The 71,519-nt window shown below is 42.2% G+C and overlaps 3 protein-coding genes and 2 pseudogenes across 5 annotated transcripts in view; 3 read left to right on the top strand and 2 right to left on the bottom strand.

Moving 5' to 3' along the window:
- The window catches only part of Mageb1l1 (MAGE family member B1-like 1), a 10,042-nt gene extending 1,647 nt beyond the window's left edge, over positions 1–8,395 (top strand). The window contains exon 2 of the mRNA NM_001408866.1: positions 7,002–8,395. Coding sequence (NP_001395795.1) covers positions 7,007–8,005 — 999 coding nt within the window. The 5' untranslated portion in view covers positions 7,002–7,006 and the 3' untranslated portion in view covers positions 8,006–8,395. The remainder of the gene's footprint in view (positions 1–7,001) is intronic.
- Positions 8,396–28,541: 20,146 nt separating this feature from the next.
- Positions 28,542–29,537, top strand: Mageb3 (MAGE family member B3). The gene has a single exon (NM_001106965.1). It carries the CDS (start codon positions 28,542–28,544, stop codon positions 29,535–29,537), a length of 996 nt encoding a protein of 331 aa, NP_001100435.1.
- On the bottom strand, positions 35,275–37,110 carry Rab1b-ps1 (RAB1B, member RAS oncogene family, pseudogene 1; annotated as a pseudogene).
- Positions 48,368–55,340, bottom strand: Pck2-ps1 (phosphoenolpyruvate carboxykinase 2 (mitochondrial), pseudogene 1; annotated as a pseudogene).
- A 6,410-nt stretch (positions 55,341–61,750) lies between these two features.
- Positions 61,751–67,473, top strand: Mageb2 (MAGE family member B2). Of its 3 annotated transcripts, none has more exons than XM_063280373.1 (4): positions 61,751–61,969; positions 62,419–62,524; positions 63,056–63,124; positions 65,484–67,473. In XM_063280373.1, exon 4 carries the CDS (start codon positions 65,545–65,547, stop codon positions 66,955–66,957), a length of 1,413 nt encoding a protein of 470 aa, XP_063136443.1. In that variant the 5' UTR covers positions 61,751–61,969; positions 62,419–62,524; positions 63,056–63,124; positions 65,484–65,544; the 3' UTR covers positions 66,958–67,473. The 3 variants fall into 3 exon arrangements, with proteins under 3 accessions (XP_063136443.1, XP_038956259.1, XP_063136444.1); XM_039100331.2 differs by having other exon boundaries at positions 62,407–62,524; XM_063280374.1 differs by lacking the exon at positions 61,751–61,969 and having other exon boundaries at positions 62,387–62,524.
- The last annotated feature ends 4,046 nt before the right edge of the window (positions 67,474–71,519 follow it).

Raw genomic sequence — 71,519 nt, 5'->3', positions numbered from 1 at the left:
AGGTATCAGGGGGTTCAGGGTAGCCACTCTCAAGACATGGAAGTCAGAGGGAGCCTTAGAACGGAGGTACCAGGAGGTTTAGGGTAGTCACGCCCAACTTGTGGGAATGGGAGTAGAATGGATACATAAAAGGAGGTACACTAAGGTTCAAAGCTGCTGTCAGACCGTGAGATTCTAAAGGAACCTGAAGGGGAAAGTTAGCAAGAGATATAGGGTAGCCACTCCCAACACTTGAGAGTCAGTCAGGAAGTACCAGGAGATTTAAGGTAGCCAGGCCCAGAAGGTGGAGGTTCGAGGAAGCATAATTTCAGGTAGCCTTGGTGAGCCCTCGGGAGTCAGAGGATAATTAGGAGATACAATGAGGCTTATTCATGCCTAACATTTGGGAGTCAGAGGAACCTTAAGAGAGAGGCATGGTGAGGCTTAAGATAGACATGCCCAACACACAGTAATCAGAGAGAGCCTTAAGAGGAGGTACCATGAGATTTACAGTAGCCATGCCCAGTTGGTTGGAATCAGGGACCCTTAAGAGGGAGGTACCAAGGTGTTCAGGGTACCCATGCCCAACACATGGGAGTCAGAGGGAGACAAGCTAGTATATAAGGAAAGGCTTAGTGTAGCCATGCCACAAGCAGGGGTGGGGTTGGGGGGTGGGAAGCATGAGGTTTAGGGAAGCCATGTCCAGCAGGTAGAGGTCTGAGGAAGCTTAATTTCAGATTGCTGCAACAAGCACTTGGGAGTCCCAAGGATAAACTGGAGATGCCATGAGACTTAGGGTAGCCATGCCTAATACTTGGGAGTCAGACGAAACTTGAAGAAGGAGGTGCTATTAGATTTAAGATAGCCATGCCAGCTGTGGCATTCAGAGGGAGATATAAGAGGAAGGGCCCATGATTTTTAGGGTAGCCAGGTCCAGCATATGAGAATCAGAGGGAGCCATAAGTGGAAAGTACCAGCAGGTTCAGAGTAGCCATGCACAGCAGGTATGGGTCAGATGAATGTTAATTTAGAGTAGCCACTGCTAGCTCTTGGAAGTCAGAGGGAGCCTTAAGAGGGAGGAACTATAAGACTTAAATTAGCCATGCCTAGCAAGTGGGAGTCAGAGGGAGCTACTATGAGATTTAGCATAGACATGCCCAGCAGTTTGGGGGGTCCAAGGAAGCATTGCTTTGAGGAGCCACGCCCAGCTCTGGGGAGTTAAAGGATAGGGTAGCTGTCCTAGTGCTTGGGAGTCAGAAAAAAACATAAGAGAGACTGTGACTTATTATTAGCCAAACTGAGCAAGTGGGATTCAGAAGGAGATATAAGAGGAAGGGACCATGACACTCAGGTTAGCCAGGGCCAGCATGTGGCAGAGGGAGCCATAACCGGGAGGTACCAGGAAGTTTAGTGTAATCGTGCCCAGCAGATGGAGGTCAGAGTAACAAAAATAACAATTTCCAGTAGCCATGCCCAGCCCTTGGGAGTCAGGGGGTGAGCAAGTGATAGCATGAGATTTATGGACTTGGGAGATGGAGGGAACCTTAAGAGGTAGGTGCTGTGTGGCTTAAGATAGCTATGCCCAGCAGGTGGAATTCAGAGGGAGCCATAGGAGGGATATAGCAGGAGGTATGGGGTAGCCTACCCCAGCAGTTAGGGATCCAAGAAAGCATAATTTCAGTTACCCATGCTGAGTGCTTGGGAGACAGGGTATAAACAGGAGAACTTAGGGTAGCACCCAGCAGGTGGGAGTATGTGGGAGTATGAATAGTGAAAATTTCCAGACCCACCCCAAGCTATTGGGAGTCGGGATAAACAGGAGATACCATGATATTTAGGGTAACCATACCTAGCACTTGGAAGACAGAGGAAATCTTAAGATAGAAGATGGAGTAGTGTGAGACTTAAGATACCCATGCCAGCAAGTGGGATTCAGAGAGAGCTATAAGAGAAAGGTAACATGAGGATTAGGGCAGCAGTATCAAGCAGGTAGGAGTCCGAGGAAGCTTAATTTCAGGTTGCTATGCCAAGCATTTGGGAGTCAGAGGATAAGCTGTAAATGTCATAAGCCATGCCTAGCACTTAGGCATGAGAGAGAGAGAGAGAGAGAGAGAGAGAGAGAGAGAGAGAGAGAGAGAGAGAGAGAGAGAGAAAGAGAAAGAGAGAGAGAGAACCATAAAGGGAGGGTACAATGAGGCTTAAGATGGCCACACTTAGCAAAGTGTCATTCAGAGGGAGATACAATGACATTTAGGGAAGGGACCATGACATTTAGGGTAGCCTGCTCCAGCATGTGGGAGTCAGAGGGAGGCATAAGAGGGAGGTACCAGGAGCTTTAGAGTAGCCATGCACAGCAAGTGGGGGTCAGAAAATGATAATTTTGAGTAGCCACGCCGAGCCCTTGGTAGTCAGAGGATAAGCAGGAGATACCATGAGCCTTAGATTTTTCTCTGTCACTTGGGGGTAGCCATTTCCATGCCTTGAAAGTCAGGGTAATCAGTAGATTCAGAGACTTAGCATAGACATGCCTAGCACTCACTCGGGATTCAGAGGGATCCTTAAGAAGGAGGGACTATAATACCTAAATCCGCCCAGCTGAGCAAGTAGAAGTCACCATGAGATTTACCCTAGCCAAACCCAGGAGGCAGAGGTGGGAGGAAGTATAATTTTAGCTATCCAGGCACAGTCCTTGGTAGTCAGGGCATACCTGAATAAGCTGGAGATACCATTAGAGTTAGAATAGCCATGTATCAGGGAGTCAAGAGGGAGCCTTTGGAATCAGGGGAAACTTAAGTGGGAAGTACTATGAAACTTAAGATAAGCATGCCCAGTGTGAGTCAGAAGAAAACATAAGGGGGAGGTACCATAAGATCTAGGGTAGTCATGTGCAGATTTTGGGATTTGGAGAGAGCTGTAAGAGATAGGTTCCAGGAGGTTTAGAGTAGATAAGCCTGGCAGGTAGAGGTTAAAGGAAACCTAATGGAGTAGCCATACCCAGCCTTTGTGAGTCAGAGTATAAGTTAGACTTACTATGAAATAAAGTTACTATGAGATATGGGTACATGCCTAGCACTTGGGAGTCAGAGGGAGTCTTAAGAAGGAGAGACTATAAGGCTTAAATTAAACAAACCAAGCAGATGAACTTCAGAATGAGGTACAACGAGATTTAGCATAGTCGTGTCCAGCAGGAACAGGTCCAAAGAAACATTACTTTGAGTAGCCAGGCCCAGCTAATGGCTGTCAAAGGATAAAATGGAGATACCATGAGACTTAGGGTAGCTCTCCCTAGTGCTTGGGAGTCAGAGGGAACCATAAGAGGGAGAGACTGACTTATTTTATCCAAGCTGAGCAAGTAGGTTTCAGAAAGAGATAAAAGACAATGACAATGACATGTAGGGTAGCCAGGACCAGCATGTGACAGTCAGAAGGAACCATAAGGAGGAGGTACTAGGAGGTATAGTTTAGGCAAGCCCAACAGGTAGGGGTCAGAATAATGATAATTTCAAGTAGCCATTGCCAGCCCTTAGGAGTCAGCACATAAGCAGGAGATACCAGGAGCCTTAGAGTAGCCATCACTAGCACTTGGAAGTCAGAGGGAACCTGACCTTAAGAGGGAGAAGCTATGAGACTTAAATTAACTAAGCCCAGCAAGTAGGAGTCAGGGGGAGGTGTAATGAGATTTAGCATAGCCATGCCCAGCAGGTAGGTGTTCAAGGAAGCATAACATTGAGTAGCTATGCCCAGCCCTTGGGAATCAGGATAGACAGTTACCATGAGACTTAGGGAGACAGAGAGATCCATAAGAGGGAGAGACTAACTTAAATTAGAAAAGGGGTTCGAGGAAGTGTAACTTCCACTAGCCATACTCATCCCATGGGTGTCAGAGAGAGCCAGAAGAGGGAAGGCAGAATGAGGTTTAGGGCAGCAATGCCTGTCAGGTAGGGCTCTGAGAAAGCATAATTTCAAATGGTCATGTTCAGCACTTTGGAGTCAGAGGATAAATCCGAGGTACAATGAGAATTACTGTAGCCATAACACTTGCGAGTCAGAGGGAACCTTTAGATGGAAATACTGTGAGGCTTAAGATAGTGAGGTCTTGTGCATGGCATTTGGAGGGAGATATAAGAGGAAGGAACCATGACCTTTAGGGTAACCATCTCCAGCATGTGGGAGTCAGAGGGAGCCATAACAGGAAGGTACCATCAGGTTAGAGTAGCCATGCACAGCAGGTGGGGGTCAGATGAATGATAATTTCAAATAGGCATTGCAAGCCCTTGGGAGTCACAGGATAAGCAAGAGAAGCCAGAAGACTAAGAATAGTCATCTCTAGTACTCGGGAGTCATGGGAACCAAGAGAGAGAGAAAATATGAGACTAATTTAGCCAAACGTAGTAAGTGGGTGTCAGAGGATGGTACTATGAGATTTAACATAGCCATGTCCAGAAGGTGGGGGGGTCCAAGGAATGGTAATTTCAAGTAGCTAAGCCCAGACCTTCAAAGTCGGGGAATAATCAGGAGATACCACAAGATTTAAGATGGCAATGTCCAGCATGTGGCATTCGGTGGGAGATATAAGAGGAAGGGAACATCACTTTTAGGTTACCCAGTTCCAGCATGTTGCAGTCAGAGTGTACCATAAGAGGGAGGTACTGGGAGACTTAGAGTAGCCATGGCCAGCAAGTGTGGGTCAGACTAATGATAATTTAGAGTAGCCATCCCAAACCCTTGGGAGTTGGGATAAGTAGGAGAAACCAGGAGTTTTATGGTAGCCATGCCTTACACTTGGGAATCAGAGGGAACTTGGAGTACTTTGCGTCCTAGGCCCATAATGTGGGAGTCTCAGGGAGTCTTAAGAGAGAGGTACTATGAGGTTTGGGGTAACCATGGCCAGTATGTGGTAGTTATTGGGAGGCATAGGAGGGGAGATAAGGAGAGGCTTAGGGTAGCCAAGCTCAGCGCTTGTGTGTCACAGAGCCATCATAGGGAGGTAGCATGAAGTTTCATGCAGTAATTTCAGGCAGGTAGGTGTTGGATAAAGCATAATTTTAGGTAGCCATGCTCAGCACCTGGTCATAGGATAAACTGGAGATACTATGTGACTTAGGGTAGCCCTGCCCAGCACTTGGGATTCAGACAGAGCCATAAGGGGGATGTACTGTGATACTTACAGTAGCCTGGTCCTGCACTTGGAATTCAGAGGGAACCTTAAGTGAGAGGCACTATGCAGCTTAGGGAAGCCATGCCCAGCACATGGGAGTGAGAGGATTCCATAAGTGTGAGATACTTAGAGGTTTAGAGTAGCTAAGGCCAGTGCTTGTGAATCAGTGGGAACCTTAAAATGCTGTGAGGCTTAGAGTAGCCAAGTCGAGCACTTGGGAATCAGAGTGAGCCATATATTAGCAAGTGGAATTCAGAAGGAATCATATCCTGAAGCTTTTATATCCTCCCAAACTACTTTTAAAATCAGAAAGGGAGGGAGAAACAGGTTGTGCAACTGGGTAATAGTATTTCCTTAGCATTTCTGAAGGCCTAGGTTGAATTCCCAGGGTTGTAAAATCACAGATTATTAAATATAAGCAAACACAAGAAAGAGTTAAAGTCTCTCTCCAAAACTGTCATGTACTGTTAGAAATCCGAGGATAGTGGGAAATTGACCAGGAGGAGGGAAAGGAAGTGAGGAAATAGAGCAGTGGGCTAGGGGAGTGGAGGAGCTTGTGATTAATGTACAAGGTTCCATGTGTGCTACTTGACAACAGTTCTCACAACTTAGTAAATGAATGCAGACAACGAATGTTTGAGTGGGATGCTAATGTCCTGATTGAATGCAAACTGAAACCTAGCTCATAGCATGGACATTTAAAGTGCTCGTGAATGAGGAGCTGGTGATGTGAGAGCCATGTCTGCTCCTCTGAGAGTGCTCTCTGAGAAGGGACAGCTTAGGCCCAATACAGGCCCACCATACCCTTGGTCTGAAGTTGCTAATTTCTGTGAAAATAGATGAACATGGGGGATCACTTCCAGAAATAATGAGGTCACTTAAAGCCCAGGCCCTTTAGTAGGACCGGGACGTGTAGGCCTGACAAGCTAGTCACTGTTCCCACTTTCAGCATTCCCCACTGCCCCATGTTTGTGCTGGAGAAGAAATCTGTTTTGTCTGAGAGAGAGAGAGAGAGAGAGAGAGAGAGAGAGAGAGAGAGAGAGAGAGAGAGAGTGTGTGTGTGTGTGTGTGTGTGTGTGTGTGTGTGTGTGTGTGTATCTGTGTATCCCAGTGCATGAGTTCATGCTTATGGAAACCAGATGACAAATTAAGTTACTTTTGCTCAGGAGCTATCTATGTTTTGATGGAGATGGTATTCTCTTCATGGCCTGCCTCTGGCAAGTAGACTAGCTTTCCTGGTTGCTGAGCCCCGGGGATCCTTCCTTCCCCTCCCTAACACTGATATTATAAGTGCAAGCCATCACATTTTGCTTTGCTTTTTAAACATGGATTATAGGTTTTAAACTTAAGTCATTGTTTGCAAGGAAAGGTCATTATGGATTGAGCTACCATCCCTGCCCATCACCATGTATTTCATTCAGTCCAGAGGTAAAATTCTTTGTCTGATAATATCGGGTCTGGTAAAAAGGAAAGCAATAGTTCTGTGCTTAAAAAAGCAACCTCAAGTAGCATTGAAGACCCCAGAGAGTCTGAGATAGAGTGTTACAAAAATTCTTAGCACTCTTTACTGGGCTATTTGAGTAGACTGAGCTCTCTCAAGCTTTTCATAGGGCCAGGAGAGTAGACTATGAAAAGAACTAATAGTATTTAGATACCTCTGTGAGTCAGATTTAATAGCAGTTAGTCAGAACAGAAGCCCTGTATATTCTCACAGCAATGATCTCAAAATGTGGGAAAGAAATGTTAGGGAAAATCAAGATGCTTGGCATTACCAAAAGTGCTTATGATGTATTATTTTACTGATCAAGGTCACGAGATCACCTGCTCGTTTACCCAAACTACTGCTTTCTATTCCTGACCACAGCCATCATGCCCAGAGGAAAGAAGAGTAAGGCCCGTGCTCGTGAGAAACGTCGCCAGGTCCAGGAAGAGGCCCGGGGGCTCAAGGATACTCAAGCCAAGGCAGCAGAGAAAGGAGAGTCATCCTCCTGCTCTGATCATGATTCTGGAGATGCTTTTGCAAGCACCTCTACTGCTGGCTTCCCTCAGAGCAAGGCACTTACCACCTCTGCTGGTATAGGCATGACCCGCAAAAGGTCTGGTAAAGGTTCAAAGGGCCGAGAAGAGAAAAATGGTAGTTCTTGTAGTTTCCCACTCTCTGGAAGCAAACAGATTGATCTTCTATCAAGGAAGATAGGAATGCTGGTAGAGTACATGCTCTGCAAGTACAAAATTAAGCAGCCTGCAAGGAGGGGAGAAATGCTGAAAGTTATCAACAAAAGGTTCAAGGAGCAGTTCCCTGATATCCTCAAGAAAGCCGCCCATCGATTAGATGTGGTGTTTGGTCTTGAGGTGAAAGAAGTCCAGCCCCATGGTCAAACCTACATTCTTGTCAGTAAGCTAGAATTCCAGGATGATGGAAGTGAGAGCAGTGAGCTGGGTGTTCCTACTAGGGGCATTCTGATCCCCCTCCTAAGTGTGATCTACTTAAACAACTACTGTGCCCCAGAGAAGGAGGTCTGGCACTTCCTGAATATGTTAGGAGTCTATGATGGGGTCCCACACATCATCTTTGGGAACACCAGGAAGCTCATCACTGAAGATCTAGTGCAGGAAGAGTACCTAGAATACCGTGAGGTTCCTGATAGTGACCCTCCGTCCTATCAGTTCCTGTGGGGTTCAAAAGCCTATGCTGAATCCAGCAAGAGAAAGGTGATGGACTTTTTAGGTAAGGTCAGTGAAACCATGCCCAGTTCTTACTCATTTCGTTGTGAACAGGCTTTGATTGAAGAGGAAGAAAAAGCTGAAGCTGAAGCCGCAGCCAAGCCTGGCACTAAGGGCAAAGCCAAGGGACATTCTAAGTCCTAGTTGAGCAATCCTACTCACTAGTGAAATATAAGGTAGCCTCCACTATGTGACTGAAGAGGGTCTGTTCATCTTTTTGCAAAAAAAAAGTTGTTGATAAAGTTTTAGGGACTTTTAGCAAAATATTAGCTTGGAATTAGAATGCATATTGATAACTTTTGTAGACTGTGCCTAATGTCTGTTTATCAAGCTGAATGTTCAAACTTTGTATTAATTCAAAATACAAATTAGAACATAACATTTATTCAGGGAAAATCTCAGAGATAGAAAAATCTGTAGAAAAATATTTGAGAATAGCCAATATTATTTGGTCATTTGTTGGTTTGTTTACTTAAATTACTGTTTTTGAACGTATAAATGTACACTTCCATTTGTTTTTGACATTAAAGAATGCATGAGAAATTCAGTCACAATGAGTCATTTTTTTCAAGGCTTGTGCTCTGAGTAGACATTAAACATCCAGTCTTGGGAAGTCTTCAGATTTTGTGCTGAAGATGTTTATTGTAAGTATATCTAGCATCTGCCCATGCAATGGAAGATTCTAGGAGAAGCCATCATTATGCATGAGAATGAAATGTGATTTCCCTCCCAATCAAATAAGTAGGACTTTGTGGCATTTGGACAGAAACATTTTTAAACAACTTTTTGAAAGAAAAATTTCTTATTTTATTTCAAACACGATGTTGTATACTCTGTAGCATCTAATTTCAAAGTAGAAAAATAATATTGGGTGGGTAGGTATCAATGAATCAAATCAAAACGTTTATATTATTGATTCCTACATTTTATGAAAGTCATACAAGACAGCTAAATGCACAAATGGTGCCCCCTCAGTCCTGTTTTTCAGTGCTACATGAAGAAACCTCTCAAACTCATGTCTCAATGTTGCGTCACAATATTTTCTTCCTATGGTTATATAATACATGTCTATTCACCCAGATAAGGAGCTTTCAACAGACTCAAGTACAGATAAGGCCAATTTCCAACTTGGGGAACCATGAATATTATTGGGGTCATTTACAGGAATATGGCTGAGGGTAGGAACAGAAATGGTTCAAAGATAGCTGCATCTCAAAAACTACTCCCCATGAGGTCAAATTAGCTGTGAACCTAGACCTCACTACATAGTGTGCAGGCAGGTCAACTGGCTGGAGAGGATCCTTTTCAGGTGCTTCAGTCAGTCAACTTCCAAGCAGTTTGTTTTGTTTCTGCTTCTTCCAGGTAGCTGTTCTCGTCTCAGAGATCTTAATACCTTTTCTCCTCTGAGGGCCTTTGCAGCACAGCTTGTCTGAATCTTGGCAGTTTGACTTGTCTTAAAAGTCTTATTTGCAGTTCTGCTTCATTTTGTCTGGAGAGATACCCTCAGCGTTTATTGTTTACACTGAAAGGGGAGGGATCTGGTGAATCTTGTCAGTTTCAGGGACTTGCTGAAGCTTTTTGGTTTACCTCCATTTTGAAGAAGCTTTCTGAAGCTATTTTGAGCTGTTTACCTTCCTGTTTAAAGAACTTTGTGTAGAACGGAATGTTTAAATTCTCCAGTCCTCGCTTGGGATAAGTTGTTGCAGAACACAGTGGATAAAGAGAAGCTTAAAATGGTTTTTAATAATTCACAGGGTGAATAAGTTATGTGTTGATACTATATATCCCTTTTCTAGAGTCTACACTGTTTCATTCCTCCTAAATTGAGGTATATGCTGGGACTCTTACTGCAGTTTATTCTCAATATACCAACTTGTATCTGACGTAAAGGACTGACCTTTTGATTAAAATACTGAATTAATATACATAGAACAACAAGAATTTCAAAATGTATAAGCAAAGAAAAGTAGACTACTCAGTGACATATTTACATTTTCAGTTATGTACCTCAACTGATAAGGAATATCAGGTCAGGATGGGGATAGCTTTACTCTAAAGCTACATGCTAGCTCGTATGTTCCCTCCACTACATTGCAAAAAATATTTGTCATTGTGGACATATGTTTAATGGTGGTAATGTTTAATGGTGGGGAATAATACAAAACAGGTTATACACAAATATAATTCTGCTAATGTATCAATTTTACCCTTATGTATCCTTGGCTGTTGTCCAGTGCTATAGTTTCTCCATCTCATACAATTCATAGAACAGCTATTAAGGGTATTTGAAGAGAGACCACCTGAGAGGCCTGAATAAGTAATATAGAGTCTTTCTTCTCCACCAGTGGTGTTGTCCTGTACACTGGGGTACAGAACAGCCTGGCTTCCAATTTTCTTGTGCTGTTAAAAGCAAAACATGGAATTGTGTGTCATACAGAATGCCAGCTATGAACATCTGCAGAAAGCAAGTTGGCATTGTTTACAGAAGCCAGAACTTAGCAGCTAAATGCTCTGGCTACTCTCATAACCTTGAAGTCAGAGACACGTGGTATAGAAATTTAAGTGACAAGTGACCAGTTTTCTTTTTTTTTTCTATTTTTTTTTCTATTTTTCAGAGCTGGGGACCGAACCCAGGGCCTTGTGCTTGCTAGGCAAGCGCTCTACCACTGAGCTAAATCCCCAGCCCCAAGTGACCAGTTTTCTACAGATAATTTTAGTACTAATTTTTCTTAAGAATGGATTCACAAGATAATATAATTAGTTTAGTTGCCCACTATATTCCCCACTGGTTCTAGGAAAATATGTCAGATTGTCAACTCATAGTTTGTAGAATTTAATCTTAGGTCATTGAATATAAAATGTCTTTTCTTTTGATTAGGAGGCAGAAGATAAAAGGGTAAATATTGACATACAAAGGGTTTGTAAATCAACAAGACACAGAGAAATAAACACCTGCCGTACCCAGGTAAAATTTTGCTTGTCATCCAGTCAGATTCTAGCACCTACCTTTTCTTTTTTTTCTGTAAAGAAATAGTTTTCTTTTTATCGTAGCAGTTAAAAAGTGTAAAATCAGTGAATACAACAAACATTACGGACAAGACATAGTATCAAATACATTCTGATGTGATTTCATAAAAATATTTTCACAAAGAATTAAATGATTAATGAAGAATTAGTAGCCTGGGCTGGCATTTGTGTTCTCTTAGGGTCTGTATGACATCTACCCGGGATCTTCTGGATTTCATAGTCTCTGGTGAGAAGATTAGTGTAATTCTGATAGGTTTGCCTTTGTATATTTCTTGACCTTTTTTTCTTTACTGCTTTTAATATTCTTTCTTTGTTTTGTGAATTTGGTGTTTTGACTATTATGTGACAGGAGGAATTCCTCTTCTGGTCTGATCTATTTGGAGTTCTGTATGCTTCTTGTATGTTTATGGGCATTTCTTTCTTTGGGTTAAGGAAGTTTTCTTCTGTAATTTTGTTGAATATCTTTACTGGCCATTCAAGTTGGGAGTCTTCGCTCTCTTCTATACCTATTATCCTTAGGTTTGATTTTCTCATCGTGTCCTGGATTTCCTGGATGTTTTGGGTTAGGAGCTTTTTGCATTTTGCATTTTATTTAATGATTGTGTCAGTGGTTTCTATGGTATCTTCTGCCCCCTGAGATTCTCTCTTCTATCTCTTCTATTCTGTTGGTAATGCTTATGTCTATGACTCCTGATCTCTTTCCTAGGTTTTCTATCTCCAAGGTCATCTCCCTTTGTGATTTCTTTATTGTTTCTATTTCCATTTTCAAATCCTGGATGGTTTTGTTCAATTCCTTCACCTGTTTGGTTGTGTTTTACTATAATTCTTCAAGATATTTTTGTGTTTCCTCTTTAAGGGCCTCTACTTGTTTACCTGTGTTGTCCTGTGTTTCTTTATGGAAGTTATTTATGTCCTCCTTAAAGTCCTCTATCATCATCATGAGATGTGATTCTCAATCTAAATCTTGCTTTTTCGGTGTGTTTGGATATCCAGTGTTTGCTTTTGTGGGAGAACTGGACTCTGATGATGCCAAGAAGTCTTGGTTTCTGTTGCTTAGTTTCCTCTAACCATGAGGCTATCTCTGGTGTTAGCTTGTAGCGTTGTCTCTGACGTTAGCTTGACCTTCCTGTAAGCCTGTGTGTCTGCACTCCTGTTGACCTGTTTTCTTTCAGCAGAACCGGGAACTGAGAGCTCCTCCTCAATTTTTGTGTCCTGAAGCTTCCAGGCAGGTCACTTGGAGCAGAAGAGTTGGTCTTCTGTCTCTTCTCAGGTGTGCCAGCGCTCCAGGCAACTGGCTTTCAGCTCTTGGTGCAGGCAGAAAGTTAAAGGGTCCTTTCCTTGACTGCTCCTAGAATCCCATATCCTGAGGCACTAGGCCAGTTCTTCTTGGGTCAGGAATATGAACAGAAGTGGGGGGTCTCCCCTGAGCTCTCTGAATTGTCTGTACTTCTGATAGTCCAGCTCTCTCCCAGCAGGATTTATGTACAGAGAGATCTGTGGGAGCAGTTCAGCTCCAGGCACAGGTAGAAACTGGAAGGGTCCTGTCCCAAATGACTTCTGCCTTTGTGTATGCTGAGGCCACCAGGCAAGGCACTTGGAGCAGAAGAGTTGGTCTTACTCTCTGCTCTCATGTATGTCAGCGCTCTTGACTACTTACATTTGACTCTCAGTCTAGTTAAGTTTCTTAGGGTTCTAGTTCTAGTCTTAGGGTTCTTTTCATTCTCTCTACCTGTCCTGAGCACTGGGGACGGTACACACAGTGGAGCTTCCAATTAATCCCCAATACCTCTGCCAATCCCTGACTTAACTTAGAAACTAAAGTGGGACCATTGTCCTATCCAATTTCCTTGAGCACTCCGAATCTTGGGAAAATTTCTAATATCTTCTTGACTACCATGGTAGCTGTCTCCTGCTTGGTGGGGAAAGTCTCAACCCATACAGAGAAAGTATCTACAAACACTAGGAGATATTTGAAACCATATTTTCCTGACTTCTGTTAAATTGACCTCCCAACATACCCCAGGTCATTCTCCCCTAGGTCTCTTGCCCTGTTTGATCTTGGATGCATAAGTATTTACTTGCTGACATACCTTACACTGTTCTACTGGCTCTCTGGCTAAAAACCTAAGGCCCATTACATATACCTTAGATCGCTTGACTGCTTGGATGAGCTTCTTATCCCCTAAATGAGTCCATTTATGCATTTGGTCAAGTGAGTCTTTTGCTTGTAGAGTAAATCTCTTCCCAACAGAGGATAGGGGATGACCATGAATGGATAGGATGCCCAACCCACCTTTAGGCCCACTGTTCTTTGGTTCAAATATACATTTTGATGTCAGTGGCTCCTTGGACCCAAGATGTTTTTTTTTTTCTTGGAAACAGGCCATTGGCTTGGAAGAGGACCGAGTGTTGAGCCACTGTGTCCACCAAGAATTGAGTGGGTCTCCCTTCCACTCTCAGAGTTATCCTGAGTTCAGGGAGGAGGGTCTGAACCCCATCCTTCCTAGTCACTGTCTTCCTCCAGAGAGCTAACATCTTCACTGTTTGGGGACATTTTTTCCAAGGCCTGGGATTTTCTGTCCCCGGCTTCCATTTGTTAGGGCACTCTCGGGCTCAGTGCCCCTGTCCTTGTAATATGCGCACTGGTCCTTTCCAAGGGGTTTCCTGTCTCTTTGGTTGGAGTCTCTCTTCCCTGCTTTCCCTAACTATTGTAGTAAAGATTCTCTGTAAATTCCTTTCCTGGTGCTTTTCTTTTTTCATTTTCCTCCTTTCTCTTTCTCTGCTACATCTCCTCTTCTGTCTCCCTGTTATGGTAGACTTTCTCAGAAACCTGCACTAAATCCCACAACCACTTATCCTTTAGTTCCTCTAGCCTCTGAGATCCACACATGGTTTTCTGATCTCCTCCAAAGGGCTGGGGTCACTTCTCTGGCTCTGGACTCTGTAGCACTCTAAGCTTAGGTTCATCCATTCCACTGTAGCTGCTGTTCTTGGTGTTCATCCCATGATACTACCATCTCCAGTACAGTGGGTTCTTCTGCTGCAATGAGGCTTCATCAATAACTTCTCATAGGCTCTCTTCATGGTACCAAACCTCAACTACTTTGTATGACTCCTTCAGTCCTGGACCATCAACTGGAACTAAGATTGCACCTTCATCAATGGCCTTCAATGGCCTCTCACAATTCCAAGCCTCAACTTGCTCCTCATGACCCCTTCATGCCTTCAAAACCAGTACCATCTGAGTGACTCTTACACATTACCAAGTACAGGTGCAGGACGAGGTACAACCTTGGCTATCTCTGGAACACAGCTTCATTGCGTTCTCAGAAAACACTTCCCAGAAGATTTCACCTCAGTGATGCTGGTCTTAATCACCACTAATTTCTTAGCTCCAGCTAACTAGCATCAATTGTCCCAGTAATCTTCTCTTGAATATGAAGCCAGAGCCACGTGGCCAATGTTGCTCAGTTCTGCTGCTTGCAGAAGGTAGAACATGCTCTATTGTTGTATTGCATTATCACTAACTTGGTTTTCCAACTCCTTCACTGTCTAAGCTTGACTGTCCTGGAACTTGCTCTGTAGACTGATCCTGAACTCAAAGATCTGCATACTTGTTTCCTGGGATTAATAGTGTGTACAACCAGACCTGGATCTAAACTTAACCGTGTAGAATCTTGCCCCAAAGTCTCACTCCCTTCATTTGTTATCTCCTTGAACACAGGATTCAGCTTCATTTCACTTCCTGGTGTCTCTTTAATACTTGAACTATATATTTTATATTTTCCTTCTCAGCTTCCTATGCTTGTTCAAAATGTACTTTATGAAACTTAACCAGAGAACAAAGTCTGTGATGGACATTTCTGAGACTTCCTTTGTCAGTGCATTTAGAATCTGAGTCTCTTCACCTTAGACTTGGCAGATTCTTCAGACAAGGGTAAAAATTAGCTACATTTTCACCACAATACCACAAAAACAGTCTCTAGGCCACATACTGAAATTCTCCACTGATCCTCTTGGGCCAGGTCTGCACAGTTCAAATCACTCACAGCAACAAAGTCTTCCATATTCCTTCTAGGATAGCCCATTAAACCCCACTTAAAGCATTCCAATGCTTTCTAAATCCAAAGTCCCCAAAACCACATTCTTCCAAACAGAAACATGATCAGGCCTATCACAGGAATACCCCATTCCCTTCTATTTTTCACTCTAAAGCCAGAGCAACATCTCTGTCTTAGGGTTCTACTGCTATGAACAGACACCATGACCAAGGCAACAGTTATAAAGGACAACATTTAATTGGGGCTGGCTTACAGGTTCAGAGGTCCAGTCCAGTATCATCAAGGCGAGAACATGTCAGTATCGAGGCAGGCATGGTGCAGGAGGAGCTGAGAGTTCTACATCTTCATCTGAAGGCTGTTAGCAGAATACTGACTTCCAGGCAGCTAGGGTGACGGTCCTAAGCCCACACCCACAGTCATATACCTACTCTAACAAGGCCACACCTAATATTGCCACTCCCTGGGCTGAGCATATAAAAACTGTCACAAATAGTCTGCTTAAATATCAGCAGGTAGTATGATATAGGTTATCAGCTACATACTGTTAATAAGTGAATTTTTTTCCTTTGGGCAAAGGAATATGGCTTATTCTGTTTAAGATAACCTCAGCTTATTTGTCTATTGGGTATGTGTAAGCATTTCTGAGAACAGGATTTTTTTTAGCACATTTGTCATTTATATATACTATAACAGGAAGTATACAGTTTTATTGCATCTTTTGCTTTGTAATAAGAAATCCATGGAAAATGGTCTCTTCCAATGCTGCTCAAGTGTCTTTGGATAATGACTCTTAATCCAGACAGTGCTGCTGACCTGGTAAGTATGGAGACTCAGACCAGAGTCTCTTGGCTGGGTCTCTCAGTTTTGTGGACATGTTGAAGAACCTGTTGCAGGGCCTGATGATTGTTGAGAAGTGAATGGTTAGGAATTTCAACTAAGTGTACATCTTGTAGTCTAGGTAGGAAAGAAATGCTATAAAACCTTCTTTAGAATAACCTGTGCTCCCATCCAAGTACTAATCAGGCCCAACCCTGCTTAGGTTCTGAGATCAGACAAGATTGGGTGTGTTTAGGTTGGTATGGCCGTAGAGAAGACAGGTCCAGAGACTGAAGAAAAGGCTGTCCAGAGTCTTTCTCACCTAGAAATCTATCTCACCTGCAGACACCAAACCCAGACACTATTGCTGATGCTAAGAAGTGCTTGCTGACAGGAGCCTGGTATAGCTGTCCCCTAAGAGTCTCTACCAGAGCCAGACCAATACAGATGCAGATACAGTGAATCATCAGCCTGAGCACAGGAACCCCAATGGAGGAGTTAGGGAAAGGACTGAAGGAGCTGAAGGGGTTTGCAACCTCATAGGAAGAACAACAATATCAATCAGCCAGACCCCCCCCAGAGGTCCCAGGGACTAAACCACCAACCAAAGAATACATATGAAGGGACCCATGGCTCCAGCTACATATGTAGCAGAAGATTGACTTATCTGGAATCAATGGGGGGGGGTGGCCCTTGGTCCTGTGGAGGTTTGATGCCCCTGTGTAAGGGAATGTCAGGGTGGGGAGGCAGGAGGGATTGGGTATGTGGGTGGGGGAGCAGCCTCATAGAAGCAGGATGGAGGAGGGATGGAATAGGGAGTTTGCTGTGCTCGTTTCGGGAGTTTGCGGAGGGGAAACCAGCAACGGGGATATCATTTGAAATGTAACTGAATGAAATGATTAATTAAAGAATTAAAGAATAACCTGTGCTATATTTCTAGTCTGGTAGGAGATGCTTCTACCCAACAGAAGAAGGTATCTGCAAATACAAGGAGATAATTTATTCCCATTTTGACCATGTTTTCCCTACGTAAAGTTCACCTCCCAGTGTTCTCCAGGCATCTTGCTCAGATCCTGACTCATGGGTACTGTGAGTGGTGGCCCAGTGGTTGTTTGGATACAACTTTTGTTTGTGGGGAGGTAGGGTACCTAGAGCTATGGTTTTAGAACTGTGGGATAAATAGTTTCAACCCATTCCCTTAAACCTTCAACAAGACTGTAATAATTAGTGCTGGGTTTTGGGACTGGAAGAAGAAGGGTGCTCCAAGGTGGTTGGCAAGGAAATAAAACACTAGCTTTCCTGAGTCTCTGGATGTGAATTGCAACCCCACCCCATTTTTTTCCTTTTTCCAATTCCCATGGTATTGTTTTACTTAGATTTATTTCTTCCTGTACCATAGAAAATTTCAGTTGTAATAGAGCCAGATGTGGGGTTAATTCCAGCTGAACATGGAATGGCTTATATAGTAACTAGTATTCTTCCACAACTGGACAAGTACCTGGATTTTAGAAGGGACTTTGTAGTCTAATTCTTTCATGTCTTCCTTGCAGGTAATAGTGGTTTGAAGTTTCTGTAACAGGTCTTGCTTGGCTCAGTGGAAGATAGGGCCATCATTCAAGCATTGTCAGGTACATATGAGTGATTGTACCTCTTCCTAAATCCACAATCCCATTAGTTGTTAAGGAGTAGGCCCTGGATTCCCCTGTTGCACCCTGCAGTTTATCTCTTTTGCCAGGGCATCTGTTCAGTTTCTTTAGGATTGAAAAAGTTACCCAGTGTTTATGAGGAAACTTGTTCCTCACTTTCAAGGTAAGCACAGGCTTGTGAGGGGCTAAAGTAATTTAGCCCTGTCCCCATCAGGCAGTGTCAGTTTCTAATTGGAACCCTTTTGCTTTGAGCATTTCGGCCCATTGGTTCAGATATTCATTTTTTCAATGTTCTTTAAAAAAACAATATCCACATTGATTTCAGGCTAAAGGAGGTCTGGGTAGTCTTGGTACATTCCTGATTGCTTCTAGAAGCTTTGTTCATTACCTTCTAGTGGACCATCTGTCCGTGTTACTTCCAGGACTAGCACAGTTGTCTTTCCTAACTTTTTTGCATTTCCAGCATATCCAGCCATGTTTGAATGTAGGAATACTGATCCAGTTGTCCCGGTCTTCTTAGAACAGAAGACTGAACCCCAGCAGCAACTTTGATGACCTAGTATTGGGCCAACCGACATAGAAAGCTAGCCAATCCAGTTCACAAAGCGAATGGAGAGTTCCCTTGAAGAAGTGGACTCCAAACTCTGGTTCCTGTGCTTTTGAAACCTAATTTAAAGTTCTGTAAAATGCATTCTTAGGGGGAGTTGAGAGCATCAACAAGGTTTGGTTTGTCCATTATCTTTGTCTAACTAGAAAGGGTTAATAGGGCATATCAATACAAAGGACAGAGGCAATGAAATCACAGACACAGGATATATCGGTGACCACTAAGACAATCCAGAACCTGAGGCAGTATTCCAGCTACAACACGGTCTTAGGAATTTTTAGTCTATATCCACCTCTTCTACAAGCACCCAGACTGACTAGACACTAGAAACCTAGGTTTATGTTACCTCCAGAGGTTTTGAGTTCGGGTATATAGGTAGATTCCTCCAGAAAGTGTCAGAGGGAAAGTTGTTGAGGGACACCTCATTCCTGGGGCCAAAGAAGGTCTTCTCGGTGACCTTTTCTAGGACTGACAACCATTACCTTTGCCTAGAAGGAGCCCTACCTCAAGGGTGGGAGTTTACTTCGGGGATCTTGGTGGGACCTAGAAAACATTATAGGGTACCTGGAGATCACCTGAGAGGCCTGAGTAAGTAAAATTCCAGCCTTTAGTCTCTGTTGGCCTGAATGCCCTATACACACTAGCAGGAGGCAGCTCCAATAATTTTGCTTGAGCTTTTCAAGGCAAAACCCATAATTATGCAACATTTACAAAAGCCCAGCTATAGACATGTTCAGGAACCAAGCAAGCATTGTTTACAGAAGTGGAAAGATAGCAGCTGAAGGTCACACTGTTCTCATAACCTTGAGGTGAGGGACCTGTAAAGAAATTTATGCCTGGTGTACATGATTAATGGCCAGTTTACACAAGATAAGTGTATCATTTAAAAGTTTTTTAAGAATGCTTTCATGGGATGGCATATAGTTTATTTATCTGTCTTTCTATCTGTTTATATACACATCCCTATGCTACTCATTTTAAAGTGTTAGTAAATTAACGGTATACCTACCTTTGAATAGAGGAGACAAAAAAAAAGACTCCTGGCTTTCATTATCAAACTGAGAAGGCTTGCTGACAACAGCGTTTACTCTCCATTAGACAGGGTTCAATATTTCCCAGAACTATGCCTCATATGAACATATACCACAGAATGATGTATGTTACAGAAAGATGTACTCCCTGCCAAGAAATTCCTGGCAAAATTGGTAATCCTAGCCGTATTGTCTCACATACTCCTTTTAAGATTCTGGGGGATCTAACCAGAATGAAAATGATACATAAGGCCCAAGTGGAATAAAAGGGCTTGAGAAAAATATACACAAGAAAAAGCAACATTATGAACCTAAAGACAAATGAGGCAGAAAAATAAATTTAGAAAGTCTTACTTCCTTATCCCTGGGAGGGCACTAGCGAGAGTTAGGTTGAACTTAGCTCTCTGTGGAGATGGAAAAAAACATACTTTGTTAAGACAACAAAGTTATGTATTAAATCAGCAGAGATTTATTTTCCAGCTTGTAATAGGATGTCAAAACCACCAAACCCATAACAGTGGTTACAATACATTCCTCCCATAATTATTCGTACAGAGACTTTGAACAGTTGAGGGCAATTAAGCAGTTTGACTTCTTCCTAAAAAGGATCCAATAACTGAGGGCCCTTATAATAAGAACATGGCTGAAGCCATCGGTTATAGGTTATGAGCACTATGTGCTCTTCCAGAGGCCCTGGCTTCAATTCCTAGCAACCACATGTTGGTTCACAACCATCTTTAATGGGATATGATGCCCTCTTCTGGTGTGTCTGAAGACAGTTACACTGTACTCATGTACATAAAATATATGAATCTTAAAAAAAAAAAAGAACATGGGTGTCAAGTAAAGTCATGGAAGACTACCAGTTTGTACCAGATCAGAGAAAATATGTGGATCGTATTTTCCATATCCTCCATATCTGTGGATACATAGTCTTTTTAGGGATGGACCTCAGGCAATAATGACAGGTGATAGATGCCTATCAATTTCCAGTCTGGATTGTCATGGAAGCCTGAGACTAGAGGTTCTAGGACTGTGCTCCCTTGTGTTCAGTTACCAATCATCAAACTCCATTCTGTATGACACCACTTTTGTTATGATCAGACCACTGGCAAAGGTTTAGCTAGCAGTGTTCTCCTTGCTTCCATTTATTGGGGCTCATGGAGGCACAGGTCTCATACAGTGGATATAATCTGTTCAAAAGAATGGGAGCCTCCTTTTCTTCCAGGTGGCAAATCAGGGAACTTAGGTAGGGGCCAAGCTGACTATTGTTTTCAAAGAGGACACAGGAAAGCATCTCACCTTGTCCTTCATAATCACACTGAAAAGGTTTTTAAAGTAGACCTATGAAATAGAAGCTCCCTCTTTGCTAAATCTCAAGGATGCTTGGGGATGGTGGGGGTGATGATGGTGTCTTTTAGTTAGCATCTGCAACCATGAGACAGCACAAGAGAGAGACTCAATACATAACTAGTCACTCTGTCAAGCGCTTTCCATTCCTTGCACTTGTTCTATGACCAGTAGAAAACAGGTTTACCAAATCCGTTGTATAAATGTGAAACATGCAGCTCAGAAGAATTTTTTAACTTGCATAGCTAGTAAGTGACAGTCTCTTTCATGGTATAAGATAAATCAAAAGCCACAGTATTTCATCCCTCCCAACATGAGACTTGCATTGTGCTTCTGAATTCCTTCTTGGCCCTGTTGCTGGCCATTATGGAAGCACAAGGCTTGACTCTAGGGCTGTGTCCTACAGCGAAACAGATACACTCTCTGTACTCTAGCCACTGGATAGACTATCCAGTGAAAGCAGTAAGCACATTAAAATAAACATTGCAGGGTTTCTTTATGTGCTTGTTTCACTATGGAAAAAAACTCACATTAGACCAGTCTGGCTGCAGAGCCTGGAGAATCCCTCTACCTCTCTGTCCTGATTGCAAGCATTAAAAGCATGAACAAGAACTTTCCTTTCACTGCAAATGTGAAGAAAAGGCAACAATATACTTTGGAGTGATAGGATGGATTACATACATATGTGGTGTCTGGAGGCTTCAAAAAATCATGTCATTTGGAGGAAGGTAGATGGCACTGGAGATCATGATTTTAAGCATAATGTTTTTCAAAAACCAAAATACCAATTTTCTCCAATAATAAATATATATTTAAAAATATCTTGAAAGTAGGAGGAAGACTAACTAGTAAAAATTAGGGGGTATGAGCAATGAATAAGAGTTGGGAATGAGGTATTCAAGGAACTTGTGAAAGGCTATGAAACCTTTTTATAGTTAACACATGCTAAAAGTTACAAATAAATAAATCAACCAAAAATAAGGCCTGATGGGCATGGTGACAAACACTGTAATCCTAACCTTTGAGAGGGAAAAGCAGAAGGATTAAGAGTTTAGGGTCACCCTTTATTACATAGTAAGTTCAAGGCTAGTCTGGACTACACAAGAATCTGCCTTTAAAAAGCAAAGCAAAACAAAGTAAAAACCAAAAGCCAAAGCAGAGAATGAAACATCACCTGCCTGAGTGTATCCACTAATTCCCCTTTCTTTCAAATACTCCTAAATGTCTCAGGGAAGTTTCATTGTACAATAGAGTATTACCAATGGTATTAATAGAAAAAAGCACATTCTCTAGTCTTAAGCCCAACTCCCTAAGGTATTGCAGAAGTTTGTGCCTAAAGGAATTGAACTAGAATGATGAAGCTATTAGGGACACTTCCATAAAGGGCTAGTTAAATGACTCATCAGTTAAGAACATTTGTTGTTCTTGTAGAGGACCCAGATTTTTTCCCAACATCCATGTGGAGGCTTATGACTGTATAAATCCAGTTCTAGGGGATCCACCTTCATCTTACTTCACTGGGGACCCATGCATATAGGCAAGATACTCCATATACATAAAATAAAATGAATAATTTTTAATTAAAAATATTAACATAAGCCAGGTGGCGGTGGAACATAACTTTAGTTCCAGAATCAAGGAGACCGAAGCAGGTGGATCTCTGAGTTCCAGCCTAGTCTACAGAATAAGTTCCAGGACAGCCAGAGCTCCTTAGACAATCCTTGTCTTGAAAAAACAAACTTGATACAAATAAAACTGTTTTATCAAATGAAGAGAAAATGTATGTTGACAGCATGACTCTACATATGTAAAGTCAAGTAATCTCAAACTTATTCAACAGCATAACAAGCATCTTTTAAATGTCCTTTTCACAGGATAGTAAATATATGAAAATAGGAGTAATAAGTGACTCATCCTGACTTTTGGATACAAGGAATCAACAACACCTATTTTTCTTTCTTCTCAACATCACCTGGTCTGGGCTTGTTGCCTGGTATAGCAGTGTCTTGATCTCACCCCAGTCCTTGCACACAAACCTTTAATAAAAAATCTATGCAGTATGGATACTTAAAGTGTTTGTAGAAATGATGTTTTCTAAGAAAATTTTAAGACACAGGAGGATAGTGACATTCTTCCAATGAATGGGGGAAAATATACAGCACTATAAATTATATGGCATCATTTGGAGATCTTCCCAAACTTGCTATCAGTCAACTCTAGAATGCCCCAGATAGTATACTCATGTATCATTTCTTGTACTCAGTGATAGCAATAGGCGTGTAGCTACCGTTAGTAATTTACATTGACTTTTTTCACTCCAAAGGGCCAAGGAAAGTGAGGGCTGTGTTTGGACTGAGAGAGATGAGGACTGTGTTTGTGTTTGGACTGAGAGAGATGAGGACTGTGTTTGAGACTTGGAGTCTATGGAGGGAGGAAACCCAGGATTCATAGCATCCCCTCTGCTGAGTCAGCAGATACATTTCCGGAGCACGCACCCCAACCGCATCTGTCTGGGAAGTCACACAAAAAGCAGTCTAATGTGATTTCATGAGCCCCTATTTACAAGAGAGAGGGCTTGATAGCAAATAGTAAAGCTGGGACACCTAGTGTTGGTTTGCCCTCAAACCACGGTGTGCCTGCAGTTCAGCCCCTGCTGACATACCTAAGAACCTCCAGAAGGGGGCGCAAAGTGAGACTAACCCAGTAGCTCAAGGGAGATTTGCGCTTACTCAGATCCTATCAGTTGATTGAGGGAGGAGTCATTTTACCTAGAGGCGTTAACCATTATTGGGACATGTGTGCTTATCCAGACCCTATCAACTGAGCAAGGCATACATTTTGTTTAGGAGGTGTGTGTTTCAGGTCAGTACTAAGAGGGAGGATGCTCTCTAGAAGTGGAGGAGGGGTTAGAGGCCTATCAAAAAACTCAAATTCATTGAACATTTAGTTTGTACACATCCAGACTTTTGGTGTAAGAACTAAGTAAGGTGAATGTTATACTTCAGAGCAGCAGTCTTGAGTCAGTAGAGGGAGGATTCTTACTCTACTGAATCCACTCCTTTCGATGAACAGAAGTTAATGATGTTCCTCATTTCTGCCCTGAAGGTCAAAGCCAATAGCCTAATTAAATATAACGGGTAGGGTTCCCAGTTCTGGTATAGGAGTTCTTGTTGAAAACTAAGGTAAAGCTGACAGGCCCTTGTGAGGATGAGAATTGTTCCCTAGGCAACAATTTCCACAAATTTCTGCCCATGTTCCCGTATCTCCCCACTCCCTGCCCATGCCTTGTGTACCCACACTCCACCCCACGAGTCCTGCCTACATTGCTTTCTGTTGGGAAGCCTATGGCTTCTTTTGGAGACTGGGGGCACTTTAATCAGTACCGTGAAGAATCCTTTCTGTCTTCCAGTCCAGTCCATAAAAGATGAGATGTCAAAACAACAACAAACAAACAAACAACAAAAAACCTCAGTCCCATTTCCAGTCTAGTAAGGGCCAAGAGAAAAGCTGTTCTACTTTATAGTGTACCTATATTTTCACTCTATAGACCAAGGAAGGAAAGGAGTGAAGGAGTATGCTTGTAGCTAATGAAATTGTGTAGGTAGAAGGGATCCTAGGATATAGGGAAAATAATCAATTGAAAGAATTCCATGACTGAAATCTCTACATTTATGCTTGGAAAGTCATAGAATGCAGTGTAAGTGGATATAATGGGCCAGCTACCAGTTAAGCAAAAGAGAGTCTTGGTCAAAATCAGTTGAGACAATCTGAGTGGCGATTAAATGACATGTCCCACAAATAGGTAGTCTCAGAGAGTTCTGTATCTTCTGTCACATCTGAAAAGCTTTATAGGAGTTAGCCCGTTGAAACTTGAAATGATTACTTCTAGTGGTGACTGAGGAAGGTCTGAGTTTCATTTTGGCGGGGGGGGAGGTAAATAGCATTTGGACATTTTTGAACATTTTTATTGGATTTTTAAATTTTTCATTTCAAATGTTATCCCCTTTCCCGGTTTCCCATCCAAAACCCCCCTATCCCATTCAACCCCCTTCTCTCCATGAGGGTGCTCCCCCACCCATCCACCCAGCCCTTCCCACCTCCCCACCCCAACATCCCCCCGCACAGGGTGTCCATCTTTAGCAGGACCAAGGGCTTCTCCTCCCATTGGTGCCCAACAAGGCCATCCTCTGCTACATATGCAGCTGGAGCCATGGGTCTGTCCCAGTGTAGTCTTTGGGTAGTGGTTTAGTCCCTGGGAGCTCTGGTTGGTTGGCATTGTTATTCTTATGGGGTTGCAAGCCCCTTCAGCTCCTTCAGTCCTTTCTCTAACTCCTCCAATGGGGACCCCATTCTCAGTTCAATGGTTGGCTGTGAGCATCTGTCCTTGTATTTGTCAGGCTCTGGCAGAGCCTCTCAGGAGACAGCTATATCAGGCTCCTGTCAGCATGTACTTCGTGGCATCAACAATATTGTCTAGGTTTGGTGTCTGCAGATGGGATGGATCTTTGGGTGGGGCAGGCTTTGGATGGCCATTCCTTCAATCTGTTTCACACTTGTCTCCATATTTCCTCCTATAAATATTTTTGTTCCCCCTTCTAAGCAGGACTGAAGCATCTGCACTTTAGTCGTCCTTCTTGAGCTTCATGTGATTTGTGGATTTTATCTTGGGTAATACAGGCTTTTGGGCTAATATCCACTTAAAAGTGAGTGCAGACCATGTGTGTTCTTTTGTAATTAGGTTATCTTACTCAGGATGATATTTTCTAGTCTCTGGTGAGAAGTCTGGTGTGATTCTGATAGGTCTGCCTTTATATGTTACTTGACCCTTTTCCCTTACTGCTTTTAATATTCTTTCTTTGTTTTGTGTATTTGGTATTTGACTATTATGTGATGGGAGAAATTTCTTTTCTGGTCCAACCTATTTGGAGTTCTGTAGGCTTCTTGTATGTTCATAGGCATCTCTTTCTTTAGGTTAGGGAAATTTCTTCTATAATTTTGTTGAATATCTTTACTGGCCATTCAAGTTGGGAATCTTCATTCTATTCTATACCTATTATCCTTAGGTTTGATCTTCTTATTGAGTCCTGGATTTCCTGGATGTTTTGGATTAGGAGCTTTTTGCATTTTGCATTTTCTCTGATGGTTGTGTCAAAGTTTTCTATGGTTTCTTCTGCCCCCCTGAGATTCTCTCTTCTATCTCTATTCTGTTGGTGATGCTTGCATCTATGACTCCTGAGCTCTTTCCCAGGTTTTCTATCTCCAGGGTTGTTTCCTTTTGTGCTTTCTTTATTGTTTCTATTTCCAATTTTAGACCCTAGATGGTTTTGTTCAATTCCTTCACCTGTTTGGTTGTGTTTTACTATAATTCTTCAAGAGATTTTTGTGTTTCCTCTTTAAGGGCTTCTACCCATTTACCTGTGTTGTCCTGTGTTTCTTTAAGGGAGTTATTTATGTCCTTCTTAAAGTCTTCTATCATCATCATGAGATGTGATTTTAAATCCAAATCTTGCTTTTCTGGTGTGTTTAGATATCCAGTTTTTTCTTTGGCAAGAGAACTGGGCCCTTATGACACCAAGTAGTCTTGGTTTCAGTTGCTTAGGTTCCTGTACTTGCCTCTCGCCATCTGGTTATCTCTGGTGTTAGCTTGTCTTGCTGTTTCTGGCAGTGGGTTGATGATCCTCCTGTCAGCCTGTGTGTCAGCACCCCTGGAAACCGGCTTTCTCCCAGCAAGACCTGGGTACAGAGAGCTGTGGGACCAGGTCAGCTCTGGGTGCAGGCAGAAACCAGAAGGATCCTGTCCCACACTGCTCCTGGGTTCCTGTGTCCTGAGGGTTCCAGGCGGGTCCCTTGGAGCAGAGGTAGTGGTTTTTCCTCTGCTCTCAGGTGTGTCAGTGCTCCTGGACATAGGTTTTATTTCAAGTTTGGATTACTCATGTCATAAAAGCACAGAGACCATGGATCCACTTGATATGCTGAGGACCTAAAAAGCATGGATTCTGTAATAATGACAATTTTTAGCAACACGCCCCAGTTGTTAGTATGGAGAAACCCTGGGGAGCAGTAGTGGGATATACGTCATCCTCATTTCCCCTATGATGGGAAGAAAGCCTAAAAAGAAAGACTTAGCATCTGTCCAATCAATTGGATGTGAATTTCTTTTTTTTTTCTCTCTCTCTCTCTTTTTAAATTGGGTATTTCTTATTTACATTTCAAATGTTATTCCCTTTCCTGGAAGCCCCCTAACCCCTCTCCCTCCCCTTCTATAAGGGTGTTTTCCTCCCCATCTACCCCCTTACCCCCACAATCCCCTACACTGGGGGTCTAATCTTGGCAGGACCAAGGGCTTCTCCTTCCATTGGTGCCCAGCAAGGCCATCCTTTGCTACCTATGCAGTTGGAGCCCAGGGTCAGTCCATGTATAGTCTTTGGGTAGTGGTTTTGTCCCTGGAAGCTCTGGTTGGTTGGCATTGTTGTTCATATGGGGTCTCAAGCCCCTTCAAGCTCTTCCAGTCCTTTCTTTGATTCCCCCAACAGGAACCCCATTCTCAGTTCAGTGGTTTGTTGCTAGCATTCATTTGTGTATTTGACATGTTCTGGGTGTGTCTCTCAGGAGAGAACTATATTCGGTTCCTGTCAGCATGCACTTCTTAGCTTCATCCATCTTACCTAGTTTTGTGACCGTATATATATGGGCCACATGTGGGGCAGGCTCTAAATGGTCCTTCCTTTAGTCTCCACTCTAAACTTTGCCTCCCTATCCTCTCCTATGGATATTTTTATTCCCCTTTTTAAGAAGGAGTGAAGCATCCGCATTTTGGTCATCCTTCTTATTGAGTTTCATGTGGTCCAGGGATTGCATCTTGGGTAATTTGAGGTTTTGGGCTAAATATCCACTTATCAGTGAGTGCATACCATGTGTGTTTTTCTGTGATTGGGTTACCTCACTCAGGATGATATTTTCCAGTTCCATCCATTTGCCTATGAATTTCATAAAGTCATTGTTTTTGATAGCTGAGTACTACTCCATTGTGTAGATGTACCACATTTTCTGTATCCATTCCTCTGTTGAAGGGCATCTGGGTTCTTTCCAGCTTCTGGCTATTATAAATAAGGCTGCTATGAACATAGTGGAGCACGTGTCTTTTTTATATATTGGGGCATCTTTTGGGTATATGCCCAAGAGAGGTATAGCTGGGTCCTCAGTTAGTGCAATATCCAATTTTGTGAGGAAACTGCAGACTGATTTCCAGAATGGTTGTACCAGTTTGCAATCTGACCCAACAATGGAGGAGTGTTCCTCTTTCTCCACATCCTCGCCAGCATCTGCTGTCACCTGAGTTTTTTATCTTAGCCATTCTGACTGGTATGAGGTGGAATCTCAGGTTTGTTTTGTGAATTTCTAAGAGTCATTTGTGTTTAAGATCCTGAATTTAGAATAAGGAGACCATTTCCAGTCTCATAATCTATAGGGTCCCACGAAATCTATCCTTTAGGGGATTTCCTTAGACCTGTGTGACCCCAGTAAAACCTGCTGCATTAAGTTTTGCACAGAAAGTCACAGAGAGGGAGGTGTTATGTAACAGAGGCCCCAGATTCAGTAGGCAGAAACGTTCTGGACATGCATTCTCAGTGAGCCTCTATCAGCTCCTGGAACTGCATAAACCATGAAAAATATTAAGGGCTCAGGTATTCTTTCCTTTCATCCTTTGGGCCCATGGATAGGAATACGAGCTTTAGATGGAGTTATCCAAAGTTAGCACAAGAAAAGGGTTCAGGTTACCAACAATTTGATATGGTGATGAATGGCACTGGCTTCAAAACTGAGAGATCTTCCTAGGCAAGAGGGAAGCTGATCCATCAGAATTAAACCTTCCCCCACCACTTACGTTCCCAGTGCACACCAAAAAGTGGTGGCAGACTGCAGTCTAAAGCACACTTTAATTAGTTCCATAAGGTTATCAGAGGGCAGGTTGATCAGAACAAGGATACTCTGGGTTCGTAGGAAAGTGCTGTTACCAAATTCAGTAAAGGTGGGCTCCTTACAGCCAAAAGTTATCTCTATGCTGGAGATACTTATGCAATCTCAATATCTCTCCAGGTGGCAGAATCACTGGCTTGCTAGCTCACACTGAACAAGATCATTATGCCTCGGGGTCAGAAGAGAAAGCTCCATGCTGGAAAAAAATGCTACCAGGCTGGAGGTGAGACCCAGGATCTCCAGGGTGCCCAGGCCCTTGCAGAAGTGGAGAAAAGCTGTCCCCCTCCATCTTCTCCTCATGTAGGTGTTACTGCTCATACAAAGTCTGCTTCTAAGTTACAGACCACTTCCAAGGTGCCTCAGAGAGCCCTTTCTACCACTGAGTCTAAGGGTCTTTCTCACACAAGACCATGTAAAGTAGCTAAGTACAAAATTAAGAGAAAACAACAATCTTCCCAGACCTCACCCTCTACTGAGAAGTGCCCTAGAAGTTCTCTCACTAGCACAGTCCGCCTGGTGGTGAACTACATGATGAACATGTGTAAAATGAAAAGGCCCATTCTGAAAGCAGATGTGATGAAGATGGTCACCAACACCCATAAAGTACACATCGCTGAGATCCTCAGAAGAGCTTCCTTCAACCTGGAGGTGTTGCTCGGTGTAGACTTAAAGGAAGCAGATTCTATGGATTCCTATACCCTTGCTAGCAAAATGAATCTCCCTAACAATGGTGTTCTGACTACAGGCAGGGGATTTCCCAAGACTGGCCTGCTAATGAATCTCCTAGGGGTGATCTTCCTGAAAGGAAACTGTGCCACTGAGGAAAGTATCTGGGAATTCCTGAATAAAATGAAAATATATGATGGAAAGAAACACTTCATTTTTGGGGAACCCAGGAAGCTTATCACTCAAGATTTAGTGAAGCTTAAATACCTGGAGTATCGGCAAGTACCTAACAGAAGTCCTACAAGCTATGAATTTCTGTGGGGTCCAAGATCTCATGCTGAGACAAGCAAGATGAAAATCCTGAAATTTTTGGCTAAAATCAACCATATAGTTCCGAGCGCCTTCCAGTCCCGGTATGATGAGGCTTTGAAAGATGAGGAGGAAAGAAGTCAAGCTGCAGCTACATTTGGTGACACAACAATCAATACTAAATAAATGTCCCACAGCCATGTCAAACAGGTCCTCTCATGGCTAGTGAAGTTAAGAGTTTTTGCTTTTACCTTGTAGTTCAAGAAGCCAGTGAGAGAAAGGGGTGGTGAAGTACTGTTTGTGTCTAGAGGAAGTGTATGAATAGCTTTGTGTTCCTGTTCTATATGCACGATTTGGAGCATTATCTGCACTTTTTGTTTAACTTCAGTTTTTCAAATTCTCTTTCTATGTATCAGTATGATTAACTCAACATACTAAGTTGTTCACACAAATCATCAGTATTCAGAGTAAGTTTCCTTATAAAAGAAATTGGAGAAACTTCTGTACTAGTTAAACTACCTACTTCAATATAAGGCAGAATTGTTACTTTTGTTTACAATAAGCTTAAAGTAATTTTAAATTTAGTTTAAGCATATGAGATGGAAATAGAAAAATGGTAATGTGGTTAATATTTGCATTAAAACTTTTCTCTTTATTTAATCAAATTAAAATATATAAATATCTTTGCTTCATTTATCTGGGAGGAGGTTGACTAGGGGAACAATGTTATCAAAATCTGTTGTATGAAAAATTTTCAATTAAAAATGTGAACATAAGTAATATTCAGTTAGGCCCAAATGTTCATAGACTTAACTGATACCTGAACATAATTTGACCATCCACTCTTAGCAATTACATGCTAATACTGGAGATGTAGTAATTAGGGGAAACCTGGCAAGAATAGAAAGTATCCTGTAAGGGTGTGCCAGGAGTTAGAGATCACTAACTACCCTGAGTGTTCTATACTCTCATAATCTGAGGAAGCAGCGATTCCTCATGGAAAGTAGGATACTGTGCTGGCACTCTGTCATGGCCTGGGACATCCAGAGCACACTCCTTAAGAGGACACTACTCAGGTTACACCGTGTGTGATTTGGCAACTTTCAAGTATTTTCAGTAGAGGTTAGAGGGATAAAAGTTGAAGTGGCTTAACTTGAACACCAACTCAAGGGAAGAGAAGCTTCAGGGCCCTTAAGTACATTTTAAAAAATATTGTGCTGTTCTGGGCAGTAGTTGCACTGGCCTTTAATCCCAGTGCTCTCAGGCAGAGGTAGGTAGATCTCTGAGTTCAAGGCCAGCCTGGTCTACAGAGCAAGTCTAAGGATAACCAAGGCCACACTGAAAAACACTCTCCAAAACACAAAAACAAAACAAACAACAAAAAATTATGTTATATCAACTGAGGAAGTCTGCCTAAAACTGAAATTGATATTTCATAAGGAAAAATATAGTACTTAGTTTACCTTGGTAAGTTTCACTTTATCTGAAAGGGTTTTCTTTGCCCTGGAATATTATATAATTTCTAGCATACTTCTTGGCTTTACAAAACAGTGTGGTGTACTGCATTATCAAAGGAAAAAAATCATAAAAAGAATTTTAAAAATAGTCCTATAATATTATATATCTTATGCACATTTAGGAATTCCTGCAAGAAAAGGCTTGTCATGATTATTTCATGTATGAAAGCCCTGAAGCTCACAGATTCTGATAATGTGCAGTTTCACACAACTGGTAAACTACAAGGATTGAACAAATTCCATTGGCCTGAAGTAGTAGGAGACATTAGGATAGCAATGTTTCCTTGGTTCCTGTGCCCATTAGATTGGAATATTTGTCTAACCCTTCGCTTTATGATAGTGCTGGGCCTTATATTTAACAATAAGGTTTTAATGTAGACAAAAAATAAAGGAATTTCATTTTATAGTCTATTCAGTCAGCCCATTTTTTCCCTATAAAATGGTTTATTTTTCCAAATTGTGATTTGATATTGGTTTACAAGGAAACTTAAGAATTCATATTATTTAATATTTGTTTAATTTTATTTTTCTTGAATATTTTATATATTTATATTTCAAATGTTATCCCCCTTTCCCCCTCTCCCATACCCCCTTCCCCTCCCACTGCTTCTGTGAGGATGCTCCCACTCCCACGCAGCCACTCCCACCTCAATGCCCCAGCGTTCCCCCACACTGTCTCTGTACTAATACAATGCAGTTTTTTTAATCACTATTGCTCTATAATACTGCTTGCGGTCAAGAATGGAGATTTCCCTGAAGTTCTTTTATTGTTGAGAATAGTGTTTACTATCCTGGGTCTTTTGTTATTCCAAATGAATTTGAAAATTACTCTTTCTAACTCTATGAAAAATTGAGTTGGAATTTTGATGGGGATTGCATGAATCTGTAGATCGCTTTTGGTAAAATGGCCATTTTTGCAATATTAAACCTGCCAATCCATGAGCATGGGAACTCTTTCCATCTTCTGAGATCTTCTTCAATTTCTTTCTTCAGAGACTTGAAATTCTTGTCATATAGATTTTTCACTTACTTGGTTAAAGTCACACTGAGGTACTTTATGTTATTTGTGACTATTGTGAATGGTGTCATTTCCTTGATTTCTTTCTCAGCCTATTTGTCCTTTGAGTAAAGGAAGGCTACAGATTTGTTTGAGTTAATTTTATAACCAGCCACTTTGGTGAAAATGTTTATCAGGCTTAGTTCTCTGGTGGAACTTTTGGGGTCACAAGCATACTATCATATCATCTGCAAATAGTGATATTTTGACTTCTTCATTTCCAATTTGTATCCCTCTGACCTCCTTTTGCTGTCTGATTGCTCTGTCTAGGATTTAGTTTGATGTTGGCTACTGGTTTGCTGTATATAGCTTTTACTATGTTTAGGTATGGGCCTTGACTTCCTGATCTTTTCAAGACTTTTGTCATAAAGGGTTGTTGAATTTCACAAATGCTAAGAATGCATATTATTTAACTTTCAAAACAACTTTTTATTGGTTATCTGTGAGTGTCATATCATGTACCACAATACTACTATCTCCCCATCCCCTTTTATCCCCTCCACCCTTGAACCTCTCCCTTCAATAAAATTAACACACTAACACACACATACACACACTAACACACACACAAACACACACACACACACACACCACACACACACACACCAAACAAACAAAAACACCACAAAGTATAGAAAATATCTCGTCATAGAAGCTGTAGTATGTCACAGTGTGGCCCACAGTATATCCTTCTGTCCACACATCTTCACTTGCAAATGTTCATTGCAATGAGTCGTTGGTCTGGTTTGAGGTTTCTGCCTTCTTTGACACCATCAATATTGGATCCTCACCAGGACTTCTCCTGGTTATCCTGTTGTTGCCCCGTGCCATGGAGATCCCACAGCTTTGTGTCAGCAGGAGTGATCCTTATCTCACCCCAACTAGTCACAAATGATGTAGATTTTGAGGTGGGTCAAGTCCAAGCCATGTATCTGGTCCTGGGTGGAAGCTGAGCTGGTCAGTCTACTGGAGGTCCCTTATCCACTCTGTACTGCTCTAGTTAGCTCTTCTGCTCTCAGGCTGAGCTCACTGTCACCCACACTTTCAGAGCCAGGACCACTGTGCTGCCCAGTTGTGGCACAAGGGTGACTTTTTTCAAGTGCTGCAGCCTAGGGATGAGCTAGTTCTCCTGTACACCTGGGCCTTCACCTTCAGGGTGAGCTCCACTGTGCTGTCCAGGCAAGGTGCAGAGCCTATTCTTCAGAGTGCTGTAGCTATCCCACTTTTATAGATCAAAGAATTGAGGCTGTTAATACTTAAAATTTATTATTAAAGTGTGTGTTGATTTCTTTTATTGTGTTGTTGATGTTGGTTTTTTGGTGATGCTTTGTGATTCAGTAATTATAGCTTCCCTTTTCTTTCTATAGTCCCTTGACTGTTCTTTTCTTCAGCCTGATATATTGCTTCCTGCATCTTTTCATATGGTCTGCTGGACATTTTTTAGGTTGTTGTGGTCCTTTAGGATTTGGAATACACTGCTCTACATTCTACTAGTTGTCAACATTTCTGTTGAGAAATCAGCAGTTATTCAGATGTGTTTTCCTTTATGTCTGACTTGTGTTTTATGTCTTGTAGCTTTGGACACTTGTTATTTGTTTTATATTTTTAGTAATTTTAACTATGATATATCAAGAAAACTTTCATTTTTAGTTTTGTATATTTGGTGTTCTGTATGAGTCTTATATTCATGTAGATCCGTTGTTCCTTAGTTTGGGGAAGCTTTCTTCTACAATGTTGTTTAAGATTTGGTCTGTGCTATTGACCTCGGATCCTTCTCCTTTGTTTATTCCTATAATTTGAAGGTCTGACATTTTCACTGTGTCCTACATTTTCTGTGTGTTCCTTTCCTTCTTTTTTTTAAATTTTCATGTACTTTGCTTATTTGGTTCAGATTCTCTATCTTTGAGTCCTGTTATTCTATCTGCTACTTGATTAATTTTACTTGTAAGGCTTTCCTTTGAGTTTTCTGATTGGGTTTTCAGTTCCGTCTTCATTTAAACTTGAATCTTCTTCAATGTTTCTATATGTTTATTGTATTCTCTTTTCAAATATTGGATTATTTTCATCATTGCCTTCAACCTCATGTTAATCCTTTCTTGTGCACCATTTGGGAGTTTATTCTCTAAGTTCTTTCTCCTTAATTTCATTGAGCTGTTTGTGATTTCTTTTTTTTTCCTTTTTTTTTTATTAACTTGAGTATTTCTTATATACATTTCGAGTGTTATTCCCTTTCCCGGTTTCCAGGCAAACATCCCCCTCCCCCCTCCCCTTCCTTATGGGTGTTCCCCTCCCAACCCTCCCCCCATTGCCACCCTCCCCCCATAGACTAGTTCACTGGGGGTTCAGTCTTAGCAGGACCCAGGGCTTCCCCTTGCACTGGTGCTCTTACTAGGATATTCATTGCTACCTATGGGGTCAGAGTCCAGGGTCAGTCCATGTATAGTCTTTAGGTAGTGGCTTAGTCCCTGGAAGCTCTGGTTGCTTGGCATTGTTGTACTTTTGGGGTCTCGAGCCCCTTCAAGCTCTTCCAGTTCTTTCTCTGATTCCTTCAATAGGGGACCTATTCTCAGTTCAGTGGTTTGCTGCTGGCATTCGCTTCTGTATTTGCTGTATTCTGGCTGTGTCTCTCAGGAGCGATCTACATCCGGCTCCTGTCGGTCTGCACTTCTTTGCTTCATCCATCTTGTCTAATTGGGTGGCTGTATATGTATGGGCCACATGTGGGGCAGGCTCTGAATGGGTGTTCCTTCAGTCTCTGTTTCAATCTTTGCCTCTCCCTTCCCTGCCAAGGGTATTCTTTTTCCTCATTTAAAGAAGGAGTGAAGCATTCACATTTTGATCATCCGTCTTGAGTTTCGTTTGTTCTAGGGATCTAGGGTAATTCAAGCATTTGGGCTAATAGCCACTTATCAATGAGTGCATACCATGTATGTCTTTCTGTGATTGGGTTAGCTCACTCAGGATGATATTTTCCAGTTCCAACCATTTGCCTACGAATTTCATAAACTCGTTGTTTTTGATAGCTGAGTAATATTCCATTGTGTAGATGTACCACATTTTCTGTATCCATTCCTCTGTTGAAGGGCATCTGGGTTCTTTCCATTTTCTGGCTATTATAAATAAGGCTGCGATGAACATAGTGGAGCACGTGTCTCATTTATATGTTGAGGCATCTTTTGGGTATATGCCCAAGAGAGGTATAGCTGGATCCTCAGGCAGTTCAATGTCCAATTTTCTGAGGAACCTCCAGACTGATTTCCAGAATGGTTTTACCAGTCTGCAATCCCACCAACAATGGAGGAGTGTTCCTCTTTCTCCACATCCTCGCCAGCATCTGCTGTCACCTGAGTTTTTTTTTTTTTTCCTTGCAAAAACCCTTGGCTTATTCAAGGGCCAGTGGAAATTTATTTTTTCATCCTTTTCCATCTTCTCCCAAGTGGCTTTTCCTTGCAAAATGCCTGACATGACACCAGAGGGGAACCTGGGAGAAGAGGCTCCCTCCCAGAGGGGCAGCCCAGGGACTTAAATACACACTGGAGGGGAGGACAGGTTGTAGGGCGAGACTGGCAAGAGACAGCACAAAGGACATGGCTTCTTAGGTAAAGACCAAAGGCTTTCTACAGGAAGCTGTGCCAGAGGGTGGGGCCAGGATTCTGAGTTGGGAGGGGGGAAGAGCCCCACAACCCCAAATTGCACCCACATTCCCCAGAGAAGTAGGTTTGGCCCTGTCAGGCTCTGAGGAATGGAGGAAGAACAAGCCAGATGTGCTGCCTGGGAAAAGGGAGGTGGTGCTGGCAGAGTGAGGGTTAAGGCTGGTGCCCGGCCTTTGGCAAGGTGGGCCTTCCGCCTCCGCTTTCCTCAGGGACAAAGGGGCTCGGTGGGCAGGCAGCACTCGGGCCTGGCTCTGGCAGGGCAGGGGGAGGCAGGAGCAGGCTCCCTCTGGCTTGAGACATAGGCCCAGCACAGCCATCCGCCCACCTACCCTAGATGTGCTCAAGACCTAACCGCAGCTGGACGGCTCAAGCCGTGTGTGGGAGCGTGGAGTGAGGCAGAGATGAGGAAAAGGTGACTATTGGGCTCTTGCAGCCCTGTCACCTGTCCTGAGGTCCGATGTAGGACCCTGGATCTAAGGCCCTGGATCCCTGGCTACTGCCTGCACCCAGGGGCAGCAGAGGCAGGGAGGCCCTCGCTATTGGGAAGAAGGGAAAAGAGAAACCCAGTGCAGCATACATGGGGGTGAGTGACAGACAGCGGAGCCCTCATTACAGAGAAAGGTGCGTGGTGGGCATCTTTTCAAGGTACCTAGAGGCAGCAGCAGAGCAGTCCCTGTGACCACCCCAGCCACAGGTTCTGCATGTCCTCCATGGGGGCCCTGACAGGACTGGGACTCAGAGCAGAAGGCAGATGGGCCAGAGGAAGATGGGGAGCCCAGGACACCCCAAAGCTACAGACTCAAATGCCCTAGGAGAGGGAGGCACTTCCTGCCCCCTCCAGGGGCATCATCTGGAGAAGGTGCCCCTCCCCCAAGTACCCCCCCCTAGCAGCAGCCACCACTAGCAGATTTCACAGGAGTGCTGTCGATCTTCAGGTTGGGCCGTTCACCCCCAGATGCTGCTCCTGGCCCCATCCGTTTTTTGATCTCTGCAGCCATTGTCATGAATGCCTGTTCAACATTGGTGGCATTCTTGGCACTTGTCTCCAGGAAGGGGACACCCAGAGAGTCTGCAAATTCCTTGGCTGTGGTATTGTCCACGACCTTCTTGGTGGTGAGGTCACTCTTGTTGCCTACCAGCAGTTTATTGACATTCTCACTGGCGTAGCGATCTATTTCCTGCAGCCACTGTTTCACATTAGCGTAGGATTCCTGGTCAGTGACGTCATACACCACAATGATGCCATGAGCACCCCGATAGTAGCTGGAAGTGATGGTCCTGAACCGTTCCTGACCAGCTGTGTCCCAAATCTGTAGTTTGATGGTTTTGCCATCCAGTTCAATGGTTCGAATCTTGAAGTCCACCCCAATGGTGCTGATGTAGCTCTCTGTGTACGTGTCATCAGCAAACCGCAGAAGCAGGCATGACTTGCCCACGCCCGAGTCACCAATCAAAAGCAGCTTAAACAGGTAGTCATATTCGGGGTTCATGGCGGCAGCGGTGGCCCGCTCGGTCGCTCCCAGTCGGCTCTGTCACCTGAGTTTTTGATCTTAGCCAATCGCACTGGTGTGAGGTGAAATCTCAGGGTTGTTTTGATTTGCATTTCCCTTATGACTAAAGATGTTGAACATTTCTTTAGGTGTTTCTCAGCCATTCGGCATTCCTCAGCTGTGAATTCTTTGTTTAGCTCTGAACCCCATTTTTTAATAGGGTTATTTGTTTCCCTGCGGTCTAACTTCTTGAGTTCTTTGTATATTTTGGATATAAGGCCTCTATCTGTTGTAGGATTGGTAAAGATCTTTTCCCAATCTGTTGGTTGCCGTTTTGTCCTAACCACAGTGTCCTTTGCCTTACAGAAGCTTTGCAGTTTTATGAGATCCCATTTGTCGATTCTTGATCTTAGAGCATAAGCCATTGGTGTTTTGTTCAGGAAATTTTTTCCAGTGCCCATGTGTTCCAGATGCTTCCCTAGTTTTTCTTCTATTAGTTTGAGTGTGTCTGGTTTGATGTGGAGGTCCTTGATCCACTTGGACTTAAGCTTTGTACAGGGTGATAAGCATGGATCGATCTGCATTCTTCTACATGTTGCCCTCCAGTTGAACCAGCACCATTTGCTGAAAATGCTATCTTTTTTCCATTGGATGGTTTTGGCTCCTTTGTCAAAAATCAAGTGACCATAGGTGTGTGGGTTCATTTCTGGGTCTTCAATTCTATTCCATTGGTCTATCTGTCTGTCTCTGTACCAATACCATGCAGTTTTTATCACTATTGCTCTGTAATACTGCTTGAGTTCAGGGATAGTGATTCCCCCTTAAGTCCTTTTATTGTTGAGGATAGCTTTAGCTATCCTGGGTTTTTTATTATTCCAGATGAATTTGCAAATTGTTCTGTCTAACTCTTTGAAGAATTGGATTGGTATTTTGATGGGGATTGCATTGAATCTGTAGATTGCTTTTGGTAAAATGGCCATTTTTACTATATTAATCCTGCCAATCCATGAGCATGGGAGATCTTTCCATCTTCTGAGGTCTTCTTCAATTTCTTTCCTCAGTGTCTTGAAGTTCTTATTGTACAGATCTTTTACTTGCTTGGTTAAAGTCACACCGAGGTACTTTATATTATTTGGGTCTATTATGAAGGGTGTCGTTTCCCTAATTTCTTTCTCGGCTTGTTTCTCTTTTGTATAGAGGAAGGCAACTGATTTATTTGAGTTAATTTTATACCCAGCCACTTTGCTGAAGTTGTTTATCAGCTTTAGTAGTTCTCTGGTGGAACTTTTGGGATCACTTAAATATACTATCATGTCATCTGCAAATAGTGATATTTTGACCTCTTCTTTTCCGATCTGTATCCCTTTGATCTCCTTTTGTTGTCTGATTGCTCTGGCTAGAACTTCAAGAACTATATTGAATAAGTAGGGAGAGAGTGGGCAGCCTTGTCTAGTCCCTGATTTTAGTGGGATTGCTTCAAGTTTCTCTCCATTTAGTTTAATGTTAGCAACTGGTTTGCTGTATATGGCTTTTACTATGTTTAGGTATGGGCCTTGAATTCCTATTCTTTCCAGGACTTTTATCATGAAGGGGTGTTGAATTTTGTCAAATGCTTTCTCAGCATCTAATGAAATGATCATGTGGTTCTGTTCTTTCAGTTTGTTTATATAATGGATCACGTTGATGGTTTTCCGTATATTAAACCATCCCTGCATGCCTGGGATGAAGCCTACTTGATCATGGTGGATGATTGTTTTGATGTGCTCTTGAATTCGGTTTGCCAGAATTTTATTGAGTATTTTTGCGTCGATATTCATAAGGGAAATTGGTCTGAAGTTCTCTTTCTTTGTTGTGTCTTTGTGTGGTTTAGGTATAAGAGTAATTGTGGCTTCGTAGAAGGAATCCGGTAGGGCTCCATCTGTTTCAATTTTGTGGAATAGTTTGGATAATATTGGTATGAGGTCTTCTATGAAGGTTTGATAGAATTCTGCACTAAACCCGTCTGGACCTGGGCTCTTTTTGGTTGGGAGACCTTTAATGACTGCTTCTATTTCCTTAGGAGTTATGGGGTTGTTTAACTGGTTTATCTGTTCCTGATTTAACTTCGATACCTGGTATCTGTCTAGGAAATTGTCCATTTCCTGAAGATTTTCAAATTTTGTTGAATATAGGTTTTTATAGTAAGATCTGATGATTTTTTGAATTTCCTCCGAATCTGTAGTTATGTCTCCCTTTTCATTTCTGATTTTGTTAATTTGGACACACTCTCTGTGTCCTCTCGTTAGTCTGGCTAAGGGTTTATCTATCTTGTTGATTTTCTCAAAGAACCAACTTTTGGTTCTGTTGATTCTTTCTATGGTCCTTTTTGTTTCTACTTGGTTGATTTCAGCTCTGAGTTTGATTATTTCCTGCCTTCTACTCCTCCTGGGTGTATTTGCTTCTTTTTGTTCTAGAGCTTTTAGGTGTGCTGTCAAGCTGCTGACATATGCTCTTTCCTGTTTCTTTCTGCAGGCACTCAGCGCTATGAGTTTTCCTCTTAGCACAGCTTTCATTGTGTCCCATAAGTTTGAGTATGTTGTATCTTCATTTTCATTAAATTCTAAAAAGTTTTTAATTTCTTTCTTTATTTCTTCCTTGACCAGGTTATCAATGAGTAGAGCATTGTTCAATTTCCACGTATATGTGGGCATTCTTCCCTTATTGTTATTGAAGACCAGTTTTAGGCTGTGGTGGTCCGATAGCACGCATGGGATTATTTCTATCTTTCTGTACCTGTTGAGGCCTGTTTTTTGACCTATTATATGGTCAATTTTGGAGAAAGTACCATGAGGAGCTGAGAAGAAGGTATATCCTTTTGCTTTAGGATAGAATGTTCTATAACTATCCGTTAAGTCCATTTGGCTCATGACTTCTCTTAGTCTGTCGACATCACTGTTTAATTTCTGTTTCCATGATCTGTCCATTGATGAGAGTGGGGTGTTGAAATCTCCCACTATTATTGTGTGAGGTGCAATGTGTGTTTTGAGCTTTAGTAAGGTTTCTTTTACGTATGTAGGTGCCCTTGTATTTGGGGCATAGATATTTAGGATTGAGAGTTCATCTTGGTTGATTTTTCCTTTGATGAATATGAAGTGTCCTTCCTTATCTTTTTTGATGACTTTTAATTGAAAATTGATTTTATTTGATATTAGAATGGCTACTCCAGCTTGCTTCTTCTGACCATTTGCTTGGAAAGTTGTTTTCCAGCCTTTACTCTGAGGTAGTGTCTGTCTTTGTCTCTGAGGTGTGTTTCCTGTAGGCAGCAGAATGCAGGGTCCTCGTTGCGTATCCAGTTTGTTAATCTATGTCTTTTTATTGGGGAGTTGAGGCCATTGATATTGAGAGATATTAAGGAATAGTGATTATTGCTTCCCGTTATATTCATATTTGGATGTGAGGTTATGTTTGTGTGCTTTCATTCTCTTTGTTTTGTTGCCAAGACGATTAGTTTCTTGCTTCTTCTAGGGTATAGCTTGCCTCCTTATGTTGGGCTTTACCATTTATTATCCTTTGTAGTGCTGGATTTGTAGAAAGATATTGTGTAAATTTGGTTTTGTCATGGAATATCTTGGTTTCTCCATCAATGTTAATTGAGAGTTTTGCTGGATACAGTAACCTGGGCTGGCATTTGTGTTCTCTTAGGGTCTGTATGACATCAGTCCAGGATCTTCTGGCCTTCATAGTTTCTGGCGAGAAGTCTGGTGTGATTCTGATAGGTCTCCCTTTATATGTTACTTGACCTTTTTCCCTTACTGCTTTTAATATTCTTTCTTTATTTTGTGCGTTTGGTGTTTTGACAATTATGTGACGGGAGGTGTTTCTTTTCTGGTCCAATCTATTTGGAGTTCTGTAGGCTTCTTGTATGTCTATGGGTATCTCTTTTTTTAGGTTAGGGAAGTTTTCTTCTATGATTTTGTTGAAGATATTTACTGGTCCTTTGAGCTGGGAGTCTTCACACTCTTCTATACCTATTATCCTTAGGTTTGATCTTCTCATTGAGTCCTGGATTTCCTGTATGTTTTGGACCAGTAGCTTTTTCCGCTTTACATTATCTTTGACAGTTGAGTAAATGATTTCTATGGAATCTTCTGCTCCTGAGATTCTCTCTTCCATCTCTTGTATTCTGTTGGTGAAGCTTGTATCTACAGCTCCTTGTCTCTTCTTTTGGTTTTCTATATCCAGGGTTGCTTCCATGTGTTCTTTCTTGATTGCTTCTATTTCCATTTTTAATTCCTTCAACTGTTTGATTGTGTTTTCCTGGAATTCTTTCAGGGATTTTTGCGATTCCTCTCTGTAGGCTTCTACTTGTTTATTAATGTTTTCCTGTGTTTCCCTAAGTGTGTTCATGTCTTTCTTGAAGTCCTCCAGCATCATGATCAAATATGATTTTGAAACTAGATCTTGCTTTTCTGGTGTGTTTGGATATTCCATGTTTGTTTTGGTGGGAGAATTGGGCTCCGATGATGGCATGTAGTCTTGGTTTCTGTTGCTTGGGTTCCTCCGCTTGCCTCTCGCCATCAGATTACCTCTAGTGTTACTTTGTTCTGCTATTTCTGACAGTGGCTAGACTGTCCTATAAGCCTGTGTGTCAGGAGTGCTGTAGACCTGTTTTCCTCTCTTTCAGTCAGTTTTGGGGACAGAGTGTTCTGCTTTCGGGCATGTAGTTTTTCCTCTCTACAGGTCTTCAGCTGTTCCTGTGGGCCTGTGTCTTGAGTTCACCGGGCAGCTTTCTTGCAGCAGAAAATTTGGTCTTACCTGTGGTCCCGAGGCTCAGGTTCGCTCGTGGGGTGCTGCCCAGGGGCTCTCTGCAGTGGCAGCAACCAGGAAGACCTGTGCCGCCCCTTCTGGGAGCTTCAGTGCACCAGGGTTCCAGATGGTCTTTGGCTTTTTCCTCTGGCGTCCGAGATGTGTGTGCAGGGAGCAGTCTCTTCTGGTTTCCCAGGCTTGTCTGCCTCACTGAAGGTTTAGCTCTCCCTCCCACGGGATTTGGGTGCAGAGAACTGTTTATCCGGTCTGTTTCCTTCAGGGTCCGGCGGTGTCTCTAGCAGGGGTCCTGCCGCTCCTGGGCCCTCCCCACGGGAGCCCAGAGGCCTTATACAGTTTCCTCTTGGGCCAGGGATGTGGGCAGGGGTGAGCAGTGTTGGTGGTCTCTTCTGCTCTGCAGCCTCAGGAGTGCCCACCTGACCAGGCGGTTGGGTCTCTCTCTCACCGGGTCTGGGAGCAGAGAGCTGCTGCGGGCCGGGATCCGCGGGTTGTTTGTGATTTCTTTAAAGTCTTCGAATCCACTGATGATGTTCATGACCTTTTAAATTCTGTGGTGTTCATCTCGGTAAATTTCACTGGTGAATATTTCTTTGTGATTGGTGGATTTTTTTGAGGTAGATGCTTCCTTGATCTTTTATTTTGTTTCTATTTTTGTGATGAAATCTGGGCATTTGGATTTCTTTTGTTACTTTTGTGTCTGGTATGGAGAAAGTAGGCTGGGGCAGAACACCATGTGTATTGACCACACTAGGCCAAAATGTTACATGTAATGTAGATAGAATTGAGTCAGGTGAACATAGGTTCTGAACTGCCATGCATTATATGTGTTATAGTCCAAGCCTGGAGTTTGGTATTAGACGTAGGCATTGGAGAGGGTATGCTGGACAAGGCACCTGACCTGTCAGGCTCTCTCTCTGCCTCTCTGCTGCTGGGAGTTTTATGGCCACCCAGGGGAGGCAGAACTCAGTCCATGATAGGAGTCTCCTGGGGTCATTTTTAGAGAAACCAGAAAAGATAAATCCAAAGATCTCTGGGCTGGCCTGAACAAAAGGTTCTGTGGGACTTTGGTCTGGCCAGGACTGCCAAAGTGCTACAGAGCTCCAAAGGAAAGCCTATGCAAGGCAGGTATCTGGGGGCTCTCCACTACTATAGCCGTGCCAGTGGCAGTGGCAGCAGTGATGGCAGGCTGTGCAGCAGCAAGCAGCTGAGAACCACAGCTGGAATTGCTAGGCAAGCAGGTGCTTGGAAATAACGACAATCAACAGAAAATGACCATGGGCAGCTGCAGACAGCTGGTAGCTGCAGCAGGGGCAGCAGGACATAAGCCAGGCTTGCTGGATAGATCCAAGGCCCAGCAATGAATTCTTCAGGAAAGAAAACTCTTCGCAAAGGTGTTATAGCTCAATGAAATACCACTCTCAGATGACTCCTGGTGAAATAACTCGGGCACTTTATTCCATTTGGATAGGGAACTTATAAATATTGAGGAGTAGTGTGGGATCCAGGGGCAAATTTCCCATTGGCTCAGTCTGAGATGTCTGGGATGCTCTATTTATATGGGGAAAGATTTCAGGTGTTGTTCTACATGACTGGTTGTCATAGCCTTCTCAGCGAGGTGTTATGGCTGTGTGTTCTAGAACAAGTAGGGCTTGGCAGGGAGCTGGCTCCATGCCTTCTGTTCTCAATTCTAAGATTTCCCCAGGTTTGGTCCTGCTCAACATTACCAGTTCTTCTGTCTTCTGGCATGGTCCACTTGCCCCACAAGATTCTGGTGAATGATGTGCAGGATATGGCTATGTTAATAAATAAGATAAGCCTTGAACGGGGCCTTTAGATTGGGAGTAGGTAGGTCAGGTCCTGGGCCCTGGAAAAAGCTATTCAGAATATGGTTTGCCCTGGAGATTACATGTGGCATCGGGGGACCCTGTAGGCTTGGGACAATCAAAGTAGATCTTGGCACAAGTGGAGACTTTGGAGACATACAGTTCAGGCAAGAGTGACCAGACTAGGCCAAGAAACTTGGTGTGGGACCCAGGCTATCCTGGGCATTGGGAAAAGGATAAGGGCAGACCACTCGGCTAGACTCTGCCAAACGATCCTGAATTTTATTAAAAAGAAGATTTATTTGTTTGTTTGTTTGTTTTATGTGAGTACACTGCCACTCTCTTCAGACACTCCAGAAGAGAGCATTGGATCCCATTACAGATGGTTGTGAGCCACCATGTGTTTGCTGGGAATTGAACTCTGGACCTCTGGAAGAGCAGTCAGTGCTCTTAACCGCTGAGCCATTTCTCCAGCCTGATGATGATTTTTTTAAGAGAGATTTTATGTCTAATCCACTAGATTGAAAGCCATAACTAGAACAATAAAATGTTTGAGAGGCAGAGGAAAGAATGAAGGAAAGAGAGAAAATATTGGTAAAATGGTGATTATGTATGCAAATCAGATAAATTCAAAAGTTAATGTGTTCATATTCCATCATTCTGCACAATTTCTTTTTAGAAAATTATAACCTTTTCATTGTAAATATATGAGTCTAAATTTGACTTTTAATGAAAAACATAGAATAATCCTGTGCTTTTCTAAAGCATTATCTGACCTTATGTTAGGATTTTCCTATAGTATAGAGAAATTGGTCATATACTTTAGTGTTTCCCAGTGAATCTGTGATCCAGGAATCTGAATAAAATGAATGAGATTCCTATAAGTGGACAGATATAGGGTATGTCAGGCAGGGACATCAGCCAGAGATTCTCCTACCTTAATAATTACTAAAGGTTCTCATAGTCTGCCTTACCTGAAGGAGGATTGCCTCACATAAGTAGAGGTAGTCTGTAAGAAACTGAAGACCCTGATGAGGAAGTTGAACCCCAGAAACACTCACCCAGAGCTAAGTGGTCCATAGTATCTTGTCACTGTGGTCAGGTCACAGAGTTCACTGGCAGCCTCCACTGACTGGGGTTAATTTCTCCTTTGGAAGTTTCTGGAAAATGAAGATCTTGGTCTCAGGCCTTGAGACAGAGAATTTTCTAGGTATGATAGGTATAAATAAATACTCTGAATAGTGCTAAAGCTATAAATCCTCTTTCAGTGAGACTCTTATAGAATTCTCTGTCAGACATTAGAGATTTCAGGCATAAATGTAAGACAAAACTGACTTCACATGCTGCTTAGAAGAAGGAAGGTCCTACTATGAGTTAGAATCTGAGTTAGGACTGCCAGTGAGAAATCCAACACAAAACAGCAATCTGACACTTCCGAGAGTGGTGTCCAATATGTGAGGAGGTCTGAAGTCAACTGTAGTTGTTGTTTGTTGTCAGGAACCATCTACAATTTTGTCCTCAGGGCTTTTTCCTGGCCTAGCACTTGGCCAGCAAGCCCCTAGGATCTGCTTATGTCTGTCAGCCCAGCACTAGGATTACAAGAACATATCACACTTAGCTTCTGGGAACTGAACTCAGGTTCAAAGTTTTAAAGTATACACTTTGATAACTGAGCTGTCTTTTCAACTCTTGTCTCCCACATATTAGAAATGAAGGATATTTGTGGAAAGATAAAGCAGCCCAATTAGGAGAAAGGGATGCAAAGGCAGGCAATGTAGTTTGAGACAGCCCCTGCTCCTTCTGTTAGGAGTCTCACATGAAGACAAAGCTACTCAATTGTTACATATGGGTAGGGGGCCTAGGCCAGTCCCAAACATGCTTTCTAGTTACGAGTTCAGTCTCTATGAGCACCCATGGGCCCAGGTTAGTTGACTCTGTAGGTTTTCTTGTGGTGTCCTTGACCCCTCTGCATCCTTCATTCCTTCCTCCCAACTTCCACAGGGTTCCGCAAGCTCCTACTAATGTTTATCTGTGGGTCTCTGCATCTGTTTTGATCAGCTTCTAGGTGAAGCCTCTCAGATGACAGTTACACTAGTCTTCTGTCTTCACGTATAGCAGTATATCATTAATAGTGTAAGAGGTAGGTACCCTCTCATGCAATAGGTCTCAAGGTGCACCAGTCATTAGTTGGCAATTCTCTCAATTTCTTAACCCTGCACATTTCACAGGTAGGACAAATTGTAGGTCAGAGATTTTGTGGCTGGACTGGTTCCAGTCTGGCTATTGGAAGTCTTGCCTGGTTGAAGGAGATGGTAGGTTCGAGCTCCATATGCCCCATTACTGGGAGTCTTAGCTCAGGTCACACTCATACATTCCTAGGAGTTTCCATTGTCCTGTGTTTCTAGCTCATCACAGAGAAGCCACCTCCCAATCCAGTTGTCTCTGAGTACTCTCTGTATCTCTTTCTGTCTCTCTGTCTGTCTGTTTGTCTGTCTCTCTCTCTCTCTATATATATATATGTCTATATATATATGTATATATATATTCTCTCCCACCTTATTCCTCCTGTTACCATCCCCCCATTCCCACTACTCCCCCCATGTGTAATCTAGTTCTCCGTCTCATTGAAATTCAAGCACCACACCCTTAGGGCCCTTCTTGTTACTTAGATTTTTTTATATAGAAAAGACTTTAGGTCAAGAAATAGGAAGTCTCAGATCCTGATAGACATCAATAAAGTACAGTGAATGAGAACTGAGATCACAACTTATACATGAATACATGAGAAAACAAATGGTCTGGCCCCTTGGTCTCTTGTATTCAGTCCTTAAATTAAGGAAAGAACAAGGCAGAAGCTTTCATATGGTTTTAAAGAAGTGACTTTACGTAGAGGTTTCCTATGCAACTTGAGTTCCCAGATGTGTACAACCTCCCTGCTATCAGCATCTCATTGTATAGTGGTACATTTCTTATACATTAGTAACTATGTATTTGCATATCATGGTATCAGATTCTAAATTTCATAGTTTATGTTATACTTAAATTGTGGTGTTGTACATTATGTGGGGTTTTGATAAATGCATAAGTTATACTCACCTTTGAAGCACCTCTTCACTGAAAATCACTCTTGTCCTCTATGTCCATGTCACACTTCACTGACAGCTAGTTACTGCTGACATTTGACCGTCTCGACAGTTTTGCCTTAACCTGGAATCTTGAATAGAATATTTACCATGAATCCTCTCCATATAGATTTCTTTCACTAAGTATTATGTACATAAAGTTCTCTTGTATCTTTTCATGGCATAATAACTCATGCATTTTTTGAAGAAAAGTCAGTTTGTGGAGCCTTTAACATACAATATTTGTTCAAGTTATGTTCATTTGAAGTAGGAAGATCACAACTAGAGGACGGGTCTCTATTTTTTACTGGCACAATTCAAATGTACCACCAGTTATCTATCTGATCACAAACTGAGAAACATCATGATTGCTACCAGTTTGGGCAAGTACAAATAAAATTTTTCATAAATCATTTTTGTGTAGATTATTGCATCGATATTAAGGTTTTTACTTATTAGGGTAAATATCAAGTAGCATAATGACTGTACTGTATGGTAAAAGTCTGTATGATTTTGTAGGAAATGTCCAAATCGTTTTCCATACCTATTGTCTTATTTTCCATACTCACCAGGGATGGATCTAGGCTTTCATTGCACAATGTTTAGGTGCCTGCATCACTTACACTTCAGTTCACATTCTTGATTTTTGTCTCTGAGTAGTTAGCACGTCTCAAAATGAAAAGGGCCATGTCCATGTTGTGAGAAACACCACTAAACCCAAGCTGAAATCCATTGTTTCCAAGTTGTCCCCAACTCCTACTTTTTCCTACCTTTCTGTTTTGGGGGATATTTTCAGAGCAGAGCTGTTACTGGCATTTTCTAGCATCCTCAGAAACTTCTGCTTACCACCAAGATGTTCTGTCAAGAATGTTTTGGATTTGGGCTCTTCTATGTGGAGTGGTATTGCATTTTTATTTTAGTTTGCATTTGCCTAGGGCATGTGATCCCAGGACATACATATTTATAGTCTGTATCTTTTGGCATAGCATATTTTCAGATATTTTCTCCATTTTTATATTAAATTTTGTATTTATCATTGAGTTGTAGATACTCTTGAATATTTTGAAACATCCCTCTATCAGCTAGGTCTTTACCAACATTTTATTTTTCCAAGTTTGTGAGGTGTCTTTTCATTCTCTTCATGATATCTTCGCTAGGGAAGGGATGTGTTTTAATTCTATGAAGGCAAATAAATCATTCGGTTCATGGATGCCCACTGTGTTTTGCCTCTGGTCTAAAGGAAATGAGACCATTAGTCTTAATGTGCAGTCATCAGTGAACAAGAAGGACCATGGCCCTGCTGGGGCTTAGATGAGGACACTGGGTTTAGGTCTTAGGGCCTGAGGAGCTCAAGACAGGCAGGGTCTACTGAGCTATCATCACTGCATGTTCCTTGGCAGGGATGGTTGAATAATTCACCCTTGCACTTCCTTGTATGGGTCCCAGAAAGCTTCTTTTCTCTGAGAGAGAAAGTGAGAATGATATTCCTTTTATTTACTCCTTATTAGTAGTACATAGCCTTGTACATAATAAAAATTTTAACATAATATTTTATACATGTCTTAAATATGTATCAATCATATGTGTCCTGCATTCATCTGTTCTTATCTCACTCAACATCCTAATGATCGCTTTTGCCCGCAATATTTCCCTTTTTACTTTCATGTCTTCTCTTTTTAGTCTAGGACTTTTTTTTTTGATGAAAGGAAATATTTAGTGCTTGTCTTTCTGAGTTTAACGTATCTTGTAAGATTTTTATCTATCAGAGCACTTTACATGGTTTTGTTGTTGTTAGTTAGCAACAGTGAGGAATCACCCTAAAGCCCAATACACTAAGCAAACTCTCCACCACTGAAATCAGGAATTTTCTAAGGAACTTTCAAGTATGAACTTCAGAGCCAGGCATAGTAGCATACACCTGTAATCCCAGCATTTGGGAGGCTAAAGTAGGATATCTGCAAATTTGAGGCCAAATTGAGCTACCCATTGAGACTCATCTTAACTAAATAAACAACCCATAAAAAGAGGAGGACCCAAAACTGTCAAGAGTCAACATGAAAATATTGAAGTCAAACTTAAAAGAAACATCTGCACTCTTCAACAGAGACTGTGTCCTGTTGTCTCTCAAGTTAAATATAGGTACAGTATTGGGTTTTAGGTTGTGGAAAGATACATTGCTTTACTGTGTTATCAGCATACAAACTGAATAAGACAAAGAGATCAGTTGGATCCCTAGAACAATGCTTATTTACCATGAAACCTGCAGGAGAATCTTCCTAAAAGATTCCTAACTCCTGATGCAGTGGCTCACATAACCTCATTGTTTTCTATCAATGTAGTTAAATCGCATGCTCTTTTCTTTTTTTTTTCTTTTTTACTTTAAAAATATTCCATAGTTTTATGTATTCTTTGACAATTTCATATGGGTATACAGTATCTTTTGATGAGATCCACTTTCCCTCTCCAATTTCCCTAGACACTTCCCACCACATTCCCCTGTGAAGTTCACGTCTTTGTGTTTTTCTTTCTTTATAGACAGGGTCTCATTATGTATGCAGTCTTCTTGCTCTGAGATTTCTAATGATGCTAGGATTTCAAGACATGTGCCATTATGCTTAATCCTACTTTGTTTCTTGATCTGTAAAATGGTACTTTCCTAAAATGGCTTGCCATAATATGCTTAGAGCAGTGCCTAGAACACAAATGATGCTATAGAAGTGTTTGTTGTCCAGCTGGCTATGGTGTCACATGATTTTCAGAATGTAGAGAAAGGAAGGTCTGAAGTTCAAGTTTACTTTTGCCACACAGTGTGAGTTTGAAGCCAGCTAGAGGAGGAGGAGGAGGAGGAGGAGGAGGGGGGGGAGGAGGAGGAAGAGGAGGAGAAGGAGGAGGAGAAAGAAAAGAAAAGAAAAGAAAAGAAAAGAAAGAAAGAAAGAAAGAAAGAAAGAAAGATTTCAGCTGTTTTAAAACTGAATATGCTTTCATAAGTGTTTTATAACTCTTGGTTCCAGTCAGGTGGGAGGGTAACGGCACTAAGAGGAGAATCAACATGGAGACAACCTCAAAGGAGAATGAAGCTCCTGCATGTGTGCATGAAACAAATACTCCTAACCCTCTGTACTGAGCAGCATGTAATCTGTTCCCTGCTTTATTTGTTTTGATATAGGGTCTCATAAAATGGTCCTGTTAGACCTATGTACACCAGGAAGGCCAGTCTAAAACTCCCAGAGATTAGCCAGCCTCTACCTCCAGAGTGCTGGGATTAAAGTTGTGTATTGTCACTCCAGGTTATGTTTTCAAGGATAAGAAGAGTAATGCCTTCTTGCAGATGTTCCTACTCTATGGACCAGTGTTGAGACTTGTATTAGAAGAAAGCCTACAAAGAGAAATGGGAAATGAAGACAGCATCACTTATCATAGAGCATGGCAGGAAGTCCATGGCCTAGACTTCTGGCACTCACCTATTAGTTAAACTCGAGTTGCTCATATTTTCTACAATCCTGGAAGTTTCATAACTCCAGCTGAGGATGTTTTGCTCTTGCTAGTCTAGGGCCTCAGTTTTCATCCTGCACCTGTCACTCCAGGGTCCTGAGCTCCTTAGGCAGGCCCTAGTGGACCTGCTCTGTCAAGAAGCTTGGATATCAAAAATCTCCTTTACCCAGAAGACCTTGGGATGGAGAATAGTTTAATGGTGTCCATGACTCTGAGGGCACTGAGATCCAGGACTCCTTCCTTTGGTACTAGCCAAATAGGTGTCTCTTGAACACTGTCTTTTCCCTCTAATAAGTTACAAATATACACTATGTTAAGAGCATTATCCCCAAAGTCTGGTCATACGAATCTGTCCGCTTCATCTTACAGGAACCAGTTGAAAAGGAAGAACCAGCTTCCTTTGGGTCTCTCTGTGCTCAGTCAGTATTTCAGGTAGTGTCCAAAGTTTAACCAGAAAAAAGCCACATGGCAAATTGATGTCTTATTTCTGTTCAGCAGCTGCAGTGGACTTTGATGACATGGAGCTATCCACAGACATCCCATGATTCTAGTTGAAGGCATCATACACCAAGCATCATACACCTTTTGGATCTACAACCTCCAAATATGATGACATTGATAGAGACATTCTCTGAGGCTGCCCAGGCTGGGTTGACAATGGAAACCAGGATGCAAGGGTTACAGATCTCTTTGTCACCATGTTTGTAGGGCTTTCACATCCAGGAGGTTTTGGTGATAACAGGTGGAAGGGTCAATGCCTACCCAGGCCATCCCAGGCCATCACCGATCCTAACTACTTTGTTGAAAAGTTACTCTGTAGGTCTGCACCTCTACTTGTACCTGTGGCAGATTAGCATGCCTGCTACCTGACCCTATAACCCTGCCAGTCTCCCAAGGTGGCTAACCAGGCACCCAGGAGGCCTGCTCTAACCTGAATGCACAGTTCAACCTGACTCCAAGGAGGTCAGCTCCAATCCTAGACACCCAGTTCAGTTAATATCATAGATAACCAAATGGCAAAGGGCAAGTGCAAGAACATAATCAGCAGATGTTGATGCAGTTTGGCACCATAAGAACCTAGCTCTCCTACCACAGCAAGCCATGGATACCCTAAGACATCTAAACAGCAAGATTGGAGGGGACTGGGAGGGGCAACATTTGGAATGTACATAATCAATTAGTAATAAAAATGAATTTGGGAAAAATTGAACCATAAGAACTGAAGGAAAACAAGAATTACCCTGGATTATGGCCATGGCATTAAGATTACTGGTATAGAGTTAACCTCCACTGTCAAACTGCATCTAGGTGCTTTGATCTCCCAAATATTCTACTTTCCTCCTTGGCAAGGCAGGCTGCTCCATAGCCAGATTGGTCCTGACATAGGCACTGAGGAACACAGCTGCCACATAACACTTCTTTCATTCTCCTACTTCAGTTGATGTTTCCAGAGTATATTTAGTGATTGCATTTCAAGGATCCTCTTAAAGCTCCACTCACTATCACGATTGCTTCAGATGCTTCATGTCCAGGATTTGATGAATGTGTCAAGAGCCAACACGGTGAAAATGTGAGTTCCTCTAAGGCTCCAACTTTCACTGACAACTCACACAAAGGTCTTTCTAGGTAGGAAAGCAAGAATATTTATAAAGTGTCTGCCATGCAAATATAAAATAAAAATGCTAATTATAAAATCATCAGTGATAGAGAATTTCAGCAAATAAGTACCTGAACCTAAGTACCTTATAAAGAAAAGATAGGTGGTAAATATAACATTTACTCCAGCATTTTGGAAGGGTACCATGGCTAAATTACAATATGAAGAAAAAATGGAAAGGGAATTATCAAAGTAAAAAAAAAAGGCAAGAGTGTAGGTGAGGAGATTACCTCATTTTATAGTCTACTTACACAAAAGCTAATTCAAACCATGTGCATCATTTGTCCCCTGTGAAGGTAATTCACCAATGACTGAATTATTTTGTGCTGGATCTAATTTCTTAAAGGTTCCACCACCTTAAGGATGCCATATTGGGGACAAACTTTCAGTATATGAATGTTTGGTAAATATTTTTCAATCATATCTGAGTCACAGTGAACATGACTCTAAGACTCATAGTAGAACATTTGAGAACATATGACTAATATTTGGTCGTTAATAAGGAAGTCATCTCCTTCCTGAATACTTGTCACTAAACTGGACTTTATTGGTTATGAGAGTCTTATCAGTGGCTTAGGCTTTCTCAAGCATGAGGTGTGTGTGTGTGTGTGTGTGTGTGTGTGTGTGTGTGTGTGTAGGTGTGGGGGTAAGTGGCAAAGTAAAGTTCTTGCAATGCAGGCAGGGTGGCCTGTGTTTGATTCTCTGGACCCATGATTTTTAAAAAACAGATACAGTGACATGTACTTGTAATGTTAGCAGTGAGAATGCAAAGACATAAGGATCCTGCCCTAGGGCCCGTTGTCCAGCTAGGCCTGCTTATGTGGCACACCCTTCTTTCTCTCTTTTAATTGGATACTTTATTTATATCAGACAGACCAGATTCCTACATTACATAATAGTCAATCTAGGGAAGAAGAATAGATAGAATTAAGTAATCCAAAGGGCCAAGATTCCTTTTAGTATATGAGTCAATTAGCCATAAAGTGAGAAAAAGAAAGTTACGTGTCAAAAAACATTATAAGAAATAAATGAGATATCCTGTGTGTGGATATACAGTATAAATTGCAAATACTAAAACTATCATTTAGTGTAAATACTAGACTTTACAAAGTATATATAGCAAAATATTGTCATCTATTATTTCAGGGGGCTCACATAGTTTTACTCTTGTATATTTTTTTCAGTTTTAATGATAAATCCTTTCTCACAAAAATAAGATGAACAGCTCCCAGGAATCATACTTAAGGTTAACAAGTGGCCTCTACATTCATAGGGGAATATACAAATGCATGCGCAAACTCATATATACTTGCACATATATACAAACATGCACATGCACACAGAAATGAATGGATTTCTGATACTTCTGTGTGTGTTGTTTTAAATGACAACAGTGTCTCCGAGGAGGACTTTCAAGAATTCTTATAATGGAGTTCTATGATAGGAGGAAGCCAGGAATCTTTGAGGAATCCTGAAAGCTCATCATACAAGATTCAGTGGTATAAACAGCAAGAGTAGCAAGAGTTCCCAAGCAGTGAGCCTCAATTCTCTCAATCCTGTGGAATCCCTTAGCTCACACACTGAAAACAGCAAGATTAAAGTTCAAGAGGTATTGAACAAGTTCAAGAATACCATTCTCTGGTTCTATCCATCTCACAAGATGAAGAGACTTCATAAGATGATGGAAAGAAATCTGAGCCAGACATTAAGCTGAGCGTCTCACTTCTGCCAGAACCAGTGTCATTCCGCTCTAACGGCTGGGGGATCCTTCCAGTTCCCATGAAATATGGAGCAAGGTATTCAGGTTTGGAAAATGAAAGCAGCTAAGCTTGTAACTAGTGAGAGACCCAAGTGAAGCTGGTGAAAACAAAGTCTATAATGGGTTTGTGTTTGTGTGAAATATAAGTGAATCGGATATTTAGGGTTTTATCTAATGTTAAGTGCTCTTTATTTTAGTTGACAGTATATTTTCACAGTTCCAGCTTATGAATGGCACCGATAACACATTTATTAGAATCTATCATGTTGAAGAGTAAGAAATATGATATTGTATAAAACAATTCAAACATATTTAATATATGTAATCCAAAAAAGAAATGTGGTGTCAAAATAATGATTTTGTCAAAAAAAATGAAACCTGTCCTTCAATAAAGTTAAGGATAACATGAGGCATAAGTAATATAAAAATGGTAGTAAAATTATGGCTTTTTGTTTTTATTACTTTTAGTCTTTTTTTTCTATGAAACTAAGTACATGTATGTAGATTGTGTTGGCTGTTTTAGGAATGTAAGAAAAAGTAATAAATTTGACTTATTGCATATTTGAAATTTGGTGTTTCATTCATAGAACCTACATAAAAATTTGGTGTCTGGATGCCCACCTGTAATGTCAGTACTGGAGAAGTAAAGACAGTGCTCTAACACCCACTGGCCAGTGACTCACAGTGAACTCCAGGCCAGTGAAAGACCCTGTCTTAAAAAAATCAAGTTTGACAGTGACCAAAGATTGACACTTGAGGCTGACCACTGGCATCTACATACATGAAGTGTATGTGCCTTGATACATACTCACATCTGAACATGCACACACACACACACACACACACACACACACACACACACACACAAAGATGTGACAGACAAAGATAGAGACACACAGAGAGTCAGACACAGAGACACAGACACACAGAGAGCCACTCAGAGAATCTATAATGAAAGGAAGGTGGTCAGATACTTTCTAAGAGAAGCTAAAGAAGAGGATAAAATATGTGGGGCTCCAAATGAGGACACCTAGTATAAACTCTTCTGAATGAAGTTATATTAACATTGAACACCTGCAAATCCCTTGGTGACAGGTAATTTTAAGTTAACTGCATGGCAGTTAGATGAGAATGTAGACAGATGTTTGGAGCTGAGATTCTAGGCACAGAACATAGAATTTCCATCTGGGGCACACAGAGAAAATGCTCTCTGTGAGGTTAGAAATTCAAAGGCTATAGGACAACACTTTTTCTTATGAACAAGAAACCCATTCCACTAAAGGGATATTTAAATTTTTATGTTTGTGTATGCACGCCTGCTTATGAGCATTTGCATGCATGCATACATGCATACACTTATGTGCCTACATGTGTACATGTGCCTGCATACTTAAACATGTATATATGCATATGCATGTGTGCGTTCATGCGTGCTGTGTGCGTGCATACACCTCCATGCACGCATACATGCATACACGCATACACATGCATGCGTGCTTACACGTGTTGTGTGCATGCATGATTGCACAGCTATGCGTGTGTGCATGCATACGGCTCCGTGCGTGCATTCGTGCATACGTGCATATGCATGTGTGCATACTTACCTGTGCGTGCATACTTACGCGGGCGTGCGTGCGTGCATACTTACACGAACATGCATGTGTGTGTACTTACGCAGACGTGCATGCGTACTTATGTGTGCGTGTGTTCGTGTGTACTTACGCGAGCGTGTGTGCATGCGTACCTACGCGTGCGAGCGTGCGTACTTATGCGTGCGTGCGTTTGTGCGTACTTACGCTTGCATGCGTGCGTGCGTACTTCCGCGTCATTGCGTGTGTGCGTACTTCCGCATCCGTGCGTGTATGCGTACTTATGCGTGTGTGCGTACTTAAACGTGCGTGCGTACTTACGCGTGCGTGAGTGCGTACTTACGCATGTGTGCGTACGTATTTACGCGTCCGTGCGTGCATGCGTACTTATGCGTGTGTGCGTGTATGCGTACTTATACGTGCGTGCGTACTTACGCGTGTGCGCGTGCGTACCTACGCGTGCGTGAGTGCGTACTTACGCATGCGTGCATACTTGCGTGTCTGTGCGTGCGTGCGTACTTACGCTTGCATGCGTGCGTGCGTACTTCCGCGTCATTGTGTGTGTGCGTACTTCCGCGTCCGTGCGTGTATGCGTATTGATGCGTGTGTGCGTACTTATACGTGCGTGCGTGCGTACTTACGCGTGCGTGCGTACTTGCGTGTCTGTGCGTGCGTGCGTACTTACGTGTCTGTGCGTGTATGCGTACTTATGCGTGTGTGCGTACTTATACGTGCGTGCGTACTTACACGTGCGTGAGTGCGTACTTACGCGTGCGTGCGTGCGTATTTACGCGTCCGTGCGTGCATGCGTACTTATGCGTGTGTGCGTTTGTGCGTACTTATGCGTGTGTGCGTACTTATACGTGCGTGCGTACTTACGCGTGCGTGAGTGCGTACTTACGTGTGCGTGCGTGCGTATTTACGCGTCCGTGCGTGCATGCGTACTTACGCGTGTGCGCGTGCGTACCTACGCGTGCGTGAGTGCGTACTTACGCGTGCGTGCGTACTTGCGTGTCTGTGCGTGTATGCGTACTTATGCATTTGTGCGTAGTTATACGTGCATGCGTACTTATGCGGGCGTGTGTGCGTGCGTACTTACGCGTCCGTACGTGCGTACCTACGCGTGCGTGAGTGCGTACTTACGCGTGCATGCGTGCGTGCATACTTGCGTGTCTGTGCGTGCGTGCGTACTTACGCTTGCATGCGTGCGTGCGTACTTCCGCGTCATTGTGTGTGTGCGTACTTCCGCGTCCGTGCGTGTATGCGTACTGATGCGTGTGTGCGTACTTATACATGCGTTTGTACTTACGCGTCTGTGCGTCCGTGCGTACTTACGCGTCAGTGAGTGTATGTGTACTTATGCGTTTGTGCGTACTTATACGTTTGTGCGTACTTATACGTGCATGTGTACTTACTCGGGCATGTGTGCGTGCGTACTTACGTCTGCGTGTGTGCGTGCGTACTTATGCGTCCGTGTGTGTATGCGTACTTATGCGTGCGTGCATACTTATAGTTACTTACAGTGTTATACTTATAGTGTTGCAAGCTTGCATACTTGCCTACGTGTACTTACGTGCTATGCATATGTCTGTGCGTGTTTACACATGCATGCATACCTGTGCATGCTTGTGTAGCATGCATGCTTGCCTGTGTGCATGTGTGTGTTTGCAGGCATGCATGAATGAGTGCATACATGCGTGCGTGTGTGCGCGTGTGTGTGTGAGTGTGTGTGTATACAAGCAAAGCAGATATGGAGTTTTTGAATAATGTTTAAATAAATGAAAATAAGAACACTTTAGGTGTACTCAAACTGTTCCGAAAGGGTTGCATGGACCCCAGGATGTCTCCCAATGTGGCCCACAATGCTAACAGATTACAACACCATATTGCAATCCCAGAAGGTTGGCTCATTGTGGTAGAAAGTCAGATTCGGTCTTTAAATATAATCCTAGAAAATTTATCTTGTAAAGACACCTTGATTGAAAATGGGATTTAATGAGGGAAATGGTTCTTAAATTTTCTTTGTAAGTAGTGTTTTGAGTTGATTTGCTGTTTCATGTCCTAGAGTATTAAAGCTTTTGTCATCTTCTAAGTTAAAAAATCATCAGTTTAGAATGATATCCTCTGTGGTTTAAACAACCATAATAATGGTAGTAATGGTAGACATGTCCTAAAATCTCAGTTCACTACAGGCACGGGACCAGGTACTTTGCATACACTAATGGAACACTACTAATCTTATAAGATAGATCATGTGACTTGATCTTGCAAATACATTGCCTGAGGTAATGTACCCAAGCTCACCCATCTGCTAAATGAATAAGTTGGGCCTAAATTCTTGGTCTCAAGAACTCTAAGAGCCCACTTCATTCCAATTTATCCCAAACTGATGTTGACCATGAACTGAACCATAATTTGCTTTCCCCTACTATCCCAAAATAGAATTCAGATGACTAAAAAGACTGTAATAAAATTTCTGAATTAGAGCACAAAATCTAATCAATAAAAATGTAAAAACCTGAGAAAAATGAATAAAAGAGAAAAAGAGATAATAAGGACTCTAAAGACCCAAGGCTCAGAATATCATCTGGCTATATCCTTCTGTGAAGAAAGGAAGTGTTTTAGAAGGATCCTTCTGGATAGCCAAAGTGCAGATGCTTCAGTTCTACTTAAAAGGGGGAACAAAAATATTCATAGGAGGAGATATGGAGACAAAGTTTGGAGCAGAGACTAAAGGAATAGCCATCCAGAACTTGCCCCACCTGGGGATTCAGCCCATATATATATATATATATATATATATATATATATATATATATATATATATATATATGTATGTATGTATGTATCCACCAAACCCAAACAATATTGCTGATGCCAAGAAGTGCATGCTGACAAGAGCCTGATATAGCTGTCTCTGGAGAGGCTCTTCCAGAGCCTAACAAATGCAGAGGCAGGTGCTGACAGCCAATCATTGAACTGAGAACAGGGTCCCTAATGGAGGAATTAGAGAAAGGATTGAAGGAACTGAAGGGTCTTGCAACCCCATAAGAACAACCATTCCAACCAACCAGAGCTCCTAGGGATTAAACCACCATCCAAAGAGTACACATGGACAGACCCATGGCTCCAGCTGTGTATGTAGCAGAGGATGGCCTTGTTGGGCACCAATGGGATGAGAAACCCTTGGTCCTGCCAAGGCTGGACCCCCAGTGTAGGGAAATTCAGGGGAGGGAGGCAGGAAGGGGTGAGCGGGTAGTTGGGGGAGGGAGTACCCTCATAGAAGCAGGGGAAGGGAGATGTTATAGGGGGTTTATGAATGGGAAACCAGGAAAGGGGATAACATTTGAAATGAAAATAAAAATAATATTAAAAAAAGAATATAAACAACAACAAACACAAAAGAAGGATCCTTCTGATTGACAAAAATATTTAAATGATCAGTGGTTCTCTCATATGACAACAGTTATCTTGAGATTCCTGTCCTAAAAATATTTTATTTAGAGCCCAAGTACACAGAAAAACATGAAGAAAAAGTAAGCAAAAACATCTTATTGTATTATAAAATATCAGTTAGTACCAAAATAAAAAATAAAACCAATAGAATATAGTGTTACGAACAAGCAGTTCATCATATTGTTACAAAGATTCATTGGTAGCTGGCCAAGAATATTAGGTTAATATATTTTAACACCACTTTTCTTCCATTTCAATTCACTTTTACCAGTTTTCAGATTGTTGTCATATCAGCTTTAAGACAGGGTTTATAATTTTTTTAGAGATTTTACTTATTTTTACTTTATGTGTATGGGTATTTTGTTTGCATGTACACACACACACACACACACACACACACACACACACGGAGTTTCAAGTTGTCTTGAGCTACTAGGTAGTTACTGGAGAGCAAACTAAGATCTGATGGAAGAACAAGTGGTCTTGAACATACTATTGAGCCATCTCTCTAGAACCTAAAGGTGTTTTTAATATCGGTTGGTGCTATCATTTAGAAGTTACTGGGGAAGAAAAGGATGAACTTATCAATTAAGTCACTATATGTGCTGTCTTTTATTGAAATCTCTCAATTTCACATTCCTGGGAAAGGGATTTCTTCTCTTGAAGGTTTGCAATCAGCTAACTGGTCAAGTTTTTTCAGGTATATGTAATTTCCCTCAAAGCCTTTAAACAATAGACAACTGTCAAGGTTAATGAGGATTGAGGCGACAGTCATACCACAATATATGAATCATTTAGAACCTTAAGAAAGGCGATAGTTTATAAAATGTGATAAGCTAAGGAGGTGGTCAAATTTCATTTCTCCACTGTTGGGCATTTTAACTGAGGTCACTCAGGGTCGTTTTGATTTGCATTTCCCTGATGACTAAGGATGTTGAACATTTCTTAAGTGCTTTGCTGCCATTCAATATTCCTTTGTTGAGAATTCTCTGTTTAGCTCTGTTCCCCAGTTGTTAATTAGGTTATATTGTTTTTTTTTTATCATCTTGAGTTTTGGATATTAGCCGTCGATTGGGATATAGAGCAGGTGAAGATGTTTTCCTCATATGTATCTTGACCCTATTCTTTGCCTTACAGAAGCTTTTTAGTTTCAAGAGACATCATTTATCAATTGTTGATCTTAGAGCCATTGGTGTTCTGTTCAGGAAAATTTCCCCTGTGCAAATGTTTTGAGGCTTTTCCCCACATTCTCTTCTGTTAGTTTCAATGTATCTGATTTTATATTGAGGTCCATGATCCATTTGAACTTGAGATTTGTGTAGGGTGATAAATATGGATCAATTTGCATTCTTCTACAGGCAGACTTCCCGTTAGACCAGCACCATTTGTTGAAGATGCTTTCTTTTTTTACTGTATGGTTTTGGCCCCAGTGGAGGGATGGGGGCATCAACCCACCTTTAAATATTTTTAACAAGAATTGCTCCTTTCTAAAAGAAATGCTAGGACTAAAAAAGAATGGGGCAGATATTGAAGGAAGAACCGACCACCAACTTGGAATCCATCTCATGGGTGAAAAGCAAATCCTGACACTATTAGTGATGCTAAGCTGTGCTTGTAGATAGGATCCTAGCATAGCTGTCTTTCGAGTGGCTCTACCAATAGATACCCACAGCCAATCATTGGGCTGAGGGCAGTGACCCCTATGGCAGAGTTAGGGGAAGGATAGAAGGAGCTAAGGGGGTTGGCAACCCCATAGGAAGACCAACAATGTCAACTAACTGAACTCCTGGGATCACTCAAAGACTTAGCCACCAACCAAAGGACATACACGGTCTGGTTTAAGGATTTTGGCACATATGTAACAGAGGATTGCCTTGTTTGACATCAGTGGAAGAGGCTGCACCCGATCCTGTAGAGAGTTGATGACCCAGGGAAGGTAAATACCCCGGGTAGGGGAAGTGCCATCTCAGAGGTGAAAGAGAGGAGGAATAGGGTGGAGGACTTTGGGAAGGAGGACTGGAGGGGGAGCAACATTTGGGATGTAAAAAAATAAAATAACTAGGAAAAGAAACTATCCTGTAAATAAGTATTTAAAAATGTGATAAGCATAAATGAGGACTATTAGAAAGACACATGGAACACTATAGGATCCTACGGTGCTGTGTCCTTGTTATCCATTCTTGAAGTGAACAAAAGGACTCTGAATCATCCCCTCTTTTAACTTAGAACTCTTAGGGAGAAACGATGTTAATATGAAAGGCAGAGAAGCCTCAAAACAGGGCATTTGTTTGAGTCAGCATGACTGTGAACTACATGTAGTGCGCATTCGAGAAGGGCTTCCTCAGGTAGATACTACAAAATGTTCAGTTCTGTATTCTCTAGGAAGTCCCGGGTAGAATGATACATTAAGCTGATTTCTTCCTAGAAAATTTCAGGGAAGTGAGATCACAGTGTAATGGGAGCATCCTTAAATTTTACTAAAAGAGAAATCCTGGCACCTAATAAGAATATAAAGACTTTAAGTGTTATGAGGTTGTGCTAAAAAAAATTGTGTGCGTGTGTTGGGGGGGGGGGTGAGTCACACAACAAATCTCCATCCGATTTTCGATTTCCCATTCGTAATTATTAGACTCAGGTAATCCTATGTTGGCCTGAAATATCTCCGAAAGAAAAGTAGTGATTTCTAGTAGGTAGAGCCCTAATTCAAGCAAGGAAGAATTTCGGAGAAAATCTGAAAAATCTGAATACGGGAGAGGATCTGTACAAGCCATTCTCAGGGCCTATTCACCAAGCGAAGGAGTTCCGAGTTTTTGTGCTGCTGCCATGCCCACGGGTTCCTGCAGAGGGCATTTCCTGAGAGTTGGCTCCATTGCCTATGTGGGGGCTGTGGAAGATTTATTTGGGCTTGGTCTGGATGTTGAGAGACTTGGGTGAATACATTTCAAGCTCTTTTGTTTATCGTGCGATACTCTAGGAATGCTGTTTCCAAAGCAATGTGGTCCCTGAGCACCGCACCCCTGCCGTAAGCTCTAGGAGACCCCAGGCAAACATCGCCGGATCTAGTTCTTTCTCATTTCCGTTTGGGAAGGCGAAGGCGAGGATCTCGGACAGACTGCACGAGGAGAAGCTCCTACTGCTGCTGCCGCTGCTGGAAGCATGCTGCCTGGTCTGCTGAGGGGGGATTTCTTTTAAGAATCAAGGTAAGGTCCCTGAAGCAACTAACCCATCACCTACGAGAGAGTAGAGCCCAGAAAATGTTCTTTCCTAACTCTTGTTGGTTTTTCTGTCTTCCTTTATCCCTCGCTCTTAACCGTTGTCTGGAAAACCTACTCCATAGCCTTGGTCACAGCAGTCAGCCTGGGGAGGACCTGGGCCAGAGCTGAACTGGACCGAGTGGGAGCATTTCCAGTAAGAAGGTCTCAGAGAGTAGAGAGGTCCTCAGCCCCCCACATCCCCGCGTCCCCCACCGATACCCGCAGGTCCCCCATGCCACCACACACCCACACATTTCCCTACAGCCCTCGCCCCTCCACCCCCACGTCCACACACACCCTCTCATATTCTGCTTCCCACGCCCCCACCCCCACCCCGACCCCCGTGTGCCCAGGAAAGACCGGATGGCTAAACAACTCAGCAGCTTTTCCTGTAGGCTCGAGGACCCATCTCCGCACGCAGGGTGGAAGGAGAAAACCGACTCTGTTCTCCGACTAACACACGTGTGGACCAGGGTACACAAGCCTCTTGACTCCCCCAAGGTAAATATTTAATTTTTCTAAAGAAGAAAAGCTCCGATCCCAAAGGGGGAGGGGCTGCTGAATAGGCGAGGTTTTTGTTGTTTCTTTAATAGTTTTGTTTGTTTGGGGGGTTTAAAAAGTTGTCTTATTTGTTTTTGGTTTAGTTTAGTTTAGTTTAGTAGCTCTGGCTGGCCTGGAACTTACTATGTATACCAGGATGAGCTTGAGCCCGCAGAAATCCTCCTGTGTCTGCCTCCAGAGGGCTAAGATTAAAGGCTTGAGCTGCTATGGCCAGGCAGAAGTGGTCTAAAGTGCCAGTGGGTAGGCCAATAGTCAAAATATGGAAGCACACAAAAGCTCCTGTTGCTCGGTTTGGGAATCTTCAGTAAGGTAGTCAGATGTAGTACATGCTTCCCTATAAAGATGTTGACTTGGGTTTGAAACTTGGAGACTCACTTCAGTGGAGGGGGGAATCCTGAATCATACTAGTTCTATGTAGAGCTTGAGAACTAGATTCCAACACAGGTCTAAGTGTCCCATTTCTGCTCACAGCTCATATTGGACAGCAGAGACCAGAATTCCAGAAGGTGAAGTCAAAGGAAAGTGCCTGAGTGTAGAAAGGTGAGTCTGTTAAATACTTAATTTCAAAATATTTTTGCATTTGTGTGTGTGTGCACGTGTGCGCGCGTGTGCGTGTGTGTATGCACACCTGTTGCACACTGCACATATGAGTTCCAGGAACAAAACTTAGGTTATCACGCTGAGCCATCTCACTGGCCCATTTGCAATAATTATTTTCTTTACATGTGTGTGTGTGTGTGTGTGTGTGTGTGTGTGTGTGTGTGTTTGTTTATGTGTTGGTACGTGAGTGTGGGGATGATAGGACAACTTTCAGGAGCCAGTCTGCTTTTTCTACCATGTGGGTTCCAGGGATCAACTTTGGGTTCTATTAGGCTTACCGACTGAGCCATCTCACAGGCCTGTCTCTTCTCTTCTCAGTATATAATGGAGAGAGCTTTAGTGGCTCAGCTGCGAGCTGTAGTCTTAAGGACATATTTTGCAGGTCCAGCTTTGAAAATCCAGGGTTAGCATGCTCAGGGTTAGATACCACCTAATTTTATTCAGGGAGGGTCTCAGATATTAATATTTGATTTAATTGGAGCGTACCCAGTCAGAATTATTAGGAGAACTGGTTCCTAACAAGAATTAATTTGGTATAGGTATGAAGAGGCACCTCTGCCACATAAATCCTTATGCCTACCTGTGAGTCATACACGGTGTGGATATGGTAACATAGGTCTCATTATCTTGTCTAAAGCACATAAGGATGGTGAGTGGGTGACCTCACTTTAACAGGTAGAGAATTCCCAGTTAGTTCCAGGAGCCAATGGAAAGAGTCTGACAACTGTAGGATCCACTCACCACATAGTAAGATAGCACACATTCTTTTTTCCCCTGATTAATCAGTCATCCTTGGGAGACTACAGCAAGCTGATGAGACTACACACCTGCTTAGAATTTTTTTAGAGTGTCTCAGGAACATGGAAGCCTTTATTATGAGTAGATACGCAGTAAGAAAAGACAAGGAGGAGAGTAGGGGAGGACTAAGTCAAGTATCTATCTAGTAAGAAAGTAAAATCCACAGCCCTTTGCCTTTGTATATTAGGAACCTCCAAGTAGAACTTAGGAGATATATTGCCTTCTTACATCCATCCCTGGAGAGTAAGAAAAATAAAGGCTTTTCAGTAAGGCTGGAGGAATCAGGTGCGCTGAGAAGTGAGCTTATACCTTGCTTGAATGAGAGCTAAAGAGACTCATGACCTCCTAACAGTAGGGTCCCATAGAGGATACAGATGGCTGGATACAGCTCATATTATCTTTTGTCACAGGGTTCTGAGGGAGGTAAAAATAGCGATTTAAAGGCATCAGGTCAGTAGGGGAGATTTTAGGATACTTGTGAGGAATTCAGGGTACTCAATACCCTGTATTGGAAGAGGTCTCACAGAGTCCCTCATTATGTCATCCCCACAAGCCCTCAGACACAGAAGTTCCTAGTTTCACCCCAAGACTAACAGAAAAATGGGGTTGTTAGCCTGAGGCATTAGTAAGGTTGAATTTAGGTCTTCTTAAGACTCAAATTGAAGACTTGGAGTGAAGATCATGAATGAAGCCCAAACATGATAGAGCCTTAACTTACCAGCTACATCTTTGGGCTTCTGGAAAATATGGTTATACAGAGGCACACTCATAACCCTCTGTTAGATGTCAGTGAGGTTTAAATGTAGAGAGGGGAGCCAGTCCAAGGCACTTCAGGATTTAATGTATAAATAGTAGGTAAGGACTGAAGGTACTTCTTCCTCAACCCTAGTATAAGGAAACAGTAGTCTGGTGCTGTCTTGTTGGTACTGGACCCTTGGAGCCTCAGAGCACAGTTTGTCAGCTGAGATGTCAATTTCTTTGTATCCTAAGTGAAATAAGATCCTGTGTGTGAGAGAAAGGAGGGTTCTTGATCCTAAGGTGAAGACAAAATGAGAATTCTTAGTGAGTTAAGGGGACTGGAAAGAAATAAGAGATCCCCATGGAGCTGTTAGCAATGCCTCCTTATAGGAGCAGTGGGAGGGAAATCTTCCTGCATTTTCTTTTCATGGTCACCGGGGAGTGGTAATTGAGCTTTTAGCTGTTAAGTAGCACAGGAAAGAGGTTCTAGAACCTGCCAAAAGTATCATTGAGGACTGAGAGGAAACTACCAGCCATTGCTATCACTAAGCCAGCTCTAGCTGAGCCTGGCTGGCAGCAGCCTGAACACATTATAACTTTGTTTACTGTTTGCTGAGACTAATTATGACGAGCCACATGGATTCCTAGATTAGTGTTCATATGTTGGTACAGGAACCAGTAGAGTATAGGCAGGTTGTTAAAAGCCAACGTGCTATATGATCCTCCTGAAAATACTTACAGGATCTCATTATCCTTCCTCCAGGTCACCAAAGTACTTGATTTCCAGGTCACAGTCCTATCTGCTGTTTCTAAACACAGACATCATGCCCAGGGGACATAAGAGTAAGGCTCGTGCTCGTGAGAAGCGCCGCCAAGTCCAAGATGAGGCCCAGGGGCTCAAGAATGCTCAAGCCAAGGCAGCAGAGAAAGGAGAGTCGTCCTCCTGCTCTGATCATGATTCTGGAGATGCTGTTGCAAGCACCTCTACTGCTGGCTTCCCTCAGAGCAAGGCACTTACCACCTCTACTGCTGGCTTCCCTCAGAAGTCTAAATCTCAGGGTCAGGCACCCACCACTACTGTTAGGAAAGTTGGTCCCTACAGAAGATCTCGTAAAAGTACCAAAGGCCCAAGGGAGGAAAGCACTAGTTGTACTAGGGTCCCAAGCTTCATTGAGAACCCACAGAATGATCTTTTAACAAGGAAAACAGGTATCCTCATGCAGTACCTGCTCTGTAAGTACAAAATGAAACAGCCAGCCAATAAGGGAGAAATGCTGAAAGTTATCAACAAAAGGTTCAAGGAGCAGTTGCCTGACATCCTCAAGAAAGCCTCTGAGCGCATTCAGCTAGTTTTTGGTCTTGAGGTGAAGGAAATTAAGCCCAATGGTGGCTACTACACCCTTGTCAGTAAGTTAGATCCCAATGTGGGTGGTACTCTGACCACTAGCCTGCCATTTCCCCAGAATGGGCTTTTAATGCCTCTGCTGGGTGTGATCTTCTTAAATGGCAATCGTGCTTCTGAGGCAGATATCTGGGAATTCCTGAATATTTTGGGAATTCATGATGGAAAGGTGCACATAATCTTTGGGGAGCCCCGGAAGCTCATTACCAGAGATTTGGTTAAGGAGAAGTATTTGGTATACCAAAAGGAGGCCAATAGTAATCCTCCATCCTTTGAGTTCCTTTGGGGTCCCCGAGCCTATGCTGAAACTACCAAGATGAAAGTCCTGGAGTTTTTAGCCAAGGTCAATGAGACCGTTCCTCAGGCCTTCCCAACTCATTATCAAGAGGCTTTGAGAGATCAGGAAGAGAGAGCCCAAGCTGAAGCTGTAGGCAGTCCTGGCACTAGTGCCAAAGATGAGGCTGAGTCTAAAGTCAGGCCTGTTAATTCCTCTTGCAAAGATGATGCTGAGTCTAAAGTCAGGCCTGTTAATTCCTCTTGCAAAGATGATGCTGAGTCTAAAGTCAGGCCTGTTAATTCCTCTTGCAAAGATGAGGCTCAGTCTAAAGTCAGGCCTGTTAATTCCTCTTGCAAAGATGAGGCTCAGTCTAAAGTCAGGCCTGTCGACTCCTCTCACAAAGGTGAGGCTCAGTCTAAAGTCAAACTTGTTGACTCCTCTTCCAAAGATAAAGCAAAGTCTAAAGCCAAACATGTTGATGCCTCTTCCAAAGATAAAGCAAAGTCTAAAGCCAAACACGTTGATGCCTCTTGCAAAGATAAGGCAAAGTCTAAATAAAGTCTTACCTGCCGAACTCCTCTTATTCCTAGAGAGATTAGAGGCAGATACATCTTTAGGTTTGGAACAGGGTTTTCCACCTTAAAAGTAGTGAGAGGCTGATAGTTCATAATACAAGTTCATAATAAACATCTTACTATACTTTCGTTATACCTTAGTATTTTTAAGTATTTCTCTTTTTTGGAATCCTTATATAGGTTCAGAACTCATAGGTATAATTGCCTATATCATATTATTTGTTGCTGTAAGATTTTAAGTATAAGAATTTTGATATTCTCTTTTACATTGTAAAAACCCTCACATCTTTTAAGTTGATGACTAAGCACCTATTACTCTGTAATGGAGTTTTTCTTTGAAACATGTGAGAGGGTAATTTGTTCTTAAAATAGAGGAAAACAAAGCAAAATGTGTAAACTGCCATTTTCCCTTATTCACTTTTGTTTATATTTCACTGTTTGGTAAAGTTTGAAGAAGTCTACTCTGTTGTTAGCTGAATAAAAATGCAAAAAAATTTTATTCTTTGCTCACTATATCATTTGTTCTCATTAACTGGTTATCTGCTCTTGGAAAAGTCTGATAATAGTGACAAGTTCAAGAGACCCGTTCTCCTATCCATAGGTTTTAGAGTCTAAGAGAAATCATACAAAATGGTGTAGGACACTCACATAGAACAAAGACAGGACAGTGGGACAGTCAAGATGAGAGGTGGTAAAGTGTCTTTTAAATTCTCAAGGTAAGGTACTTTGGGGTTTGGGACATTACAGGTTATTTCTTTAAAGCTCATTTTTTTAATTCTGATTTTTATTCTTATATAATACATCCTGCTTGCAGATTCCACTCCATTCCTTCCTTCCAGCCCCCTCCAACCTTCCCTCTGCCTCATATCCACTGCTCCTTCATTTCCCTTCAGAAAAGAACAGGCCACACAGAGATATCCCAGTAAGGCCTAACAAGATATAAAAGGACTAAGCACAAACCCTTATACCAAGGCTGGACACAACAAACTCAGTAGGAGGAGTTAAAAACAGGTCTTACCAGCGGCAAAGGAGTCAGAGATACTCCCACTCCCATTGTTAGAGGTCCAACAAAATAACCAATCTAAACATGGGGTTTTTAGCTTGTATGTACGTAGAGGGCCTAGCACAGGCCCATGCAGGCTCCAAGGTTCTCCCCCCACCCCAGTCTCTTAAGTCCCTGTGAGCCCTGCTTAATTGATTTTATGAGCCATGTTTTCTTGGTGTCCTTGAACCCCTGGCTCCTACAATCCTTCTTCCCCTGTTCCCTCTGTGTTCCCTGATCTCCACCTAATGTTTGGCTGCAGATCTTTTATCTGTTCCTATCAACTTCCAGAGGAAGCCTCTCGTATGACTATGCTAGGCTCTGGTCAGTATAATAGAATATCATTTGACTTTTTTTTCTTTGTCAGCTGTGTTTGGTTCTACCCTAGGTCTCTGAGCTTCTGGCTCCTGGTTATCCAGACAGTGTCAGACCTGGGCTCCCTCTCCACTTGGGTCTCAATATGACCAATCAGACAAGCTCTGAGCCAGAGCCATTTTCCCAGCACATCTTAAAACAAGCAAGGCAGGTTGTGGGCTCAAGGTTTCATGGATGAGTTGGTGTCCCAGTCTCAACACTGGGAGCCTAACCTGGTTACAGAATATGGCCAGTTCAGGCTCTATATCATCCATTACTACGAGTTCTAAGATTAACTTCCTAGGCTCCGAGAAGTTTGCACTTGCATTGGGAATGGTTACCACATCACTCCCTAAATGTCCAACTATTCCAGTAGTCTCCCTTTACCATCTCTGTTCATCCCTCCTCTCTCCAATCACGGGTCCCTCCTGATTTCTTTTCCCGGCTCAGTCCACCTGCAAAATATATTCCTGCTTCCCAGGGAGATCCCGGGTATCCCCACTAGGAGTAATTTTATTTATTTTGTAATTTATTTTTTAAAAAAAAATTGATTCTTTGTGAGTTTCATGTCGTGCATCCAAATCCCACAATCTTTTGTATCTGCCTTCTGCCCTTACAGAAAAAAAAATAGAAATAAAGCATAGAAAACATCTTGTTGTGGAAACTGTAGTGTGTCACAGTGTGTCCCATAGGATACACTTTTGTCCACACATATTTACTTGCAAACATTTATTACAATGAGTCATTGGTCTGGTTTGAGATCTCTGGCTACACCATCAAAACTGGATCTTCACCAGGACCCCTCTCAGTTATCACATGGATGTCCTATAGGACGGGCCCTTCACTCACTCCAGCAGTTCATAGATGAGGTAGGTGTTGAGGTGGGCCAAGTTAAAGCCCTGGATCTGAGCCTGAGTGGCAACTGAGTTGGTCAGCTCTCCTGCACCCGCACTACTAGGGTGAGCTCTTGCACTAATCAGGCAGGCTCACTCAATGCTGCAGCTGGCAGGGGACAGGGTCAGCTCTTCTATCCTCAGGGGCCAGCTCACCCACATCTACACCACCAGAGCCAGCCCTACTGTGCCACCCAATCGAGGTATGGTACTTATAGAGGTTATTTTAAATAAGCTCTAGTTTACATAGTGCTAGCATAATCAGGAGCAGGTGCCAGATTCTCCTGACCTTAGGCTCGCTCGTAGTTGAAAACTAAACCTTAAATTACAAGCTGTCCTTGATTGGTAAAATTACAAAGCAGAGAGATTCTCTGCATGGAGTAGGAGTAAAAGTTCTGCTTTCCTGTCTTAGCCTAGTCTACCATAGTTTATAAGTTAGTATTTTATGCGTATTTTCAGAGTTTGGAGAAATAGTAACTGAGGATAAATTCTTGAGGAAAAGTACTAGTTGGCTACAGGGTTGGCAGTCCTTAACCTGAGTTGAGGGAGCCACCCATACCATATTCCATTAATTAATTTAATATACACAATTAGGCTAAATTTCGTAGTGGTGAAAACATTTATTTTAAGGTAAAGCATCAGGGATAGAGGGGAATACTGGTTTTGGCACTGGAGCCACAGATTTTGAGGTGAATTGTAAAAATCCCTAACTTCATGTTGAATAGTAATACTTTTACGGAGAATTTTGTAGTATTATTTGTTTATCAGCATTTCAGTGACTTAAAATTTTTGTTTTTGGTCTGACTTCTGTATAAAATAAAAACCTTCGTAGAGATAAGAATAACCTATTCTATCATGGGAATGTAGTCATAGTAACAAGAGCTGTTTTACTAAAAGCCAGATATTTGTATATTTGTAACCCATTTGCCAGATGCCATATACAATGTGTGTGTATATATATATATATATATATATATACATAATATATATATATACACACACGCTCACACACATGATCCAACAATTCTACAAGATGCAGTTTGCCAGAGTCTTTAAGCAAATATAAAGTGAACATATTTTCAAGTTCATGTGGCTGGTCAGTGAGAGGTTAAGACCAAAATTGTGTTCATGATTCTTAGAGTCACACTACTTCATTTTCCCCAACTTCATGCAGCTCTTGTGTACTAATTCATTTTCACTACACAATGTCTATTAGACAATAAAAGTAAACATTGTTGAAATTCATTTTTAAAGTGGCAGACATGCTGTGGTGTGTGTGCATGTGTAAGTCACAGGACAGCTTTGTGGAGTCATTTTTTCTCTTTTCACCTTTACAAGGGTTCAGAGGATTAAACTCAGGTCATCAAGCTTGTGCAGTAAGCATCTTTACTGGCTAAATCATTTCTCCCATCTTAAACATACATTTTAAGAAAGAAACCATGGCCAGCTTGGAACCAAGCAAATCTGTGTTCTTTCATGGAAGTGGAAGGGATTCACCAGCCTTTACCCCTGTCTGAGTTATTAGGAAGAGTTGATGGATTTAGAGGAGGGAGAGTCTCACTTTTTGAGGGTGTGTGGTCCCTGATTGATGGACCATGTTTAAGTGTATGGCCTCACTCCTCAGAACACACTAGACTTGATGGGTTACTTTTAAAAGTAGAACAAGAAGTTGGAGAGAGTAGTGGGTTATGGGTGGATGTGGGAGCAGCTAGGGGGGAGACATTATCAAAATACATTCTATGAAATTCCCAAAGCATTAATGAAAGTGCTAAAAGTCCTAAGGTCAAAATATGAATAATATTTCTTAGGAAAGCAGGTGAATGTGAAAAATCAAACTGAGGTTCATTTGTCTGGGGTCTTCTCAACCCAGCCCCAAGGATCCTTAAGACTTGATTTTACCTTGGACCCCACAGACGTTTCTAGTCCTAGTCCTTTCCCACGGTATACCTTTCACCCTTATTCTTCTCTTGTGTGCTCCCTTATTCACACTGAAATTGCCTTCCAAGCCAGCTCTTCCTACACTACCCCAGATCCTGTACCTGCTCCATTCTTGCCAGAAGATCAGCAGCCCCAATTCCCCTGCCTTCTCCTTTATTTAGAAGCCTCCAAGTCACAGCAGGTGCTTACCCTTCCTGTGGATCTCCTATGATGTAAAGAGCTCCTTTCATTCAAGTGTTCATTTCACACAGTGGCAATTTGCAGTCCTCTGCCCATCTGATTGCCTCCACCTCATTCTCAAAGTGATTTTGGATTGGT

This window comes from Rattus norvegicus, chromosome X (assembly GCF_036323735.1).
Source record: "Rattus norvegicus strain BN/NHsdMcwi chromosome X, GRCr8, whole genome shotgun sequence".
Taxonomy (NCBI): domain Eukaryota; kingdom Metazoa; phylum Chordata; class Mammalia; order Rodentia; family Muridae; genus Rattus; species Rattus norvegicus.
Note: the sequence above shows the minus strand (reverse complement) of the source record. Positions and strands in the feature narration are given on the sequence as shown.

Coding starts and splice junctions, on each gene's coding strand:
- Mageb3 (NM_001106965.1), top strand. CDS start 28,542: ATGCCTCGGGGTCAGAAGAGAAAGCTCCATGCTGGAAAAAAATGCTAC.
- Mageb2 (XM_063280373.1), top strand. CDS start 65,545: ATGCCCAGGGGACATAAGAGTAAGGCTCGTGCTCGTGAGAAGCGCCGC.